Genomic DNA, 72,089 nt, shown 5'->3' with positions numbered 1-72,089 from the left:
CGACGCATCGCTCCAGTGCACCGAGGACAAGGCTGCTCCACCGACCATGCCGCCATAGGGACAAGCTATAGGGCTCGGACATGCCGCCTCTGCTCACAAAATGCCACATAGCAAATCCATGTACCGCCCCTATGCCTCCCTTTGACTATAAAAGGGAGTGACCGGGGCTGCTTCTAGGGGATCGGAGAGAGACAGACACCACGCATGCAAGCAACGCACAATGCTCTATAACACACACTCTTCCTCACTGCATGAGATCAACATCTCAAGCAACCCATGCCACTCTATGCAGAGACTTGGGACAAGCTCCCCCTCTCGCCTAGCTTGTAAACCCCTACTACAAGCACCTCGGTGCAAGGAATACAAGATCGCTCTCTCAGACTAGACGTAGGGCACCTATTGCCTAAACCAGTATAAACCTTATGTCTCTTTGCATCACCATCCGGGATTGAGGACACGTAATACACTTTCAATAGTCGGTTGAGGGCCTACCGGTCCAAAACACCGATAGTTGGCGTGCCAGGTAGGGGAACTACTATGTGTCAGCTTAGTCATCCCAACAAGTTCCGGATGGCATTGCGACCATTGCGTCTTGGCACAGTGATCTAGTTCGGGAGCCTAGAGTTCATGTCTTTAGGATGTGAGTACGATATGGTACTCCTCACACCCAGAGCCCCACCGATCGATGACGACATCACGCACTAGTAGCCCAAGTGCAGGCGGCGCCCGGGCCACCGCTCTCATCGCGCTCGCCAGGCATGACGTAGGCGGGAAAACCCCAACACCACGCGAGCTTAGGGCGACACACTACGCTCTGCTAGTATCCCACACCTGGCTATTGGTACAGAGTCCCTGGTTGGGGACCTGTTTAGCTTAACCCTAGGAAGGGGAAAGACGCTGGTGGCGCACGATGATGCCCCGTCATCAAGATCTGACCCGCCACCTCCTGAGGAGTCGACTCCGGTGGAGCGGAGCCCAGCAATGGCACCATCCTCGTACCCCTTTGGGTTGAGCAATGCCGCTGCCGCCTATGCTTCTGCCTATGCTTCTGCTCACGCGGAGCCCCCAGGACGCCACCAACATTTCGCCCTCGACCTCATCGCCACAACCTCGACCCACACCCACACTAACTCCTTAGAGGAGGATGAGGCGTGGGCTAGAGTGGACTTCTCTGGGCTTTGCGACCCTGAAGCTATGCGCCGCTTCATGGCCGTGAGCGACTACTGCTTCGGCTACTCCGACTCTGATGACGAAGACACTTACGATCCCACTCGTGAGTGCTTCAACGTCGAGCTCAGGATGCCAAGTGTGAGCGATGAGGATGAAGGGGTAGGCAGTCGGTTCCCACCCCGCAAGGGGGCAGGCAATGCCACACCTCTACACGTCGAGCCCCCGGCGGTGTGGAACGAGAACCCCGCCCCCGAGGAACTTCAGTGCCTAGACCTAGAGCAGCTCCATGAGCTTCAGGCCAAGGTCAAACAAGACCAACTTCATCTACAGCAGCTCCGAGACACTCTCGAGCAAGAGCAGCGGGGTCACGATGATGGCGGAGCAGCCCGGTGGAGGGCTCGCGATGTCAACCACCGCATCAATAACGACGAAGGGGCTGAGCAACCCCCTATCTTCAATCGTGCTAGCTAGAACATCATGGCAGCAGCGATGCTACTCCGAACAATGCCCGAGCCCTCTACCTCAGAGGGGCAATGGGCCCATGGCGAGCTCTAAGACCTCCTCGAGACCGCCGTGGTACAGCAGGCCAAAAGTTCCACCTCTCGTCGGCACAGGGGTGCCTTGGAACTACCCACGGCGCCGCCTTGGTAGGATAGAGAGGCCTCGGTTCATCCAGAGCCTAGTCGGGCACCAAAAGCCAACAAGGCCCCCTCGGTGCACGACCGCCTTGGCGACCAACATGAGGCACAAGGCGACCATGATGTGGTTAGTAGGCGGTGGCGCCACAATGACGATGGGCCCGCTCGAGGCTACCACCCACACTGGGGCGGTCGCTACGACAGTGGGGAGGACCACAGTCCTTTCCTAGGCCACATGGCCCTCGAGTCTTCAGCAAAGCCATCCGCGGCGCCCACTTCTCGGCCCAGTTTCAGTAACCGGCCAACCTCTAGAAGTACAGCGGCAAGACTAACCCCGAGCTATGGCTGGTCGATTACCGCCTAGCTTATCAGCTAGGTGGCGCGGATGATGACCTGCTCATCATCCACAACCTCCCCTTATTCCTGTCAGACTTGGCACGAGCCTAGCTCAAACACCTCCCTCCCTTGCAGATCCACAACTGGCGTGACTTGGTAAAGGTCTTCGTCGAGAATTTCTAGGGCACATACGTGCACCCCGGGAACTCCTGGGACCTCAAGAGTTGTCGCCAGATGCCAGATGAGTCTCTCCGAGACTTCATCTGACGCTTCTCCAAGCAATGCACTGAGTTGCCCCACGTTGGTGACTCAAAAATTGTCCAGGCAATCCTCTCCGGCACCTACTACCGAGACCTGGTCTGAGAGTTAGGCCAGAACGTACCGACCACGGCGGCCGCACTCCTCGACAATGCCACCAACTTTGCCTCGGGCGAAGAGGCTGTCGGGGCCATCTTCCCCGACAATGACGCCAAGGGGAAGCGGAGGGACGAGGCCCCCAGGGCCTCAGCCCCCCACCTCCCCAAGAAAAAGAAAAAGGGTCACTAGGAGAAGCAGGAGGTCCTTGAGGCTGGTCTAGTCGCAGCCGCATATTGCAAGAATCCCTAAGGCCCCGCAGAGGCCCTGGGCTCTTTGACGACATGCTTAAGAAGCCCTGCCCTTACCACTAGGGCCCGGTGAAGCACACCCTCAAAGAGTGCACCATGCTGTGGCATTACTACGCCAAGCTCGGGCTCCCCAACAACGAGGTCAAGAAGAGGGACACCGGCGATAGGGACAATGACAAGGATGATGGGTTCCCTAAGGTGTACAACGCCTTCATGATCTTTAGCGGGCCTTCAGCGTGCCTCATGGCGCGTCAGCGAAAGAAGGAGCACCGAGAGGTCTTCTTGGTTAAGGTGGCCACTCCCTGGTACCTCGACTGGTCTCGGGAGGCGATCACCTTTGATTGGGATGACCACCCCGATTACGTCCCAAACCCTAGGCAATACCCACTCATCGTCCACCCGATCATCGGCAACACCTGGCTCACCAAGGTGCTGATGGATGGAGGCAGCGGTCTCAACATCCTCTACACCAACACCCAAGAACTCCTAGGGCTCGACCAGTCACAGCTCCAAGGAGATGTCGCACCCTTCCACAGCATCATGCTGGGGAAACGCACGCGACCCCTTGGGCGCATCGACTTGCCCATCTGCTTTGGCACTCCCTCCAACTACCGCAAGGAGGTCCTCACCTTCGAGGTGGTTGGGTTCAAGGGGACCTATCACGCCATCCTAGGGCACCCGTGCTACACCAAGTTCATGGCAATCCCCAACTACACCTACCTCAAGCTCAAGATGCTGGGGCCCAACAGCATCATCACTATCGAGTCCATGTATGAGCATGCATATGACTGCGACGTCGAATGCATTGAGTATGCCGAGGCTCTCATAGAGGCCGAGACCCTCATCGTCAACCTCGACCAACTTGGTAGCGAGGCGCCCGACTCCAAGTGTCATACTAGAACTTTTGAGCCCGTAGAGGCCGTCAAGCTCATCCCGGTCGACCCCACCTGCTCCAACGACCGGGCGCTGAGGATCAGCGCCACCCTCGATAGCAAATAGGAAGTCATGCTCGTCGACTTTCTCCATGCAAATACCGATGTATTCGCGTGGGGTCCCTCGGACATGCCGGGCATACCGAGGGAGGTTGCCGAGCACACCTTGGACATCCTAGCCGGCTCTAGACCGGTGAAGCAGCGCCTACGCCGATTCGACAAGGAGGTGCAGAAGCTTTTGGCGGTCGGATTCATCAAGGAAGTGTCCCATCCAGAGTGGTTAGCTAATCCTGTATTAGTTAAGAAGAAAAATGGGAAGTGGAGGATGTGTGTAGACTACACCGGTTTGAATAAGGCATGTCCAAAAGTCCCATTCCCATTACCTCGAATTGACCAAATCATTGACTCCACTGTGGGATGTGAAACCCTGTCTTTCCTTGATGCGTATTCCGGTTACCATCAAATCAAGATGAAAGAATTCGACCAACTCACGACTTCTTTCATCACCCCGTTCAGCATGTACTATTATGTGACTATGCCATTCGGCCTCAGAAACGCAGGGGCCACATACCAGTGGTGCATGACCCAGGTCTTTGGCGAGCACATCGGGCGAACCATCGAGGCCTACGTGGATGACATCATGGTCAAGTCTAGAAAGGCCAGTGATCTTGTCGATGACTTGGAGATAGCCTTCAAATGCCTCAGAGAGAAGGGCATCAAGCTCAACCCCGAGAAGTGTGTCTTCGGGGTCCCCTGAGGCATGCTCTTGGGATTCATAGTCTTAGAGCGCAGCATCGAGGCCAACCCAGAGAAGGTCTTGGCCGTGACCAATATGGGACCAATCCGAGACCTCAAGGGAGTGCAGAGTGTTATGGGATGCCTCGTGGCCCTGAGCCACTTCATCGCGCGCCTTGGCGAAAAAGGCTTGCCTCTATACCACCTCTTGAGAAAATTCGAATGATTTTCCTGGACCCCTGAGGCCGAAGAAGCCCTCACCAAGCTCAAGGCACTACTCTCCAATCCTCCCGACCTGGTGCCACCGACCAAGGGCGAGGCCCTCTTGCTCTACGTTGCTGCAACGACTCAAGTGGTCAGCGCGGCCGTAGTGGTCGAGAGGTAGGAAGAGGGGCATGCTTTACCCATCCAACGACATGTTTACTTCATCAGCGAGGTGCTCTCCGAGACTAAGACACGCTACCCCCACATCCAGAAGCTGATCTACGCCATAGTCTTGGCTCGATGCAAGCTGCGTCACTACTTCGAGTCCCACCCGGTGACCGTGGTGTCGTCTTCCCTCTAGGAGAGATAATCCAGAACTAGGAGGCCTCGGGTAGAATAGCCAAGTGGGCTGTGGAACTCATGGGGGAAGCCCTGTCTTTTGTGCCTTGAAAAGCAATTAAATCCCAGGTCTTGGCCAAATTTGTGGCTGAGTGGACCGACACCCAACTGCCACCTGCTCAAATCTAGGCGGAATGCTGGACCATGTACTTTGACGGGTCCCTAATGAAGACCGGGGCAGGCGCGGGTCTGCTCTTCATCTCACCCCTCAGAGTGCAAATGCTCTACATGATCTGTCTCCACTTCGCCGCCTCCAACAACATAGCCGAGTATGAAGCCCTCGTCAACGGCTTGCAGATCGCCATCGAACTTGGAGTACGACGTCTCGACATACGGGGCGATTCGCAGCTCATCGTTGATCAAGTGATGAAGGAGTTGAACTGCCATGACCCCAAAATGGAGGCATACTATAAGTTGGTACATCACCTAGAAGACAAGTTCGATGGTCTCGAACTCAACCACATTGCGTGAAAATTCAACGAGGCCACAGATGAACTAGCAAAGATGGCATTGGCACGGGCCCCAGTCCCCCTGAACATCTTCGCCAGAGACCTCCACAAGCCTTCCATCGACTACGCCTCGGTGGTGGAAGAGGGCCCACCAGTCAACCCCACTGCAGGGCCTAAGGCCCCCTCTGTCACCAAGGCCCCCACGGCCGAGCTCGAGGCCATGGAAGTCAACGTGGAGCCTCTCGAGGCCAACCAGGGCATGGACTGGTGGGTCCCGTTCCTTGATTGCCTCGTTCGAGGAGAGCTTCCTGCAGATAGGACCAAAGCTTGATGGCTTGCATGATGAGCCAAAACTTATGTCCTCATCAACGGCGAGTTGTACAGGCGAAGCCTATCTGGCGTCCTCCAATGGTGCATCACCACCGAGGTAGGCCAAGCCCTACTTTGGGACTTGCACGTGGGGGCCTACGGGCACCATGCAGCACCTCGGACGCTAGTCAGAAATGCCTTCCACCAAGGGTTCTACTGGCCAATTGTGGTTGCTGACGCCACCAAGCTCGTACGCTCCTGCGAGAGATGCTAGTACTATGCGTGGCAGACGCACCTCCCGCCCAAGCCCTCTAGACCATCCCCATTACATGGCCATTCGCTGTGTGGGGGCTGGACATGGTTGGACCTCTGTAGAAGGCCCCCAGGGGCTATACCCATTTGCTAGTAGTGATCGACAAGTTCTCCAAGTGGATCGAGGCTCGTCCGATCACTCGAATCAAATCCGAGCAAGCGGTGCTGTTCTTCACTAATATCATCCACAGGTTTGGGGTTCTAAACACCATCATCACTAACAATGGGACATAATTCACCAGCCACAAGTTCCTAACATTCTATGATGACCACCACATCCATGTGGCCTGGTCAGCCATAGGACACCCTAGGACAAACGACCAAGTAGAACGTGCCAACGGCATGATCCTACAGGGCCTCAAGCCAAGAATATACAACCGGTTGAAGAAATTTGGCAAGAAATGGCATGTCGAACTCCCATCAGTCATCTGGAGCCTGAGGAACACTCTGAGCCAAGCCACAGGGTTCACACCATTCTTCCTGGTCTATGGAGCCGAGGCCATCCTCCCCACTGACTTGGAGTACGGTTCCCTGAGGCTACAGGCCAACAACGCGTAGAGCAACCACACTGCCCGCGAGGACGCCCTCGACCAACTGGAGGAAGCCTGAGACATTGCGCTGCTACACTCGGCCAACTACTAGCAAGCCCTATGACGCTATCAAGCCCGGCGCATTCAAGGCCGAGACCTAAAAGTGGGCGACCTAGTGCTAAGACTGAGGTAGAGTAATAAGGGCCGCCACAAGCTGACCCCACCATGGGAAGGGCCGTACATCATCGCCCAAGTGCTAAAGCCCGGGACCTACAAGCTAGCCAACGAGAAGGGCGAAATCCTCACCAAAGCTTGGAACATAGAACAGCTACGTCACTTCTACCCTTAAATTTCTAAGCATTGTACACATTGTTTCTTGAAATACATTAAAGAAGCGTTCTTTAGTTGTTCTAATTTTTCGAGAAACCCTACCCCCCCATCGGTGGGGGAGCGACGTTACGATAATGCTATAAGCAAGACCTAGCTCTGCCTCTGTAGAACCGAGCCTCCCTCAGGGGCTAGAAGGGGGGACCCCCCCTAAGTCCCAGACACCGTTTTTAGTCATTTTTTGAAATCATTTTTTGAAAAAAATTCTACACCAAACTCTCTCATGTGCTCTGACAAATCGATTGTAAAAAACCTAAGGACTGAAAGTCTGTCTCAGGGCCAAAAGGCTGGCCGAGTCACGAGACGGTCTATGCCTCTGGGCTACAGCAACTCCCTCACCACCTTTTGCCCGAAGGGCAGCTTAGGCTCCGAGGAAGTTTTTTGCAAGAGATATGTTCAAAGACGAGACAGAGGGCAGAGGCTCGGAAATGCAATAAAAAATGATTAAAATGCGTATACACATAAGTACTTTAAAAAGGCCTTGACGGCCACCAGCGTCATGATACAATGATGTAAAGTCCTAATCTATTTACATGGCCCCTTTGGCCCAGGTCAAAACATTGGGTCGCCAGCGTCGGAGGTCGGCGTAGGAGGAACCACCTCCTCTTCGAACAAACTGGCTAGTGCCATGCTAGGGGCCTCAGCCGCCTCCACCAGCTTCATGACCTCCTCTTTAGCCTTCTTATCATCCTTGGCCATGATGTAACCGTTGCTGACAGCCTTGAGGTTGATGCCAGCATAGTGCGAGGAGACGACAGCTAGGGCACGCTTGACACCCATGTGCAGCACCCCCCAGAGCTGCTCACGGACTCGGCCACTCACCGTGATCAAGCGGCTCCCAAGGGAGCTGCCCGACTCGACCCCCCCAACCTCCAGGGCCTCGCAGGTGGCACGGGCGGCGCTCTGCAATGCATCGTGCTCCTAGATCTTGGCCTTGAGCACCGCCTACACTGTGACGGAGGCCTTAGCTACCCGGGTGACCTCCTTCTCCAACCCTACGCCAAGACAGGCGGGATGGGGTTAGGCACGAAAGAAAAACTAGTCGAACAGGGGCGCAAGCCTATGAGACTCACCCTCGGCTTTCTCCTTCTAGTTTTGGACCTCAACTCGAGAGGCCTCGGCTGCCCTAGAAGCCTCTTTCTCCAGCTCTGCGTCGCATCGGGGAGTTAGGAGTCGAACGCAAGAAAAACAAATAAAGCAAGGGGCACGGCTCAACAGGACTCACCCTCAGCATTTTCCTTCCAGGCTAAGGCCTCGACCCAGGAGGCCTTGGCCACCTTGAGGGCCTTCGCCAAGGCACCTTTCATCAGTAGGTGCGTGCCCTGCTCTGCCCCTAGCTACCCAGCGATGGCCTTGGCAGAGACCTCCACTTATTCAGCCTGGGACCTAAAGGTGTCCTGCTCGCCGGCCACCTGGGTCAACTCCTCCTCTAGCTCCTTGATCTGCGCCGCCAAAGGGACTTCATATAAGCACAGCGAAGGCGGAGGTCCTCCACCTCCACGCTCCGCACCAATAGAAGCTCATTAGCATTGGTGAGTAGGTCCTTTTGCTGCCGAAGCTGGTCCTAGACATCCCTCTCCTACCGGAGGAACATCAACTTCCCAAGGGACCAGGCCTCGAGCTCTTGGATAGGCAGAACAGACGTCAAGCACTGCAAGAAAACTCAGGAAAAAGATGACACAGCACAAGGAAAGAAAGCACGCGCATGGGCAACGCTGGGCAGATCATCGGCCACGATGGACAGTGCTGTCCGTAGCGACCGCTCCACCAGATGGTGGTACTGCTCGAAAGAACCCCAGTGCCCCTCCCTTGGCTGCATCCTCAAGGGCGAACAGAGGCTCCCCCTTAGGGTCGTCATGGCTCCGCCACAAGACACGTGGGTGATCCCACCCGTGGGGCTTGGATTGTACCTGGACGAGGGCCGAGCTTCCCTCGCCAGAGGTCGGAGCTGGCTGCTCTATGGTGCTGGCCACCTCGGCCTCCGCCACCTCCTTCCCTTGAGAAGTATCGTCGGAGGAGATTGAATGAACCTCCACCTCTTGGGCGCTCTCCTATGACGGTGGTGGGTCTTGGACCGGGGGTGATACTAAAGCTTGCCTCACCTCCGTCTCCACATCCTAGGCTGCCGGCTCCACCGTGCCCAAGCCGGCCTCCGCCGCCTCGGCCTCAGTGGTCCCGGGGGATCCGGCCTCCACCACCTTGGCCTCGGTAGTCTGGGGAACCCTGGCGTCTGCCACCTCAGCTTTGCAAGCCCTAGAAACCCTGGCCTCTACCACCTTAGCCTCAGAGGTCCTTGGGGCCTCGGCCTCGCCCTCGGTGGCCTCAGCGATTGAAGGTGCCTTAGCTTCACTTAACTCGAGGACCTCGGCCTCATGGAGCATAGGCGCCTCCTCCCCCGCTTGCTTCATGGCCGCCTCGGTAGCCTCTTCTTAGGTGACCGGCTCCTTCGGGTCGGTCCTCACCGATGCCGCGCCACGCTGTATGGCGGCCTATGCCTCCACCACCCATTGAGCGGTGGAGCTGGTGCTCACCTTGAGCGCCTTACATGGTGCCAGGGCGGGCGTTTCTGCCTGACACTTCTGGTTGAAGGCAAAGCACTCACAAGGTCAGCATATGACCAAGGAATGAGTGGGAGGTGCTGCAAACTCCACAAACAAAACACTTACCTCGAACGGGGACATAATAGCTTCCGCACTGCGTCCCTTGTCCTCTGCAACGGTAGTGGTGGCGGTGGTGGCACGGCCCCCATGTCCGCCAGTACTGGCTAGCCCTCGCTGGGCTCCAACTCCCCCTCGACCCTCTATGGAGGCGGTTGCATCGCCCTGCCGTCGCCCGCTCCACCTTCGCAGTCGAGCCCATCGGGTTGACGGCGCGCTTCCCCAACACCTGAGTCTCGGGCGTGTCGGCCTTGGCCCTGGGGCGGGCGATCCCTAGCCCCAAGGCGTCCTCTCCTCCTCCTCTTGGAAACGCTAGGCCGCTCACCGATGCCCCAGGCACTGTCTCCCTGATATCAGGGAGATGGTCTAGGGGACCCCGCCCTGCCTCGCTCTCGTCGTCACCGCTCAAAGAACCCGTCGACGATGGTGATGGAGACAGCTCCTTTGGGAGACCGTCATGCCTCTGTTGCTGGTGATGTTTCTCCAGCTCTTCACGCTCGAGGCTCTTCCTCTTGCGCCTTGCCTCCTCGGTGTCCTTTCGCTCCTTGTATGCCTCGGCGTGCGCCCTATTCGCCGCTCGCTGCTCTATGTCCTCGAGAATAGGCAACGGGGAGGCTCGCACATCCCTCATCCCCTACAGGAATGGCAAACACAAATAAGGGAACAGATCGAAAATGCAAGGAGCAAGGAGGCCTCGGGGGCCGCAGTGGCGCATGACTCACTAGAGAGAGATACCCCCATGATGGGCGCATCAGGAACGGGGTCAGACCACTGCTCCTCAACCACCCCTCCACCGTCTCTCTCACCCGACGTAGAATCACCTTGTCAGAGAGGGCGACGGTGGACAACCGGACGCCATCGATCGGCTCATCCGGTGTCATCTCGAATAGGCGCTGCCACCGAGCCATCAGCGGTAGCACCTTCTAGTGGTGGAAGGCCGCCATGACCATAGTCGTCGTAAGGCCATGGCTGCACAGCCTCTTTAGGGCCCTTAGGAGCGGCTGCAGCTTGGGCTAATCAGCCAACAGGACGCCGTACCTCCACCTCTTTGGCTGGCTCTCCACGACCTACCCGGTATAGGGGGGAAGCCTGCCATCATCATTGTGGAGGTAGAACCAATTGTTGTACCAGCGACGGTTGGACGACGTGAGCTAGGCTGGAATGTAGAGGGGCTGCCGGTCTTGGCGCACCTAAAGAGTGCAGCCGCTGGCCCTCAACACCTTCTGCATGTCCATCGTGCCCGCCGGCTTGGTGGTGAGCCCCACCCAAAAGAGGTGGAGCGATAGCTCCTAGTGGGGGGCAATGGCCAGGTACCCCTCACAGACGGTGACAAAGATGGCCGCCTACGTGAGGGAGTTGGGGTTGAAGTTGTGGAGCTCCATGCCATAGTAATGCGGGAGCGCCTGCATGAACCGGTCCGCCGATAGGCCAAGACTACGCTCGTGGAAGACCATGAAGCTCACGATGTAGCCATCATGTGGCTTCGGCTCCGGCTCGCCCCCCGGAGCAATCCACTCTGGTCTGGTGGGGTTGGTAACCAGGCGGAGGAGACCATCGTCGATGAGCGACTACAGCGTCGCTGCAGACAGGTCGGACGGACCCCAAGGATCTGCCTGGATGACAACAGCGCCGCCGACCATGGGTGCGGTGGAGAATGCGGCTACGGCGGTAAGGCATGCTCTCGCTATCCCTCTCTCTCTCACCTTTTCTCCCCCTTCTCCCTTCTTCTCCCCGGCGCTCTATTCCTCTGTTCTTAGCAACCGCTCGAGGGCAAAAAGGGCAAACGTAGGCAGGCAAGGTAAGGAGGGGCGAGGCAAGGCTCATCACATATTTATGAGGGAGGGAAGGGGGCGAAACGGATGAGCGACGAAACTAAGGAAGTTTCCCTCGGATCTAGCGCAGTTAATCTAGATCCAACCAAACCACCCACACGTCCACCTTTTCCTTATTAATCGCATGCACACAGTAATGTCCCATCCACAGACGTCACGTCGCATCTGACCATAGCAATGGCAGGCACTGTTCCGTCTCCCTAAGGAACCACCTCAAAAGGCGCACCCATCGTTGTCAGCCGATGGGAGGGGAATATCCCTCACCCGATTCCTTTCGGACTAAGGGACTGGGCATCGAGCCTGTTACGGTCTAGGGGTACGAAGGCTAGGCCCCTGAGGGTCTTGATAGCCACCTCAGGACAAACAGAGTCAGGGATGACTATGGGTGAGCCTATACATGGCTAAGGCCCAAGCAAGCAATTGCTTGGGATGCCCTAAGTCGTGTCCGAGACCGGCAGGGAGGTCTCTGAATGGGATCCCACTGTAGGGAGGCACCGAGACCCTGAGGCCAATCGAACAGCCCTGGGACCTACTAGAGAAGCCCTCTAGTACTTTTGGAGTGTGTCTCTGGACCGCTAGCCGACCCCTATCGAATAGGGCACAGGCCTCCACTCGGACTTACCCGGTAAAAGCTCACCGGAGGTGTCACTGCTCATGCCCACCGAGGGTAGCCTAGCATACTCCACCCCTCCTTCCGAACGAAAAGGATGTGCGAGGGCCGCACAAAAAAGACAAGGAAACTCCTGATCGCCCTCTTGCTCTGAGTAGAGGCTCGGGGGCTCTTCCTACAACCAAGCCGAGACCCAGCGACCCGAACTCGCACTCAAGGGCTCAGCAAACGCGATAAACACCCCTCCTTCTGAATGAAAAGGATGCGCGAGGGCCATGCAAAAAAGATAGGGAAACTCCTGATCGCCCTCCTACACCAAGCAGAGGCTCAGGGGCTCTTTGTGCAACCAAGCCGAGGCCCAGCGACCTGAGCTCACACTCATGAGCTCGACAAACGCGATAAAACCCCTCACTCAACATGAAAAAGCCCCTAGAGGAATAAATCCACTTCTCTAGGGCCTTGGGGGCTACACCCAGTGGGTGTAGTCGCGTGCACCCACCAAGGCCTCGAGTACGAAATACCATCTCGCCAGGAGCTGCCACGAGCCAAGTCTCGTCAAAACCTTAGGAAGAGCGCTCACACTCTCCCCGAGGCTCGGGGGCTACTGTCGGGTACCATAAAAAGGGGTCCCCTAAGCAAGAGTTGAAAAGATCGCTTAGACCTTGCAAAAATCGAAACTAAGAAACAACCACCGGCAAACCCCCACCTTATCCGAGGCTCGGCTGGACCACCTGGCCCACCTTGATCAATATCCGGGCTCACCCGAAGCGGGCTCGGCCCAGAGCGAAACCATGAGACCTTGGATGAGGAACCGATTCTCCGCCTCACCCGAGGCCCCAAACCGCAAGGCCTTAGATGAGGTACCGATTCTCCACCTCGCCTGAGGCCCCTCCCGTTAGGCCTCGGACGAGGTACCGATTCTTCGACTCACCCGAGGCCCCGCTCGTAAGGCCTTGAACGAGGAACCGATTCTCTGCCTCGCTCGAGGCCCCGAACCGCAAGGCCTTGGATGAGGTACCGATTCTCCGACTCGCCCGAGGCCCCGCCCATCAGGCCTCGGATGAGATACCGATTCTCCACCTCACCTGAGGCCCCGCCCGTCAGGCCTCGAACAAGGTACCAATTCTTCGCCTCGCCCGAGGCCCCGCCCGTCAGGCCTCGGACGAGGTACCGATTCTCCGCCTCGCCCGAGGCCCCGCCCGTCAGGCCTCGGATGAGGTACCGATTCTTCGCCTCGCTCAAGGCCCCACCCATCAGGCCTCGAACGAGGTACCAATTCTCCGACTCACTCGAGGCTCCGCCCGTAAGGCCTTGGAGGAGGTACCGATTCTCCGACTCGCCCGAGGCCTCGCCCGTAAGACCTCGGATGAGGTACCGATTCTCTGCCTCACCTGAGGCCTCACGCCACGAGGCCTCGGACGAGGACATCACATCCAATCATCGTGTCCCACCACTCCCATGACGTCAGCTGAACGACGGCTCGATACAGCGGAGTGGCCGACAAGATGGGAGTCACATTGACGCCACACCGTCTAGGACAAGACGGGGCGGGGGTTACCGATTGCTGTGCTCGGTGCTGTGCCCACGACTGACACCCATGTTGCACTGTGCTACCTAACCCCACCTGCTCCAAGGATAGCACGGCATGGAGAGTCAAGTCCAGGTCTCTATAGCCTCGGAATCAGCATACAAGATCAACTGCTCCCTCCGAGCCTTGGCTATCCACTTCTAGGCCCCTGTAGCCTTGAGACTCACGCCCGCCGAGCCCCCCACAATGGTTCAACCTCTGCACCGACTGGGCCTCGGCTCCCCATGCTGGTCAAACATACAGCGACCAGCACGTCTCCAACAGAAGAAGGCACGCATGTCATCACAGGAGCTCCCACGTCGCACAGGATCAGGCGTGACCGACGCGTCGCTCCAGTGCACCAAGGACAAAGCCACTCCACCAACCATGCCACCACAAGGACAAGCTACAGGGCTTGGACATGCCACCTCTACTCACAAAATGCCACATAGCAAATCCATGTACCACCCCTGTGCCTCCCTTCAACTATAAAAGGGAGTGACCGGGGCCGCTTCTAAGGGATCAGAGAGAGATAGACACCATGCATGCAAGCAATGCACAACGCTCTATAACATACACTCTTCCTCACTGCACAAGATCAACATCTCAAGCAACCCACACCACTCTACACAGAGACTTGGGACAAGCTCCCCCTCTTGCCCAGCTTGTAAACCCCTACTACAAGCACCTCGGTGCAAGGAATACAAGATCGCTCTCTTAGACTGGACGTAGGGCACCTATTGCCTAAACCAGTATAAACCTTGTGTCTCTTTGCATCACCATCCGAGATTAGGGGCATGCAGTACACTTTCACTAGTCGGTTGAGGGCCTGCCGGTCCAAAACATTGACAAGCATGTTGACACGATGCAACGCAGCGTAGGCAACGGCATAGCGAAGCGGGCGGTAGCAGCATAGTGATGGGATGGTGGCACAGCGATGCAGGCGGTGAGACCACACACAGGTGACCCAGTGCTCGTGACCAAGACTGGCAGCCACACGAGGACACCATGGGCAGATAGCAGCGGACTGACCGACATAGGGCCCATGATTATAGTAGCGGTGGCAGAGCGGCTAGACCTGCCGGCGTGGTGTGCATGCATGCGCGAGCATAAGCATGGTCCAAGGCATGGCAACGGGTGACAGTGACCCGCAGCGCGGAGCCAGTGGCAGGCCCGGCCAGCATGGTGGCACGGCGTGCGTGCGCGTGCGCAGCGGATAAACTAGCGCAGCGCGCTGAGCTGAGGCAATGGTGACCGTGTCCAAACGCAGAAACTGTGTCATGCACGCTTTTTAAAGCGGTCCTAAAACCCAACTCGATGATCCAATTGCTAAACCAATTTTTCTACACTCAAGAGAGCATGTTAAACCGTGTCATGCATGCTTTTTCTACACTAAGTTTTTGGCTCGGATTCGCGTCAACTTCGATTTCCAAGCTACCAACTGTGCTAGCTAGGGATTTCATTTCTCGATCGCAAGTATTTCATCATCGCCTACGAAGTTAGTACTACCGACTTTATTAAAGTGCTGCATATGCGTTCTATAGCATTTTTGTTTAATAAAAATTCATTTAGAACCCTAAGTGATGTAACGCGACATGAAATATAACATTCGTTTTGTGTTTTCGATGAACGTTTTGAGTTACGTATATTGCTTTACACCCTATATTACACACATTTACACATAAGTATGATGCTCATGTAGTGTTTTAGCAAAAGACTGTATAGTGTAACACTGAGGGTGTTTCAAATCTACCCCCTAAAACAAAATCTCGACCCAAGATTTCATGTGTCTAGTGTGGGAAAGGAGATAGGAAATACATTTCAACGTAACAACTACTCATCAGAACCAGAGAGAAGGTGGGGGTAATGCTTCAATATATAGCTCTCTTGTTCCCACGTGGCCTCATCCTTAGAGTGGTTTTGCCACTACACCTTGTAGAACTTCACCACATTATTTCTGGTCACCCTTTCCTTCTCATCTAGGATTTTGATAGGGTGCTCAATATAAGTCAAATCAGGCTAGAGGGGAAGCCCTTCAATTTCCATAGCTTCATTAGGAACCCGCAAGCATTTCTTCAATTATGATACATGAAACACATTGTATATTGCAGACAAAATATCGGGAAGCTAGAGACGATAAGCAACTGGGCCACACTGGTCCAACACCTTGTAAGGACCCACATATCGAGGGGCTAGCTTGCTACGGACACCAAACCGATGCACCCCTCTCAAAGGAGATACTTTGAGATACACATAATCCCCATCTACAAACTGCAAGGGCCTTCTTTGCTTGTCTGTATAAGCTTTCTGCCAGCTCTGAGCTGCCTTCAAGTGACTCTAAATAATGCTTACTTGCTCTTGAGCCTCTTTGATGAAATCAGACCCAAAGTACCCACGGTCTCCCACTTCAACCCAGTTGAGTGGTGTCCTACATTTCTTTCCATATAGAGCTTCAAAGGGTGCCATACGAATGCTCTCCTGATAGCTGTTGTTGTAAGAAAACTCAGCGAACTTCAGGCATTCATCCCACTTTTTAGGGAAAGAAATGGCACAAGCTCTCAACATGTCCTCGAGCACCTGGTTCACCCTTTCTATTTGGCCATCAATTTATGGATGATATGCTGAGCTTCTGAGGAGATGAGTACCAAGACAAAAACTAACCCTCTATCAGAGCTGATAGTAAGGGGAACTCCATGCAGGGTTACAATCCAATCAAAATATATTTGAGCATACTTCATGGCTACATATCTGGTGTCCACCAGGATAAAATGAGCAGACTTAGTTCGACGGTCCACAATGACCCAAATAGAATCATAGCCCTTGGATGTGCGGGGCAAACCCACCACAAAGTCCATAGAGATATCTTCCCATTTCCAAATAGGAATGGGCAAGGGCTACAAATATCTTGGAGTACTCATATGATCTACTTTAACTCTCCCACAAGTGTCGCACTCCACGATACACTAGGTGATATCCTGCTTCATGTTGGACTACGAGTACAAGTTGTGCAAATCATAATACATCTTGTTGCTGCCAGGATGGATAGACAGCTTTGAATGGTGAGCTTCATTCAAAATCTTCCTTTTCAGCTCATCATTTGATGGAACCACCAATCTATCCTTGTACCTCACTACATCTTGCTCATCAATATTAAAGTGAGGGCCATGCCCTTCGGCAATCAATTTTCTGATGTGAGGAAATTCTTCAGTGTCTTGCCTTTGCTCTCGAATAATCTGCTCAAGTAATTCTTAGGTCAAGGCAATGTGAGCCAACACCTCTGCATCGTTGAGAGACAAAGGTGTTTCTTTAATCTGATGTGACTTTCGGCTCAAAGCATCAGCTATCACATTGGCCTTTCTAGGGTGATAATGTACTTCCAAGTTATAATCCTTGATCAATTCTAACCATCTCCTTTGCCTCATATTCAACTTAGACTGAGTGAAAATATATTTGAGGCTCTTATGATCTGTAAAGATGTGCACTTTATTGCCCAACAAGTAATGCCTCCAAATTTTTAGAGCATGGACCACAATAGCCAGCTCTAAATCATGAGTGGAGTAATTCACTTCATGTTTTTTCTGTTGGTGCGATGTATAAGCTATCACACGCCCATCTTGCATAAGCTCACATCCCAACCCCATCTTCAGGGCATCACAGTATACATCAAAAGGTCTGTCAATATCGGGTTGGGCCAACACAGGAGCAGTGGTCAGAAATGTCTTCAAAGTCTGAAAGGCTATTTAACAGGCTGGGCTCTAATCAAACATGGCTTCTTTTTGGAGTAGCTTGGTCATCGGTAGAGCTATCTTAGAGAAGTCTGGAATGAAACGCCGATAGTACCCAGCTAGACCAAGGAACTGACAGATTTGGTGCATAGACTTGGGAGACTTCCAATTCAGCACATCTTGCACCTTGCTGAGATCTACAGAAATGTCGTCAGGTGTCAACACATGCCCCAAAAACTACACTCAATCTAAACAAAACTCACATTTGCTGAATTTAGCATATAGCTTGTATTCCCTCAATCGAGCCAGTACTATTCGAAGGTGTTGGGCATGCTCTTCATTGTTCTTGGAATATATCAGGATATCATCAATGAATACCACCACAAACTTGTCTAACTCCGGCATGAAGACTGAGTTCATTAGGTACATGAAGAATGCAGGAGCGTTGGTGAGACCAATAGACATTACTAGGTACTCATACAGCCCATACCTAATAGAAAAAACTGTCTTTGGTATATCTTGTGGTCTATTCTTGATTTGATGATAGCCTAAACGAAGGTCAATCTTGGAGAACACCTTGGCACTAGCTAGCTGATCGAACAAAGTATCTATGTAGGGCAAGGGATACTTGTTCTTAATGGTTACTGTATTAAGAGGGCGATAATCCACACACATCCAAAGAGTGCTATCCTTCTTCTTCACAAAAATGGCTGGACAACCCTATGGTAAAGTGCTAGGATGGATGAAGCCTTTTTCCAACAACTCTTCTAGCTGCTTCTTCATTTCAGCCAATTCCTTTAGAGCCATGCGGTATGGGCTTCGGGAGATAGAAGTAGTACCAGGCTCTAGCTTAATGGAGAATTCCACCTCTCTCTGGTGGCAACCTAGGTAGATCTTTAGGAAAGATATCCAAGAACTCACATACTACCGGAATAGAGGCAAGATCAGAAGAGGCTTCAGCATGAGCAGCAACAGGTAAGACTGGATCTGAGGGTACAAGAAGAGACATGCTATCCTCAAAAGAAGGAAGCCATAACGTGACAATTCTTTGCTTCAAATCCAATACTACCCCATATACATATAACCAGTTCATTCCTAGAATTACATCAATGCCTTGCCTAAATAGCACCATGAACTGGAGACGGTAAGTGTGACTGGCTAATACCAAGCTAACTATGTTCGTTTGAGTATTGATACACATCTGCGCACTTGGGTACGGATTCTATAGGTATACGGTATAGCCATAAGAGGTATATTATGCCGATATACAAATCCAATGCTCATTAATGAATGTGATGCACCAGAATCAAACAACACATAAGCAGGATGGGAATCAATGGTAAACATACCAGCCATCACCGGTTCCTATTGCAATATCTACTCAGCATCCATGAAATTCACCTATCCAGATCGGCTGACTAACACTTTCTTCTTGATCACTATCCGCTTCACTAGCCTAGAGTTAGTCGATGGTTGAGTAGACTAGGCTAGCTGGTTTTGGGGCACTCTCGGGCATAGTGGTCATCCTTGCCACATTTGAAACAAGCACCTAGCTTGTTTCCCTATCCTAGATGAGGTGGGACCTACTATCCCTAAGGCTGCTGAGGTTGCACCTACTGAGTGGGTGCACGGTGCTATGTGGAAGAAACCTAGAAAGTTTGTTGGGGCTGTTGAAACGAATGCCCGCCTCATGATTGATAGGGCACCCATCGAACAACCTATACCTTCTGAGTATGGGGTGGCTAGAAGACCCCATAGCCACCCGCTTTTGCTTCCATTCTGCCTAGGAATTCTACTGCAAGCCCTCCATGGTGATGACAACATTCATCATTGCGCCAAAGGTCTAGTAATTCCTAGTATAAAGCTCCTTCTGTAAGGTGCAAGACAGGCCATGATAGAAGCGGTCCCTCTTCTTCTCATCTATGTCCACATGAGTTCCAACATACTAGGACAAGTGGTTGAACTTATTGACGTAGTCCATCACGGACATACCCCCTTGTCGCAGGTCTAGGAACTCAGTCAACTTCCTGTTGAGGACACCAGCAGGAATATAAAATTCTCTGAATGCTACAGTGAACTCTTGCCAGGTCACCCGGTGATCTAGCTACTGCATGGCATTGAAGGTATCCCACCATGCATAAGCGGACCCTAACAACTATTGCACTGCAAAGCGTATCTTCTGCTCATCAGTCATGGTGAGCAACAAAAACTTCTGCTCTAGAATGCGAAGCCAATGCTCCACATCTAGGGGCTCAACTGTCGATGTGAATGTGGGTGGGTGCGTCTTGAGGAAATTTTGGTAAGAGCAGGGTCCCTTAGGACAGCGGACGCCACCCCCGTTCCCACCATTTCCCCTGTGGCCTCCATGGGCGAAGCCACCGATAGCCTATGCCAGCAGCTCCATGGCATGGGCTGACTTGCGGTGAGTAGCCATCAGTTCTGCCATCATCTCCGCATGAGTCATCGGTGGTGGCGGTGGCGGAGGAGGAGCCAGATGTGGAGCCTCATGGCTCTCCCCGTTGCCATGCTCGTTGGCTCGGCTACTTCCACCTTGGCCTTCGCTAAGACCATGGCCTGCCCTAGCACTGGTGCTCCCATGTCTGGACCTTAGATTCATCTGTAAGAGATAGGAACCAACCACTTAGGACAACCTTCCAGATCAGAAGTAAGGGATTAGAGAAATAACAAGAAATTTATTAAAGCATTCTTTTTGTTATCCTATCAATTCACTAATCCAAATTATACGTGTAAGGGGACTTTAGTTTAAGAAAGATTCTACTATCATGATGCATGCATCGGCCTGCATGCTCACTCAAGCCAGAATATAGCGGCATTCTCAAAATTTTGGCACATCGCACACTCACTTTCCGTATGCTAAGCAATTTCTTACGCAACGTAAGTCAGTGTACCTACAGAGAACTGATTAGATAAAACCAGTGCCGCTATCCTAGATAGACCATATTGCTAGGGCTTATACTTATTTACATAACTTAAGCGCGTCCTATTTTTCACAAAACTTTTGTTGGTCAATTTTTTAAGTTTTGGAAAAGAGTGATGAACTCATAAACTCATTATTGGCTCTGGTACCAATTGTGATAGAACCGCCTAAAATAACACACTTACGGAGGCACTTGTCTTCCACCAGACACTAAGCACCCCGAAAGCAAGCTACAGCGGGCGGTATCCGTCGGGCACACCCCAAGGGAGAGCTCGAAAGATCCACATTTTTCCCAAGGATCCAATAATGAGAATGAGTTACAATACTTAATCCATTTCATACATCTAGAGTTCTTAAAAAATACATTATTACATTTCCAAAGTCAGAGTACGAAATATTAAACAGCGGAATAAAAAACATCTATCGATAAAGAATAAGGATCCGTCTGTGCCCACTAGAAGAATCCTTCACACAACGAGTGCTCCCCAAGTTAACCTACAACAGGGGTAAATGAACCTTGAGTACACAATGTACTTGCAAGACTTATTCAACTAGTGGGAATAATTTCCCGACTCCAAGGAATATGTAAAGCTTTATGGTTTGCTGGGTTTCCTTTTTGTAGAAAGCAATACTAATAGTGAGTCCTTATTTATGTTATTATTAGGAGCCATGATTAATTTATTATCTAGCCATTCTATGTAAGCACATATTCTACTTTCAAGCAAGAGTTGAGCAATCAGTTCCATTTCATCATCTTTCATCTTTCAGTTCTTACTACGGTGCTAGACCATAGACAAGCCGTACCAGAACGCTGGCGATTCATGAATCAATGCCCCAGCTAGGTATCCTAAAAACACACGCCCCGCTTATGCCCCAAGCACAAGCAGGACCAACCCATCACCCTCCTGTCATGAGGTCTAGGTCCCCGTCCAAACTTGGACTCTAAGCCCCCGCTCCTGAGTCTCGGACTCAGTGCGGTGCAAGGACCTTCACCATCCCTACCTCCAATCAGTTGATCCAGAAAGAGCCAGAACCTATGACAAGAGAGCAACAAGTCTTCTCTATGCTCATACCCAAGTATGTGCTCGAGATAATAAATTTATGACTTGCCTAGAGCCTAATGCAACGACCGGTCCTTAAGCGGCACAGATAGAGAAAAAGTGTAACCAAGCTTTGTCCTGTTGGCTGTAGGACACAACCTCTTACACCCACCAATACCCAAACCATATCCCTGCCCGATCACCATTTTCTGTTTCACCATTTTATCATGAATGATCATAATTATCACCTACTGCGAGTAACGGCAGGTTACTCACGCTACCAATACTCTAAGCATGGCAGCTACTCGACCTATACTAGTAGGACTCATAGGTAACTACATTTATGCATGTAGTTTCCATAAAATGCCCGTAACATAAATGCACATCATACATGTATTCAGTGATCATTAAAAATATGGATTATGCACCAGGGCTTGCCTTGGGCAGGCGGTGGGTCAACAAAGTCAGCACCAATAGGCTCCGCGGCTCCATCCTACATGAGGATCTCCTCCTTGTACTCCTCAATGACCTCCTCATAGTCCTGTTCATCTAGGCACGAACTCTACCAACTCATGATCTACATGCATGAAATGATAATGCAACACTTAATAATATGGAAACAACAACTCTTAAATACGAATACATTTGTCAAGCTACCAAACTAGCTCTACCGACTAAGGTACTAAGTTACCTACTGTTACCACTAACAAGTATGAAGCGTGACATATATTATCTTAACAACTAAAGGTATTCTTACTCTTAATATCGATTTACTCTACATACGATAAAACAAGGGGTGCTAGCTATCTTATTTATCAACCTACTCTAGGGCTACAAAAATTACAGCAAGCACTTAAAAATCTAATGAGCCTACTGTAAAAATTTCTAGGCTAAAGCTATCACTGATTTGCCACAAAAATTCCTACAACTATTGAGCTAAATAATACTAAGCTTTCTAATTTGAATTAATGCAGCTATCATTATCATAGATAACTATAAACTAACTATACTAGAGGATAGATAGCATTTTTATGAACCTAACAATTTTTATTTCACTATTTATGGACATCTATAGAATTTACTATTATTTTTCAAAGTTCAACTCAAAACTAAATTGAATAAGCATTTATCAATTCATTGGAAAATGGAAAACCAAATTCCACCGCGTGGCCCAGAGCGCGAACGCGCGCGCGCGCGATGCACCAGAGCGGCCCAACATGGGCGCGGCCCATCCGCGTGACGACGGGCCATGATGAGGAGGCCGCGCGCTTTGGCTATTTTGTGAAAACGGCCCTGACCAACCGACGAATCGCCCTGAGACCCATGGAACTATTCCTACAATAAGCTACTTCGTAGATAAGCCCTCGGAACAATCTGTCTTTGCAACGGTGACCCCCACGACACCCGCACGCGCGCACGGTCACCTGGTCGTATGAGTTGGCATGACTCAGGCGACCACAGCGCATTAACCTTCAAGCCGATGGCGACACGGCCATGTGCCGGCGTAGCAGCTTAGGCGAACGCGACACGAGCGGTGCAGCGCACGCGGTGACTCAGCACTCACGACCATGACTAGCAACAGGGCATTGACATGACGCAACGCAGCGTAGGCAATGGCACAGCGAAGCGAGCGGTAGCAGCACGGTGACGGGACGGCGACACAGCGATGCAGGCGGTGAGAGCGCACACAGGCGACCCAGTGCTCGTGACCGAGACTGGCAGCTGCGCAAGGACACTGTGGGGCAGACAGCAATGGACCAACCGGCATAGGGCCTATGACGACAGCGGTAGTGGCAGAGCGGCCAGACCTACCGGCGCGGCGTGCATGCATGTGTGACCATGAGCGCGAGCCAGGGCATGGCAACGGGTGACAGTGACCCACAGCGCAGAGCCAGCGGTAGACCCGTCCAGTGCAGTGGCGCATGTACAGCGTGCATGCGCATGCGTAGCAGACGAACCAGTGCAGCGCGCCGAGCTGAGGCAATGGTGACCGCGTCCAAACGTAGAAACCGTGTCGTGCATGATTTTTAAAGCGGTCCTAAAACCCAACTCGATGATCCAATTTCTAAACCAGTTTTTCTACACTCAAGAGGGTATGTTAAACTACTAAAACAAGCCCTAATACCCTACCATTGCTTAACCCAATTTCCTACAAAAATTGTTGAACTTAGCTTCATCGAACAATCTTCTGACTTAAGAAAATTGACCAAGTTATGGCTCGGATTCGCGTCAATTTCGATTTCCAAGCTACCAACCATGCTAGCTACGTAATTCATTTTTCGATCGTAAGTATTTCGTCGTCGCCTATGAAGTTAGTACTACTGACTTTATTAAAGTGCCGCATATGCATTCTATAGCATTTTCGTTCAATAAAAATTCATTTAGAACCCTAAGTGATATAACGCGACATGAAATATAACATTCGTTTCGTGTTTCTGATGAACGTTTCGAGTTACGTATATTGCTTTACACCCTATATTACACGCATTTACACATAAGTATGATGCTCATGCAGTGTTTTAGCAAAAGACTATATAGTGTAACACCAAGGGTGTTACAAGTACTACGGTCGACAAACCCCATATGGCCAAATTCCTGGACCTTTTGCAAGGTTCTTATAGGAAAATGGCATAGTAGCCCAATATTCTACACTGGACGAGCCTCAGTAGAATGGAGTAGCTGAAAGACACAACCGTACCTTAATGGATATGGTGAGAAGCATGATAAGTTACTCTTCTTTACCAATAAGTTTATGGATGGAGGCGTTGAAAACCACCATTCACATTCTTAATCGAGTGTCAAGCAAGTCGGTGCCCAAAACACCATATGAGTTATGGACAGAAAAGGAACCCTCACTTAACTATTTACGTGCGTGGGGTTGTCTAGCTGAGGCAAAAGTCTTTAACCCAAACATATGAAAGCTAGACTCTAAGACAGTCAGTTGCCATTTTATTGGCTATCCAGAAAAGTCAAAAGGTTACCACTTCTATTATCCTGACAGACATACGAAGTTTGTAGAAATAAGACATGATGTGTTCTTGGAGGATGATATGATCAGGGGAAGGATGGTAGCGCGGGAAATTAATTTTGAAGTGAAGCGGGTATATGCACCCACTACGATGGTTTAGGAACCATTCTTCACGCTACCTATTGTTGCTGTACCAATAGTGCAAAATACTGTAGCAACAGCACCTGTTGTTAGTTCTCCTGTGGCAACAATAAATGAACCTGAGGAACCTGTCGTTCAGGATCCCATAGAACCCGTTGTCACACATGAGGAAGAGCAACAACAGCCTCATATAGAACAAGCATTATCTAACGAGGCCCCTAGAAGGTCTCAAAGAGTTAAGAGATCAGCCATTTCTAAATATTACGAAGTTTATGAATGTGAGGAATTTCAAATAAAGGGTGATCCCACCTCATTTGAAGAAGCCATGAGAAGCGCTCACTCATCAAAGTGGCTTGAAGCCATGGAAGATGAAATGAAATCAATGAAACCCCACGGTGTTTGGGACTTAGAAATAATTCCTAAATAAGCCAAGACAGTAGGCTATAAATGGGTCTACAAAGCCAAACATGATTCCAAAAAGAATATAGAAAGATTCAAAGCATGACTTATGGCAAAAGGCTCCATGCAAAGAGAAGGTATAGATTATAATGAGATATTCTATCCAATCTCATGTAAGGATTCTTTTAGAATCATAATGACGCTTGTAGCACATTACGATTTAGAATTACATCAGATGGATGTAAAGACGACGTTCCTAAACAGGGATCTAGAGCAAAATGTTTACATGGCACAACCGAAAGGTTTTGTTGTGGAAGGAAAAGAACGTATGGGATGCCGCCTAAAGAAATCCATTTACAGATTAAAACAAACTTCAAGATAGTGGTATTTGAAGTTTGATAGTACAGTGAGAAAGTTTGGGTTTTAAGAAAATATAAAGGACAATTGCGTTTATACAAAGTTCAAAAATAAGAAATACATTTTCCTAGTCTTGTATGTGGATGACATCTTGCTCGCTAGCAGTGATGTTAATCTACTACTAGAAACAAAGAAGTTCTTATCCTCGAAGTTTGATATGAAGGATCTCGGTGAAGCTTCGTTCGTCCTAGGAATAGAAATTCACCGAGATAGAGAAAAAGGGGGTTTTAGTATTATCACAAAAGGCATACTTAGAAAAGGTTTTAAAGAAATACAGTATGCAAAATTATAAGTCTTTACCTGCTCCCATAGTCAAGGGCGATAGATATGGAGAATTTCAATGTCTTAGGAACCAATATGAGATCGATCAAATGAAAGTGGTTTCATATAGTTCAGCTGTCGGAAGTTTACAGTATGCTCAAGTGTGTACTCGTCCTGACTTAGCATTTGTTACCGAATTACTTGGCAAATATCAAAGTAATCCAGGAATAGAACACTAAAAATTAGTAAAGAAAGTTTTGCGTTACCTGCAAGGTATGAAGGGTCTTATGCTAATGTATAGAAGATCTGACTCCCTACACATAGAGGGGTATACAGATTCTAATTATGTGGGAGATGACAGAAAGTCCACGTCATGATACATATTCACTCTCGCAGGAGGAGCTATATCGTGGAAAAGCTCAAAGCAAACTGTCACTATATCGTCCACAATGTATGCCGAGTTTGTAGCATGTTATGAGGCCACAGGGCAGGTGAATTAGCTGAAGAAATTCATGTCCAGGTTGAAAGTGGTAGACGACATACATAAACCACTCAAGTTATAATGCGATAATAATCCAACAGTATGTTATGCTCACAACAATAAGTCAAGCGATGCTGCCAAACACATTGAGATAAAGTATTATGTTGTGAAAGATAAAGTCTGAGATCATATAATTAGTCTTGAGCATATAAGAACAGAAAAGATTCTCGTAGATCCGCTTACAAAAGGCTTACCATACAGCGTGTTCAGATAACACTTAGTTGACATGGATTTAAGGAAAAGCCTATGATTCCTGGACAATGAGGGCCTAGTTGAGAATCTGTTTCAAAACAGAGATGTGCATTGTAGTTGTTTAATCTAATGGCAACAACCATGACGATGAGGCACGCTCTATGCTCTGATCTATGATGGAATAGGAACAAGATAAAGTAAGTTTAAGTCATAAGGTGAGATCAAGGGGGAGAATGTTAGATTGATCCCACCACTTTGGCCCAATGGCCAATTAGGCCTTGATCCGCGCCCTGATTGGGGGCGCTCAACCCTAACTATGGTTGGTGGGCCCCCGTCGTACAACGCCATAAAAATGGAGGTGGGGGCCGGGGCATAAGGCACGAGATTCACCTGAGCCGCCAGACACCCCACCTACATCACAAACCCTAACCGATCTAGAGAGGGGACGCTGCCAGTGACAGGAAGCACCGCCACCGGCTTCACCTCGCCTTTGCATTGCCGCCCTGCGACTGCACCTCCACCACGTCACCGTCGCGCCTTCACCGAGTCACCACCGCACCTCCACCGTGCACCAGCGATGGCCAGCTCGTCTTTGTCGAAGGCGGGCGATGGTTTGCCACCCCGCATCCCTCTCTCTCTCGGTTTTCCTAGTACTAGTTTGTGTTCTAGGATTTACCATGTTCTAAATTCAAGTATACACCAGCTAGATCTGCAACTAGGTGATCCTAATAAACCTATCAGCTGGAAACAAAAGCTGGCTAGAATCAATTCTTTAGCTGTATCGAGCATGTTGCCATGTTCACTTGGCTGATAAGCCATGACTGAAAGTAACGTTGACTGATTTGTTGTGAGAGAGAAATATTATTTGTTGGCTAAAAACATATGGTTTATAAGCCAAACGAATAGGGTGATGATCAAGCCACACGAAAGTTATGCTTCCATTAAAGCTGAAGCATATACGGGATGGGGCTACCATTTGTCTATAGCTTTCCATCACCTTACTTAGTTTTTGGATTCAAGTTTGCTAAGCCATAGTGTGGAGTGGAGACATTTGCTTTGGAATTAATTAAAGGTGGGCTACCATTTGTCTATAGCTTTCTATAGCCTTTCTTAAGGCCCGTTTAGTTTCCCTGCAAAACGTCAAATTTTTTAAGATTCTTCGTCACATCAAATCTTTGACGCATGCATGAAGCATTAAATATAAATAAAAAATAAAACTAATTACACAGTTTAGACGAAATTCACGAGACGAATCTTTTAAGCCTAATTAGACTATGATTGGACACTAATTATCAAATAACAACAAAACGCTACAGTAACGTTTTGCCAAAAAATTTGACATCCAAACTGGCCCTTAGTTTTTGGATTCAAGTTTGCTAAGCCATAGCGTGGAGTGGAGACATTTGCTTTGGAATTAATGGAAGGTGTATACTAAGATGGCCGACGAAAGTGCACCTGTTTATCTTTTTTGTCAGTTGTGAACTTGCAGCTCAGTCTTAATGACGCACAACGTGTTAGTAAGGCAAGTACTGTAAGGCTGTGTTTAGTGGTAGGAATTTGGATTTTGAGGCTACTATAGCATGTTTGTTTTTATTTGGTAAATAATGTTTAAACATGGACTAATTAGGCTCAAAACGTTCGTCTCGCAATTTCCCATCAAACTGTGTAATTAGTTTTTCTTTTCGTCTACATTTATGTTCCATACACAGACCGTAAACATTCGATGTGACAAGTACTGTAGCAACTTTTTAGAAATTAAGGTGGAACTAAACCAGGGCTAAAATGCCGAGTTCTGAACAATCAGGCTAACTGCCATGGTCGAAAGCATCGTTCGGATGTCCCAGATAAGACAGCAAAACACCAACAATGGATGCTGTAAGCTGTAACTATGTTGGGTTCAAGGCAGTAGATGTCAGATTCTCACGGCGTTTCTTTGGCTGTGTTTAGTTCGCGAAATTTGAGAATTTGATTACTGTAGTACTTTTGTTTTTATTTGATAATTAATATTTAATCATAGACTAATTAGGCTCAAAATATTCGTCTCGCGATTTTCAACTAAACTGTGCAATTAGTTTTTTTTGTCTATATTTAATGCTCCATACACGTATCGCAAGATTCGATGTGATAGCTACTGTAACACTGTTTGGGAAACTTTTTAGGGCCTTTATCAATTTGGGACGCTCGCGAGTAACTGAACGATGCGGCACAGGCACACAATTTGTAAAGCCACTACACGTTCAGCTTACGCCCACGAATGCATCACCGTAAAATCAAAATACACGCTGAATTATCTAGGTCTTGTTTAGATCCCATCAAAGTTTCAAATTTTTTCACTCTCTTTTCATCACATCAATTTTTGGATATATGTATGGAGTATTAAATGTAGGTAAAAAAATAACTAATTGCACAGTTTGGTTGTAAATCACGAGACGAATCTTTTGAGCCTAGTTAGTTCATGATCGGACAAAGTTTGTCAAATACAAACGAAACATGCTACAATGTCCAGATTACAAAAATTTGCAATCTAAACAAGGCTCTAGACGGGATAGGGTTTGGTCTCTGACCTCGATCGGCGCTTGATGACATGACGCGGTGTCCGGCTAGAGGCGATGGAATTGAGAGCGGGTTTCCCGGTGCCGTTAATCCTCGCCTGCGCGCCTGTCCTCCTACTCGCAGCGATTTTTGTCGGGTTGAACTCAAGTGTGACTGTGACAGGAGTAGGGGTGAAAATGGTACGGATATTTTTCGACCGTATTCGAGACCGAATCTGTTTAGAGGGGTTCAGATCTGTCCATATCCGAGTCCGGGTATTCAACATCCGACACCGTATCCATATCCGAATACTCAAATCGCATATTTATGATGTCGATATTAAATCATATCATATCCGACATGGTTGACACTATCCGTATTCGAATCCGAATCCGGACAGAAATATAAAAACAAATGTAATATTAGTGATATCCGTCCGTATCCGATCCGTTTTCATCCGTAGACAGGAGGCAAAGGGAAATCGCGAGGGAGCTGCCGCCGCGAGCGACGATGTTTGAAACCGCCGCACCGTGACGGCTGAGCTCGCAGTATACAGGCTCTCTAAACAATACGCGTTGGGCCAGAGATCTTTTTCTTTTGCTTGACAAAGCAACCCAACTGTGTTCAGGCCCAATGTGCGTGATGCACGCATGGGCCGGACCGTCACGGATAAGTCACTGAAATCAATCCACACTCCGTGATCTTCAGCATATAAAGATTACCATAAGAACAAATCCAACATCCAGATTTTTCAGCATTTGGGACAGATGTGATGCAGCAGCGCCCTGCATTGAATGTCAGTTTTTTTTGCTGGAACAACACACGACAGGTTGTTATAATCCTCACCTTAGATGGACGCACCATGATGCGGTACTGCTATACTAAGCATCTCTGTGTTCCGAAGCTAAATGTACAAATTCTAAGGGCAGTCCCGATACCTATTAATTTCTATAGGCGTATAGAAACCATGTTCCAATGGATAGTTTTTACAGAATATTTTTTTATCAAATCACATGCATTCTCTCTCCATTCTCTACCAATCACATCCCTTCATGTCTTGGTTTTCGTATAGACATGGTTTCTAACTTACACCTGGTTTCTATGATTTTTTTGTTCTCTCTTCAATAACTACCTTGCCACATGAGCAAAACGCTCAGGTGGCAGTACAATTAATGTCCATAAAGGAGTGCCCTTATAGATCTCATGGAATTCATTATTACTGTTTTCTAACGGGCTTTGATATTTGAACCCTCCAATAAAGGTGAAAGTTGATGTGGAATACATGGTTCTTCTCCCTACATACACGTATCAACTCCTCTTGTAAAATGGGCACTATAATACCTAGCTTTGGGAATTTTTAAGGCAGTTAATTAGATTTTTCTCTCTTTTCTCTATTGTGTCGCCATCGTAGTCTAATCCTGATCGTCGGCGTGCACCGCTCTCTAGAACCTCTAGAACCTATCACACCGGGCGTGCACTGATCTCTAGAACCTCTCGCTCTTATGATCACGCACAGGAAGAGAAGGCAAACAAGGTTTTAGGAATTGCTTCGTGTGACTGCTCACATTCTTCATCACAGACCTTCAGGCGATATTGCGATACTGCTTTGATAGATCGTCATCAACATCTCACCTCCACCAGCCATGACGATGTCATTCACAATCCCTATCAACGTCGTCGTCAACAACATCACTCCTCCACCAGCCAGGACAGCCATTTGCTCATTTATAGACAACTAGTAGAGATATGATGCACGTGCGGCATGCACGTGTGTATAAAAATTCTTTCATAAGAAAAATAACAATTAAGTTTCTAAAACCAATTATTTTAACTACAAAATCATATTTTCATACGAATTTATTTTGAAATGCATAGACCTTAACCATAAAATCTGATTTTTCTAATGCATATAAGCAGCCTCAAACTCATGGACCTTAACATAAAGCCTGATTTTTTTTTTTTTTTGGTAATGCATAGAAGCAGTCTCAAACTCATATCACCATTGGCCTAGACACAAACTCATAAAAATTTACACAATTACTTGTAATGTCATATGGAAGAATATTATTTCTAATGCATATAAGCATAACGAATTGTTTTTTCTGATGTGTAGAAGCCGTCACAAACTCAAATCAATATTGTTCTAGACCCAAAGTAATAAACAATTACCATCACCTCTATGCTAACTAAAAATCAAGAATATTGATCTAGGCATACATATATATTCAGGTGATTTTACTAACTGGCATCCATGGCGATCTCAGTTGACGCGTCGTTTATCCAGTGCCATAGCCAGGATTTGTAGCTATAGTGGTCCATTGTCTAAATTTGTTTTAACCACTATAAATTTAACATGTCGGTACACAAGTATATAAATTATAAAATGCAATTAAGAAAAAAAAAAGACATACGGAGTTCATAAAATAGACGAACAGTAGTACATACACATAATAGTTGAAGTACAATATGTCCCTACTTCTTATTAGGCCTGCGCCTTCTAATAGCCATGAAAGTCTTGATGATCTCTTCTTCACTCAATTGTAAGAAGATATCCCGCTTAATAAAAGTCATTAGACAATCATCCTCTTAATGAAAAATGTGCTATGACACGGTCGCGAAAAATGTTAGATTTAGGGCTTAATAAATATATATACTCATAAAAATTACCAAGCCATAAATTTATATATTAACATTATAATCTATCAAATCATGGTATGATAAACGGTCAAAGTTCACATTTTCTCCCAATTAAATTTAACGATCTTATTCCGGTAGCCTAATAAATTGTATGTCTCTCCTCACATTCAACACGGTCTAAATTATGATTACTTTCGCCGTGTCTTGCATAAAATAAAATCCTAAAAAATAATATATAAACCACGTCAGAAACATATAGACTCGTACGTCTCAGTGGTACACGGCTGTGGTGACGTTGATCGGCGCTAGCTGTGGCGACCGACTGGCCGTGCATGTGCATGCATGATGCATGTGATCTGTAACAAATCAAGAAACAAAACACAGATGCATCTACGTTGTGCAACGTTGATGAGTAGAGACAGGGTTAGAGCCGCGCTTGCTTGGCATCCAAGGCTTCACGTGGAATCCTATAGTGCCCCGGCGCTTACTGCATTTGCCTTGACGTCTCCTTCCGTGCTTCACGAAGGTGCCTGCTCCAGTCTCTCCCATTGGCTGGCGAGAGCATCGTGTGCGTAAGACACATGCGGCACTCCAGGGTCGTCGGTGGCGTCGATCTACGTCGCCGATGGGACTTTCTGGCGTTGAAGGATGAAGAAGTACTCCTTGATGACGAACGTGTCCGTGCGGCCCGACACGTACGTACGTGTCACGATCGGCGACATCTCCTTCCATGTTGGTGCCGATGGACGTGGCAGCGTGGCGCATCCGGTGTCTCCTCGACATGGTAGGGCGTCCCATGGACGGGTCTCCGATCCTTCTCGCTGCTGTTGCAGCCACATCGCCGTAGCTACCGCCTGGAGTCGTCTCCCGCACTACCCAGACCAATTTTCTCCCTATGGGCTTGAGTACTCCCGTCGGTCCCGCCCTCCCGTCACGGGCGCTGCGTGTTCCCTGATGTGTACGCGAGACCCGAAGCGAAAAGTATGTTCACCGTCAGGAATGCTGTAGGCGCACCCGAAAAACAAAGAGACTTTTCTGTGTGTCATTATAAAAGATCGTAATTCCTTGTGTGTTTTGAAAAACTTCAGCGGTCTTCAGCGTCACTACTCTAACTTTTTCGTGTCCTCTATGCCACTTTCATCAGTTTGGGCTCTAACGCCGTCAAACTGCAGGTGTGAAAAGACGAAAATGCCTTTAAATTCAAATATGTTATTAATTTTTTTTTGAGCATCTTAACGACTTCAAATGAAAAAACTTAAAACTAGAAAGTTGTAGATCTCGTCGAGATCTATAATTTTCATATAAAAATTATTTTCATTTAATTCCACAAAAAAATTATTTTCATTTAATTCCACAAAAAATATGATTTGAGTATTTTTATATGAAAATTATAGATCTCGACGAGATCTACAACTTTTTAGTTTTGAGTTTTTTCATTTGAAGTCGTTAAGATACTCAAAAAAATTAATAACATATTTGAACTTAAGGGCATTTTTGTCTTTTCACTCCTGTAGTTTGACGGCGTTAGAGTCCAAACTAACGGAAGTGGCATGAGGACATGAAAAAATTGGAGTAGTGACGCTGAAGACCGCTGAATTTTTTTAGAGACACACGGAATTACGATATTTTATAATGGCACGCATGAAAAGTTTCGAAAACAAAACCGCGCGCTCTCAGCCTGTGGCATGGAACCCACGTGTTAGAGATAGGGGGCGAGAAGAATGACGCTGATGGAGGCGCACCGCCACGCGAAAATTTCCGCATCCTTATCCTTTCACTGGACGGACTCTCCCCATCTCCCCAGTCTATTCCCCTCTCTCTAATCTCTCTCTCTCTCGGCAGAAGGCAATGGAGCACGGTGCAGCACAGGCGAGGACGCCACTGCTGCGCGTCCTTGGGATCCGGTGAGGCAAGCCCCCTTGTTCTCCCTCTCTCTATCCCCTCTCACGGCTTCTCCCTCTGCTTCCCACACAGTGCCGGTCATGGGCGAGGATTCCGGACGTGGCAGATCCAGCAGCCATGAGCCGGCGAGATTCCAAGGAAGGGTGGCCCAACGCAGGCACGGTCGACACCGCCTTCGCTTCCTCAAGATCCAGCGAGTTGCTTCGCTTCCCTGAGATCCAGCGAGGCGAGCCCCTGCTCCTCCCCCATGTAGGTCCATGCGGCCACCCCAAAGGTACTTGACGCCCATGGAGGAAGAAGCCAGGATCCGGCAGATGAAAGGTCCTAATGGCTAGAGAAGGGGGTGAATAGCCTAATAAAAATTTCTACAACAACACTTAACCAAATGGTTAGACAATTATGAGGCGAAGCGAGTGTTGCACTAGCCTACTTAAAATGCATGCCACCTACCACAATTCTAGTTTAGATAGTGTCTATTCACACAATAGCAAAGACACTATCCTATGTTAGTGTGCTCTCAAAGACTAACTAAAGAGCCACACCAACCAAGCAAGCAAGCTCTCACAACTAGCTACACTAAAGAGCTTGTCAACTAGTTTGCGGTAAAGTAAAGAGAGTGGTTAGGATAGTTATACCGCCGTGTAGATGAAGAACCAATCAATCACAAAGATGAATAACAATGAAGACCAATCACCTCGGAATCAATGATGAAGACAATGATTTTTACCGAGGTTCACTTGCTTGCCGGCAAGCTAGTCCTCGTTGTGGCGATTCACTCACTTGGAGGTTCACGCGCTAATTGGCTTCACACGCCGAACCCTCAATAGGGTGCCGCACAACCAACACAAGATGAGGATCACACAAGCCACGAGCAATCCACTAGAGTACCTTTTGGCGCTCCGCCGGGGAAAGGTCAAGAACCCCTCACAATCACCACGATCGGAGCCGGAGACAATCACCACCTCCGCTCGACGATCCTCGCTGCTCCAAGCCGTCTAGGTGGCGGCAACCACCAAGAGTAACAAGCGAAATCCGCAGCGAAACACGATCACTAAGTGCCTCTAGATGCAATCACTCAAGCAATGCACTTGGATCACTCCCAATCTCACTATGATGATGAATCAATGATGTAGATGAGTGGGAGGGCTTTGGCTAGGCTCACAAGGTTGCTATGTCAATGAAAATATGCAAGAGACTTCCCTTGAGCCGGCCATGGGGCTATAAATAGAGCCCCCATCAAATAGAGTCGTTATACCCCTTCACTGGGCAAAACGCGCTCTGACCGGACGCTCCGGTCAAACTGACCGGACGCTGGCCCTCAGCGTCCGATCGCCCGATGGACGCCACGTGTCATCTCCTTCAAACACTGTTCGTCAGATCCCAACGGTTATGACGCTGACCGGACGCTGAAGCCCCAGCGTCCGATCGTTTCCAGTAAGCTCCCCGAGGCATGTTTTTCCGACCGGACGCCTTGACCGGATGCAGACCAGCGTCCGGTGCTCAACCCTACCTACTGTGCCGTCTGACAGCTCGACCGGACGCAGCCTTTCAGCGTTCGGTCGCTGAGTGACCCAGCGTCCGGTCAGTAGACCGACGCCAGCAACATTTCGACCAACTCCATTTCAACTCTAACTTCTTCACCCTTGCTCAAATGTGTCAATCACCAAGAATTTTGCATCCGGCGCAAATGTGTTAGCATATTTTCACAAATATTATCAAGGGTGTTAGCACTCCACTAGATCATAAATGCATATACAATAAGTTAGAGCATCTAGTGGCACTTTGATAACTGCATTCCGATACGAGTTTCACCCCTCTTAATAGTACGGCTATCAAACCTAAATGTGATCACACTCTCTAAGTGTCTTGATCACCAAAACAAAATAGCTCCTATGGTTTATACCTTTGCCTTGAGCTTTTTGTTTTTCTCTTTCTTCATTTCAAGTTTAAGCCCTTGATCATCGCCATGCCATCACCATTGTCATGCTATGATCTTCATTAGCTTCTCTACTTGAAGTGTGCTACCTATGTCATGATCACTTGATAAACTAGGTTAGCACTTAGGGTTTCATCAATTCACCAAAACCAAACTAGAGCTTTCAGCAGATCCATGACCTGGAGGCACCACGCTTCCACGACCCTGTCGAGATCCATCTTCAATGTTCCCCATTCAACAGTTAAGTATATGGCCATATACCTGAGTGAAAAGAGTTCTGTTTAATGATGTCGTAGGCTAGATCGAATTGATTTAGGTTAATACCTTTCTATAGAATGCTAGGTACACTGAATTTGGTTTGAATAATCTTGCCTGTAACTAGCTTTGTTGCTGTAACATTATCACAGAAAAAGGATGCTGATTATTTTTGTCTAACATAGAAGAGCATGTTTCTTATTCTGAAAAAGGAGCATATCCATAAGTGTTTTAGATTGTCCAAACTATTGCAGATGTTTCTTTCTTGGTTTTGTTTAGCTATGATACAGTAGAGAGAAAAGCAGAAGCAGGAGCAGATACAGTAGAACTTTTTCTGAAAAATTGACCCGGCAGCAAGGAAACAATTCAGTGTTGTTTGAAAATCTATCCTGTGAATATTACATAGCAATGCAGCCATTTATATTGGTTTAACATACGAGCAGTTTTGTTTTCTACAGGCTAAACACTAAGGACATTTGAAAAACAGAATCTGGGTTCTGCAAACCTGGAAGATGCAAAAATAAATAGTTTCAGAGGTATATCTCATATATCTTGCTTGAAAGTTGGATACCAATATTTTTTACCATGTGCTACAGACATTTTTGCCTGAGGTAAGTCGTGTGGACCAGTTGTAGAGGGGAAATCATGGTCTGATGTTTGATTGAACTTGCTTCGTCAACTTAACTCTGTTCCAGTGCTAAACCGCTTTCTGTGTTGAGAAATAACTTGAGTGCCTATACTAAAGTTGGTGCCATTTATAGTGTTTGCACAAGTATCAGATTGTCTATACTAAGATTGGTGCCACAATAAATACTGAACTTTTTTGGAATAGTTTTGTTTCAGTGAATAGAATTGGGACGCGAATACTGAAACACATCTAACGTTTCTGATGTTCTCATGGGGATTAAATCTGAACATATATCTTGGGATTCTTTTACTCATGTTCTGTGGTGGCTGAGGTCTGCAATTTGTATTTGCCTTCTGGTTATATTTGCCTTCCGGTTATATTTGCCTTCACCATATATAGATATAAGGGAATCCTTTGTTGCAGGTGAAAAGGATCAAACTGCTTCTGCAGGACAAGACACTTTCAGCTAGATTAGGTAATATTCATCAATCTCAGATTTGTACTGTCAACCTCAGATTTGGAGATTATTGTAGTGTTCATTTATTCTGTACAGCATAAATGAACCCCAATATAGTATCAGGTTGCTTTTCTTTGACTGATGGTTTATTCGTGAATGGAAGTAAATAATCAGATTTGCTTTAGTTACTATATTCCTGGTTTTATAGATATAGCAGGTTAGCTCTTGCTTTCTCAGCTTTATTGTCATCCTGTGTGGTTATCCCTGCTTGTAGTGCTCTCTATGGTCAGTATTTTAATTTGATTATTTAGCTGCATGCTGTTGGTCCTTCCTGTCAATAGGTTCTGCATGCTTCATGCCTTAAATAAATCTCTGATAACTGTGAAGATGTTATTTCCCTAGAAAATGACTTTGCTATCAATTTTTTTTGGGTACTAGAAGACTAAATTTGAACAATAAATGCTGAACTTTTTTTTAATCGTTTTGTTGGTGAATGCCTGATGAGGTGTGAATACTGAAACTAGTATCTAATCTTTAGTTTACTCTTGAACAGAAGTAAATAATCAGATCTGCTTTGGTTAGCTCATCTATGATACAATGTCAATCAGTTTTCCTTAAAGTCCCATGACATATGATGATCTCATGAATGGTTCCATTTATCTTGTTTTGAATGTAGAGAGGGACCAGAGATGTGCAGTAGCTGCTGCATTGCCATCACAGGGCCTGTTAGGTAGTAGTAGTTACTTCTATTTCTTACATTTGTAGCACTGCAGCTTCGCTCTTTGTTCTGACTTTGTTTTGCAAGGCAACTAGAATGTAGAACATTGTACTATATTATGTATGTACAATTTTAAGATATATATGATTATATGTACCAAGACTACTAAGTGTAACATTTACCACTTGTGTGGATGCATGATTAAATGATGATTATTAAAATATGTGTAATAAGACTACCGAGTGTGACATGTAGGATGCATGATTAAATGATCCGTAGATCACTTATTTGAATGGTTAAATGGTGGCTCTTGGATATGCAGACTTGGCTTTCCCTGACGGTGTGTAATCGATGGGAAAGTTTCAGATTTCTCTTGACGGTTTGTAACCGATGAGAAAGATTTAGATTTTTCCTGACGGTAGGTAACCGATGGGGAAGGTTTCCGTGACGGAAATGAAAAAACCGACGCTGAATCCCTTCCCTGACGGTTTGAAACCATCAGGAACCAATCGCTGACGGTTTTCCGAATCGCTGACGGTTTTCCGCTAGGGAAGATGGACTTTTCCTGTCGGTTGTTTCGTGACGGCTTATCCTTGACGGTTACCATCACGGATGACTTTCCCTGACAGTATCAGGCTATTTCCCTGACGTTATCGGCTGTCAGGAAAAAAGTTGGCTGGGGTAGTGCCGATCCATCTGCGTGGCCATCCACCGTGTAGTAGCCGACTTGCACGCATCTGTGGCGATCGGTGCTACCGCCGGCGGCGTGGCTCTTAACGACGGTGTATTATCCCTGCACATGCAAAGAAGGGAAACCGCGCGTCCTTGGCCACGTCCGACCCAAGACGGAGATAGATGCATGGTGCCTGATGTTGTACATGTACGTCCTCCCGTCAGACACCGTCAATAACCTGTTGCTAGCGTCGCGAGGTCTACGGGAGGGATTGAAGGCAGCACTTTCCTAGCAGGACTCTCATCCTCGTGGGACGTTGCTTAGGCGTCCGTGAGGACGTAACCGAGAGGGAGTTGAGAGGTTGAGGGGCCGTGGGGTAATGTAAGATCTTGGACGATAGAAGGCTCATATAACACGGCGTCTAGATCGAACGGTTATCAATAAGGGAGAAGTCCTGTTTGGTTCAGCTTATGGGAGTCTCGCTTATAAGTTGAGCAGAATTATATAATAAGCCATGATGTAGAAAATCTGCTGTTTAAATAAGCGGGGCGTTTGGCGGACCTGATTATTTCGGGTATGACATTTTGCACTGGGAACCCTGAACTTTTCTCAAACTGTGTAGCACTATTTACTACTATTTCTGTGAGTCTATAGCCTTTCAACTGGACCCAAATAAGAGTTTATATTTGCATCCTGGTCCTTCAATCGACGCATGAGCTCGGAGGGAGCCGGCCAATCGCCGACGGCTCGCGCGGAGGGGAGGGGCGGCGCTCGAGCGGCTCGCGCGGAGGAGAGGGGCGCCGCCGCCGGTGGCTCGGGCGGAGGGGAGGGGCGGCGCGCCAGGCGACTTGCACGGAGGGGAGGCGCGGCGGCGGCGGCGGTGGCTCGCGCAGAGGGGAGGGGCGGCGTGTCGGGCATCTCGCGCGGAGGCGAGGTGCGGTTCACGCGGATGCGAGAGCATAGGAGAAGGGAGGGGTGCGGTAGGAAACGCGAGGGTGTTTTCCAAATCGCGGCCTTAGGCTCGCGATTCGGCCAACACAGCGGGCGACCGTCCAACGCAGACGCGTGTTCGCGTTGAGCCCTCTGACGCGAACCATTTGGTGCGATTATTGGCTTGTGCGGGTCGCCAACGTGCTTATACGCGGAACCAAACAGGGCCAGAGTAAGATCTCGGACGATGAAAGACTCATATGAAACAGTGTCAAGATCAAACGGTCATGAAAGATAGATAGCCTCCCCCCTCCAAACAAATTATTCACTCTTTTATAGTGTGATGTTCAGCTCAATCATTGTTGTATGGATTGTCTATGCACCACATCAAGTTACTCCACCGTACCTGAGTTTGTCAACAGGCTCTGATAGACCTGAGTAATGGCGCAGCTATTGCTTACGGCACCTGTCCAACTCAAGGGCACAGTAACGCGCAGGTATCGCTTAGGGCACCGGTCCAACTCAAGGGTACAATTTTTCTAACCATTCTGTTATGCTTCATTCTCTTGGTTCCAATACCACCTTTTTTTATGTTCCTCTAATGATTATAGCTTAATTTATTTAATTAGTATTGGAATCGTGACTAGGCTACGTCTGTCATGATTTATAATTAGAGGATTAGGCTGTGTTTAGTTCGCGAAATGAAAATTTTTGGATGTCACATCATTTGTTTCGAGGATGTCGGAAGGAGTTTTCGGATACTAATAAAAAAAACTAATTACATAGCTCGCCTGGAAACTGCGAGACGAATTTATTAAGCCTAATTAATCTATCATTAGCGCATGTTAGTTACTGTAGCACGTATGGCTAATCATGGACTAATTAGTCTTAAAACATTCGTCTCGCGATTTCCAACCAAACTGTGCAATTAGTTTTTTTCTGTCTATATTTAATACTTCATGCATGTGCCGCAAGATTCGATGTGATAGTTTGGGGTGAAAATTTTTTGGAACTAAACCAGGCCTTATTGTCTTGTAAATGGCTAATGTTCCAACACACGGCATGACAGTGTGCAAAGTTAGTAGGTGCAGAACTTCCCAGTCTCTCTCTTCTCCGGTTTCCCGCCTAATCCTGTGGACACTGCCTTAGCATTGTGAACATTTGCAGGGTTGCATCGTGGGATCTAAGTTTTTTTTTTTTTTTTTTTTTTTTGCCTCTCCTCTGGGTACAGCTGTAGCATCTGTTCGTATCGTGGGATCTAAGTTGGGCCTCCTGTATCGTGGCCTACTGATTTCCTCTTCCATCATAGGCCAAACAGGAGGAAACACCTCTCTCTTCACAGTTGCGATCGAGCACGCTTAGTGGCAGTTTTCGCAATGTTCCATGCTAGACAACAAAACAGGTCGGTCGTTTTCTTCCGCTATTCTTCCCTCGTGGAAGCGCTCGATGGTCCTGAAGAAAACTCCGTCCGAATTTGTTGCGAAGGATCAATTTCGTGTATACCCCATAATTTTGTACAGAGACCTATACCCCGCGATTCAAGTATGCAATCGTCGTTTTCAAATGTACGTACCTGCTGATCAAGCAAGCAACTTACGTACCCCACAAGACATTAGACAACGACGTGGAGTATGTGTATTGGCCGGCTCATATTATTTTGTCTATCCACATGACGTAGTATACTGCAGCCATGATCTCAGGCTCTCAGCAGTTCGAATCAGGCCATGTTTAGTTCCAAAAATTTTGGTTTTTGTCCATCACATCGAATCTTTAGACGCATGCATGAAGCATTAAATATAGACGAAAAAAAACTAATTGCATAGTTGGACGAGAAATCACGAGACGAAACTTTCGAACCTAATTAGTCCATGATTAGACACTAATTATAAAATACAAACGAAAGTGCTACAGTTACAAAAACCCAAAAAAAATTCGCGAACTAAACGTGGCCTCGGTGATCCTCAGCATAAAGACAGGGCCAATTCCATTTCCCAACAACGACTCGCATCACATGACGATGCCTACGATGAACCCCTCCTCCCATTGTCTCGCGACGGGGTGCGCAAGTACACTGAACCCGGGTCGCTTTCGTTATCCACAGCAAGCGGGGCCGTCCACGCCGGCGATCGATCCAAATCAAGCATGGGCAGCGAATGGCCGACGCGTCCAATGCAATGCATAGTCACAGCACACTCGCGCTCTCGAAACGAAGAACCTAACCTCCAACGGTGGATCGGAAAAGGTGTCCAATCGAGAAACCCGGCCGTCGTCCGATGTGAATCGAGCAGCAACCGACCCACCCCGCGTGCACGACGAGTCCCGACTGACTCCCGAGTGGTCCTGGCCCACACGAGGTGGGAGTGGGACACGGGCACACGGGACGGCGAGAGGTCGGTCTACGTCACGGCGGCGACCGATCGGCCAAAGCTCGCGCGGGCCCGGGAAAGGGACATCCAAGGAATTCGGGGGCGTGGGATGGTGGACGGCAGCGTAGAGCATAGCATGGTGGAGGCGGTTCCCGCCGGCCTTCAGCTAATCAGCTGGTCCCGGGTTCACGTTGACGAATAATGGTGCCGGCGTGCGCACGAAATTCTGTCGTCCATGCCTCCATGGAGGCGGGCAGGCACTGCGCGTGCACGTTGACGAACGGGCATTGAAGACTGAAGTCGACTCGATCCGTGCAAGCTGCAAAGCGCTGTGCCTGAACAGCAGTAGCACGGGGCGCACTGGTGGTGGTGGTGGAGACGCCGGACGGGACGGAGCATCTTCCAAGCCGGGGCAGAGCGCTGTCGAAGCAGCAGCAGAAGCTTTCACCGGAGCCGCTGGTGGAGAGCAGAGCCGTGGGAACTCGGTTTGCCGCTGCGCCGATAAATGCGCGACGTCGATCGCGGGCACGGCTGCTTCTGGACGGACGTGAACGGGTTCGCGGTACAAAAAGAAAAGGATATTTAAGGTGGTGGACGACGCCGGGCAGGCGGCGGCGTCCACGTCGGGCCCGCCGCTTTCGGGGACAAACAAATGGCGGGTCAAGCAAGTTAGGCGGCATCGCACGGCACGGCACGGCTCGGGCCGGCGCCCAGTCCACGCCGGGTGGACGGAACCGGGCCGCCCAGCGCCGCGTGACTCATGGCAGCGTCCAGAATACACCGACCGCGCGCGGGGCGTCCACACCGCCGATCCCGATTCCCATCCTCTGGCGCGCGGCCGCACGGCAGGGCGGGGCGAGAGCTCCGGACGCGCCGGCATGTCGCGACCCCAACGCATGTGCGCGCGCTCTCGCGGAACCGCCTTGGACGTGCGGCTGGAGGAGTGTCCATGGGCTCTCCGTACGAGCGGACACGCAGGGGCAATGCCGCGGCCCCATCCGGATTGTGGGGGGTTCACCACAGGATGTCAGGTGGACACCGGACACGGACACTGCACTGAATGATGTGCCACTCTATCAAACCAATCTTATCCTGCAATAGCAGCAGTCCAGCAGCAGCCAATGTTGGGGGCAGCAACCAACAGTGCCATTCCGGCATGATTTGGAGCAGCATTTCTTATTTTTATTACACAGCTAATGATGCACATACGAACACCTCGCTGCCCACATTCTATATATATATACACACACACACACACACACATCTAGCATCGGAGAGTACTGCTATATCGTATATTACAATGTACAAGGCTGCAAAACTTAGTCGCGGTTACGAAGGCTGTAAGTAGCAGCTATCTATCTTACTGGTACCACTGCTAGCAACTAGCAACTGTAACTGCAAGCTAACAAAACCTGAAAAGAAGCAAACTATAGCAGCACCACTAGGTGTGTTCTTCTTACTGCTCCCGCCCTTCGCTGGCATTTGCGCCGCCGGCTGTTATTCCCTTCTCTTCTGGGCTATGTCATGTAGCAGTGCTATACAGTACAGAGTTGCATTGCCTAGGCGCTGACAGAGAGTCCTAGTGCTCGACGATGAGGCTGCCGAAGGGCGACCGGTGCGGCACGCCCTTCCGGCGCTTGTTCCCTGGGCGGCGGTGGCTGGCAGAGGTCGGCGGCGGGGTCGACGGCGAGAAGCTCTGCACGACGCTGCTCTTGTCGCTGCTGGCGCCGCTGGTGCTGGTGCACGAATCCTCCGAGTCAGAGCGCACGTCCTTGACCTTAAGCGCCGCCCTCTTCTTCTTGTTGCCGCCGCCGCCGCCGCCACCGCCACCGTGCTTCTTCTTGGGACGGTAGCCACGGGCCGTGCCCACTATCTGCGAGGTACAAAGAAAAAGCGACGACGACAACGACGCGTTAGGTGGCGTCAAGAAACACGCAATGCTACAGAGTTTGTGCACACGCAGCTCGATCGTAGTACCTTGCACCCGAGGGAGCAGAAGCGGAAGCAGTCGAGGAGGCTGCGCTCGCAGACCTCGCAGGTGTTGGTGACGCCCTTGGCCGGGCGGGGCTGCGGCCGCTCGTTGAGGAACACCACGCGCGCGCTGTTGATGATGTACGTCTGCACGCCGGCGATGTCCAGCACCTTCTGTATCTCCGACACCCGGATCACGTCGTGGTACGACGACCTCCGTATCTGAATGATACAAACCAACCCACCCGTGACGGGGAGCGCGTGCCCGTGAGTCAGTCAGTTCACTCGGTTGCCAAGAAAAGAACAAAACACGAACACCCAAAGAGATCGATGGAACAGGGAAGGCAGGGGAATGTGCAGCAGGAGGCATTGGGGGAGGGGAACGCAGCCGCCTGCACTGCATCCGTGCAGTGGTAGCTCTACTGACCTGGATGGAGTTGTGGTCGCGGTGGTGCGCGAGGCAGAGGGAGCAGAGCGCGCCGTTCATGCAGTCGAGGCAGTACATGTTGCACTCGCTCTTGTGCGCGTCCGCGTGGATCCTGCATTGGACGAAGAAGCTCGTGGACAGCAGCGGCTTCAGCCACGGCGGCCACCGCTGGTTCTCGGCGGCGGCGTCGCACTCACCGCCTCCGCCTCCCTGCAACCGCAGACCGTGCACACACATTCAGTCCAAAAACATCGCCACCCAAATCAATCAAGAACCAAGAAACAGAGCGACACAAGAACAAGAGGAATCAATCAATTACCATGGCGCCTCTGCTGTTGAGTCCGAGAAGCGTCGCGTGATCTATTGCCATCTCGTCGCCGCGGAACCGATGAGAATGCGTGCGAGTGGAAGGGAGAGGGGAGAGGAGAAGCCTTCGCGGGGAAAGGAGTCTGCCGGGGCTGCGGGCGGCTGCGAGTGTCGAGTCTTAGTAGACGGGAAAGGTTTTGGAACACAGGCAGCGAGTGAACTACTCCTAAAATACTAGAGGAGGTGCTTGATGCTGGCGCTTGATAGAGAGCTCTGGTTCGTTCTTATCGCCTCGGTGCGTCGCTGAAGGCCTGAGAACCCGATAAGCGTGCTACAGTACATGTGTACCATGTGAATAATTGAATAGGAGTATGATGGGACTTAGGCCCTATTTAGATTCTAAAAATTTTCAAACCAAAGTGTCACATTGAATTTTACGGCACATGCATGGAGTACTAAATGTAGACGAAAAACAAAACTAATTATATAGTTAGGTGAGAAATCACGAGACAAAACTTTCAAACCTATTTAGTCCATAATTAGATACTAATTATCAAATACAAACGAAAGTGCTACAATAACCCAACAGTAACCAAATCCAAAAAATTTTGGGAACTAAACGCACCCTTAGAAAACCTGCTCCAGCACAGTTCATATTGTCTCGTACTGCCTTGGTCTTTGTCATGTAGTAAGCCTTCTACACGTCATCAGTTGATTTTTTGAATTTCAACTGGGATGTATCATGTGATCATCATCGGCAGCAGTTTCATTTCTTATATCAGATCGTACAGTAATCCGGGTTAGTGATCCAAATCCAATATAGCCACCAAAGAAATATCCTCCTTTTCTAGTCTAGAGAAAATATCCTACCTTTCTTATACTCTCCACTTTGTTGTTTATTCGCCTCACAATCTGTTTAGTTTAGTTTATTCGTAGTGGTCTGTGTTGAATAGTAAGGTACGTGAACTCTCCATCACACGCCGCACCAATTCTCGTCTAGGAGATTCCACGCATATGTTTTGGCTCCCCGCAAAAACAGCGAGACACACAGTAACCCCCCACGTTTTCTTCTCAGGAAAAAGTGGGAAAAAAAAAGGCAACAGAAAAGTTGAGAAAAGGTGCCACTAACACGGCATTACCGCGGTAATGTGTGTCACCTTTGGCACCCATTAGCATTAGCCTCCCCCGGTGGATCAAAAATGGGATCAGATGCGTCCTTAGCCGTGCATCCACACACACTACCATAAACCTCCGCGCCTTTTGGACGAGAAGATGCCACACGTTCTGCAGGCAGCAGGCCAGGGCCCCTTTTCGGTAGTGGCCGAGCTCGTTTTTCGGCCTTTGTCCCGACGACCTTTGTCCTGCCGTCCTGTGAATGCGAGTGTGACGAGCCTTCACTTCATCGGTCGGCCTCGGCGATTCCGTTTTCCCGCTGTTCTGCAGCTGCGCCTAACCTGATCCGATCCGCTGGTACCTGAACTGGTGGCGGCTGACGAATCAATGTAAGACAACTGGACATGAAAAGTCATCAGAGTGCCGTATAGGTTTTTTAGTCCTGCAGCGGTTATACGTCGCATCGTCGCCGTGGATGTATGTAACCAGCCGTAAGTCGCTTCTTGGTCCTGGGCAATAGCGACCACAGTTTTACACTTACTGCATTCACTGGCCCGTGAGCGGACGGGATTAGTAGAACACAGAGCATGCTGGTACAACTAGCGGGTCCCGCCGGTTGCTGAAGCGAGCAAAGCAAACGTTGACATGAAGCTGCTGGCGTCGCTCGCCCTGTACAGTGGTGCAACTGAGTGTGACGCGTTGTAAATGTATGTTTGAGAAGATGGCCGCCGGCGTCGTTGCTTGGAGAATCACGGCACATGCGGGCGGCGACGTGCCTTAACATCGAATCAAGAAATCGCGCCGAGTCAGGCCCGAGGTTCCGATGATCTGGGTCCAGGTTTTGACAAAAACGGTGCACACGAACTGTTGGCGATCTAATCTCTGGTTGTTGAATATGCGATCCAATTTTCTGAAACTCTGCATGTCGTGTAGCTAGTGGGCAGAATAGTGCAGTGAGGCAAGTGGGGTGCCGCATTGGCATCTCCGCTTCTAGGGGCACCTCAAAAGAAAAAGAAAAAAAAGCGTAGGTAGCTGCGTGCTGCGCTCGCATCGCCTTGCCGTGCCGCGCGTCTGCTAGCCGAGGACACCTGTGGTTGCACTCGCAGTCGCAGTTCCTTGTTCCTCCGGCGCTAAGTCATTCCGCAATCATAGAGACGAGAATCTCATCTACGTACTAATGTACTATGCTGCATCTACTCACCCTTTCTCACCCCGTGGGCTTTCAGGGCTCTTCTGAGTTTCAGAAACATGATGATGACGCCCCAGTTTACGTTATCATGTTGGGACAACGCCATTGAGAGGCCGTTGAGATGGATGCAACATTTCCGATTCTGGGCAGAGTCACCTGAATCTCTATCAAACATTAAAAATTCAGAAACATTTCATCCTGAATCATCTAGAAACATTTTTTCTTCCTTTTAATAACACTAGGAAGAAGAATCATTTAAAAACGGTGATTCACACTGATTCTATTTCGTTTCACAAACAAATAATGTAGCCAAACGAATTGATCATGTGGTTTTGTTTCAACATAAAAACGGTTTTAAGAGGAACCTAGACACGAAACATGCATTTTTCGTGAGAATCTTGATCTCTATTAAACGGCCTACATACGTCTCCTTGGCTATTTGGTTCACGAAATCAGAATGCTGCCCCTAGATCATCTCTAAAAATATACTCTACAGCAACAGCCGTAGATTTCTGTAGGCGTTGCGTGCGGCTGCTTTCCGTGGCGGCTGCCGCGCAACGCGGAACCGGTCGCGCGCGGGCGACAAAAGATCGCGGAGTTGTTTAAGCAGCTCAGACTGTTGGAGTACTAGCTATTTAACTAGCGCTATGCGAATGCGAATTCAATCCTAGTGCCGGTCACATTGCGCGGAACGTGATTGCGATAGCATAGCCTTCCCAAAGAATTCAGAGATCGAGCCTGAAGCAATTCTTTACTGCCGCTGGCGGGTGGCGGCTGTGGATGGCTGAGACTGACGCGAAGATAAGCAAGCAGAGAGCAGCCAAGGTGACGCCACGCATGAGAGCATGATTGATCGGGAAGGAAATGTCTATTCTGATCATGGGTTCGGTCGTAGCCTGACACGTTTTTTTTTACAACAACAATTTTTAATATATAACGTTAAGGCTCATTACACAAGTGGAAAAAGAATTCCCAGATCAGAACACGTAGAAGAGAAATCTAGTGTTGAACTGTTTCTAAAGGCATGGGTGATGCTTCCGTCGGGGGCGCGGGGCCCGTCGGGACCCTAGGGCCCACGAGAAGTGGCCATGATAGAAGCATCGAGGGTCCTCGTTCTCGCACTTCGATAGCACAATCAACACTTCCCTCGACTGTCTGATCGGCCTGTGTCCTCGAGGATAATTAGTCTTGAGCCATAGATAGAATGGAGGACCCACCGGGCTCAATAGAATGGGTCCACAGCCATTAGTATCAAATCTGAGGACCAGCATCAACTGTCGTTGGCGATCAACCCGAACACTGATTGCTGCTTTACCACTTCCATATTTGCAAAAAAATAGGAAAGCAGGTTGACAGAAATGAAAGACTTGTCGTGCCTGTTGAACACACCCGGCGTCAGAACCATGACCGTGCTCTGCATACTTGACACGGCATTCAAATTGGAACATGGCACATGTCACCGTGGGAGGTCGGAGGAGTACAACACTCGCTCCTGTATGTGGAACACGTTGCCTTGGCAGGCCCCAAAGCACAAGTCGTGGGCCCGTGCATGATGCACAGGTTCGCGCGGCAGCATCTCGTGGACCACTCGAAGGAAGAGGCTCAGGATATGCCATGTAGACAGGCTGCACACCACATCCGAAGTGCAACCATCCTCTTTCATCCGCATCTAAGCCCAGCCACCTCCAGGAGCGCCTCGCATGGCGGCAACGGGGCTGCCACCGAGCATGTCGTCGTCGCTGGGGAAGAGGGCCAAGGAACCGACACCCTGTTGCACCCGCACTGGTGCCCACACTGGCCCAACCGCGTAGGAGGAAGAAAGCCCGGTGGCTTCCCTTTGGTCCGCCCCAGTTGGGCGCTCGGATGGCGGCAAGCAGCGCATTGACGACTTCACAGGGGAGGAGCGTTGCCCTGGCGCCGTAGTCGTCATGGTGGTCTGCAAGGCCACCTGGTTTGGCCTGGGTCCGGTGGAGGCCCTGCTGGCCTCCATTGAGGCGCCATCTTCGGTTGGCGAGGCGGAGGATTCCTGTGTACGCCTCCGTCATGACGAGCAGCATCGCCCACTCGGGTGGCGCGCCGTCGGCAAGGTCGTGTTTGTCCTCCTCGCCCTTTCTTGGTGCCGCCCTGACCTCCCTGCCGTCATTGCCCCCAGCCGCTAGCACAGCCTGGACGCCGTAGATCTGGATGGAAATCTAGCAGTCCAGGTTGCGCAGCAGGCTCGGACGCGGGGACGACGAGGACGGCTGCTTCGCCATGTCTGCGCGTGGTGGGTCGAGGTCGCCGGTGTTGCTGAAGTTGTCGCTGTCCACGCCTCCACCTTGACTCGATCTGGATGAGAGCAACGCCATGCCGCCCAGACTGTCAGGGAGCGAGGAAGGACGAAGCATGGGAGAGTAGTAGGGCTTTATTGAAGTACTCACCGCGTCGATTTGGAGGAGACCCTCGCCGGCCACCATGGCTGCGAGTAGTCCGCCCACCTCCAACGCGGCGGAGATGAGGAGGATAGATGTCCTCGAAACTCCCATGAAGGGGCTTATTCTACTATGGAGTATTACAAGGAGATGTGGTGGGGAAGGAGAGGAGGAAGGAGAACCGACCCTCCTGCCCTGTCGCCAGCGAGCTAAGGCAGGGGGTCGCGCGGCGGGTCTCTCACTAAGAGGCTGTCTCAGTTAGGAGCTCGGGTGCGTGCAGCAAGACAAGCCTTAGCCTGACACGTTTCCGACTCGGTTTGGTGGTGAGTACCGTACCTCGCGATCCCTTTCTAGCTCGCTCCTTTTGGGTTTCTTAAAGTAGGGTGTGGTGTGGAAGAGGAACGTGTTCGTGGCGGACTCTAGAGGATGACACGGACGGCAGCGCTAAAGACACAGCTTTGTTACTCTTGGTGCCTAGTGGCGGTTCTGGACCGGAAATCATCCGGTCCGAACGGCCAGACCGGAGCCTCGCGCCAAACAGTACCACGTGCGCGAAAGTGGACGGGAGGCCACATGCGGGAGCAGGTATGTTTCCTTTCCTTTTTCTTTTTATTGTTTTATTTCTTTGCTTCTATTTATTTTTCCTTTTTTTATTTTTTATTTTTCTATTTTTCATTCTTATTTTATTTCCTTTCCTTTCCTTATTTTATTTTATTTTATTTTATTTGTTTCTTTTCTAATTATGTTTTCTATGATTCATATTTTTTATTTTTATCTTTCTTTATTTTATTTTCTCTTTTGCTTTTTCTTTTTCTTTTTTTCTTTTCGTGCATCATTCATTTTTTTATATTTTTTCCTGTTTTATGTGTTTAACATTATTTTATTTTTATTTTTTTCTTTTCTTTTTTTTCTTTTTTTTTCTTTTTCCTTATTATTTTTATTATGATCTATGTTCTTTTTTGTGATGTTCATTCTTTTATGTTTTTTTTATGTTCACGTATTATACATGTGATGTTTTTTATGTTCACGTGGTATACATGTAATGTTCTATGATGTTTTTGCGATATTCACATAATATACATGTGATTTTATTTTTTGTGATGTCCACGCAGTATACATGTGATGTTCTATGATGTATTTAATGGTGTTCACGTGATATACATGTGATATTCTATAATGTATTTAGTGATGTTTTATGGTGTATTTAGTGATGTTCGCTCATTATACAGGTGATGTTCACCTAATATATATGCGATGTTCTATAATATATTTAGTGATGTTCTATAATGTTTTTGTATGTTCACTCAGCACACATGTGATGTTCTATGATATATTTAGTGATGTTCAAGTAATATATATTCGATGTTCTATGATGTATTTAGTGATGTTTTATGATATATTGATTGATGCTGATATAGTATACATGCGTTATTCTATAGTGTTTTTAGGATGTTTGAAAAGTATCCTGTGATGTTCTTCGAATTTTTTCTCTATTACGTGTTTTTATTTTTTTTCTTATGCTTTGCTCTAGATTTTATTAGTCTTTAATACGTTATGTATTTAATTATTTATTTATTTTTATGTGTATTATAATTCTAATTTTGTGAACCTAAAACTAGAATACTCTTATACTAAATTGAGAATATTTTTCTCTGAACCCAGAACATCGTCTGTGCTGAATAAAAGAAAAAAAATATTTTATCTTTATAAGATAAATGTTTGGTAATAAAATTTTATCTAAATATATTTACGTGGGATCTTGTTTTAAAGGATTTCTTGCAAGAAACTTAAAAGTGTAATTGGAATTTAATTTGGATGTTTGGTTTAGGAGTTATTATTATTATTATTTTTTTTTTTGAAAGTCACCGCGTGCGAGGTGGGTGAGGTGGTCCCTACGCGATCGCCAACCTGCGCACGCTACCCGTGCCTTCGCGCGTGCTCCTTGGGCGGGAACTATTTAGGCGGGAACCCACGGATGGAGGTTACCGTCCGCCCATCGGATGCTAGCAGCCCCCGTGCTGGACTGTATACCAAGAAAAACATGCGCTACTTCCTTGGGCCATTTCATTTGCCGTTCTGCTGTCGTTTTGATGGTTGCCACTCTGAGGATACCGATAACAGTACTGCCTAGCACTAGCGGTAGCACGGCATCTCAACGTTGTGATTTGGGATGCTCCCGCGGCTTAAGATAAACTTCGTTTATCGCGCGTCCTTGCCATACCAGGGGGTGTTTGACTTTAGTCGCTGTCCCATCAGATATTTAAACACGTGCATGAAGTATTAAATATAGACTAATTACGAAACTAATTATAAAGTTTAAGACTAATTTGCGAGACGAATCTTGTAAGCCTAACTAGTCCATGATTTGACAATGCGGTGCTACAATAACATGTACTGATGACGGATTAATTATGCTTAATAGATTCATCTCGTGTAGTATCGACATATTCTATAATTTATTTTTTTATTAATATCCGAACCCTCCGTACGATAGCGTAACACGACACTTTCTAAATTTTACTCGAAATACACCGGTACTACTTTGCAACTGCAACTCTGCGAGTCTGCGACTGCGAGGGTTTTCCAGGGCAAGGGCACCTTCGGCGATCCGAATACACATGCGGCCTCGGGAGTCGAGAGTCGCCTATCCCTCCGGCCTCCGATCCCAATGCGGCAATGCCACCTGCCGCGCTTGTTTTTACGGCCTTGTTTAGGCCGCGTTTAGTTGGCCTGAATCAGCGCCGCCCGATTCATTGTTGGGTACTGTAGCGGACTGTAGCGTTTTGTTTTTATTTGGTAATAATTGTTCAATCGTTGACTAATTAGGCTCAAAACGTTCATCTCGCAAAGTACAACCAAACTGTGCAATTATTTTTTGATTTCGTCAACATTTAGTACTCCATGCATATACCGCAAGTTTGATGTGACGGAGAATCTTCTTTTTGCATAGTGCCAAAGTTTGGATTTGGTGGGAACTAAACATGGCCTTAGTTCTAAATTTTTTTTTAAAAAGTGCTACAGTAATTATCACGTCGAATCTTATAATATGTATATGGAGCATTAAATGTAGACGAAAAAAAAACTAATTGCACAGTTTGGTTGGAAATCGCGAAACGAACATTTTGAGCCTAATTAATCCATGATTGAATACTAATTATCAAATAAAAACGAAAATATTACGATAATCAAATTTTCAAATTTCGTCCATCTAAACCAGGCCTACGTTCGGCGGTGGTTTGGAGATAAAAAAAAAGATATGTCATGTCAAGTGAACCAATCGAGTTCGGCGGTGGTGCGGAGGTTGATTGCGACGAGATCACGATGGGACAGCGCGAGCGTGGATCAGGCACGCCCATGCTTCGACGTAAGGAGACGTGTCAGCTTGCTGTGCTCCATGACATTCACTGTACTCTGGTCATTACAGTGAGGGGGTGTTTCGTTCCATAGACTAAATTTTAGTTCATGTCACATCGGACGTTCGGATGCTATTTAGGAGAACTAAATATGAGTTAATTATAAAACTAATTACATAGATGGAGACTAATTTACGAGACGAATTTATTAAGCCTAATTAATTCCCCATTAGCACATATTTACTGTAGCACCACATTGTCAAATCATGGACTAATTAGGCTTAAAAAATTTGTCTCGTAAATTAGCCACAATCTGTGCAATTAATTATTTTTTTCGTCTATATTTAATACTTCATGCATGTGTCCAAACATCCGATGGGACAGGGACTAAAATTTTCCTCTAGAAACCAAACACTCCCTGAAAAAGAAAATCGTGTACTAGTAGAAGTCCCTTCGACAGAACTTTCACCACTAAATACTTTTTTTTTTCTTTCAGGTTTGTTACTTTACCTGTCCGTATCCTGTGTCGTACTCCTACATACTACTAATACGGTTTGGAATCAGCTTCGATAACGTGATGACAAGACGTTGGCTCTTCATAACTCGCATAAGCATGTGTCATGAATTTCGATCACGAACAGCACAATAAACCATTAAAGACTCTAATCTCTTATTTATCACGGTCGTACATTCGGGTCACAGAACACTAAATCAAATAGGACTCTATCGTATCTCTAATTCATCACGTACTATTATTTTTAATAAAATTGGCTATAATCTTATCTTCGGGATAGTGGAGGGACATACGGGGTAGTGAAGAGAAATTTTCAAAACACATGCAGGGCGAGGAATCTTGTTTTTCATATCTTCTTCGTTTAAATTTGTATCTTGTTTATTCTTCGTTAAAATTGTATCTATGTTGTATAGGTGGAGCTATTGTAGAACTCTAGATGATCTCTTCTCTTCCTTTGCATGGGCGCCGCCGGATCAACTGCCCGACTGCCGGCGACGCGTGGAGCCACGTTTACGAGCGGTGTCCTCGAGCTCCCAAACGAGGGGCAAGTTTGCTAGCCTGGCTAAAGATGTCTTCCCTGAACGACGAGGCCTCCCGTTGTTAGAGTCATCTTGGGTCCGACGAGCTTTTCTCGATGTTCAGCAGGGCTCTCGAGTTCATTCGCTGGGTGTAGCCTAGACGCCCTTGAACGATTAGAAGAGTCGGTTAGAGGGTTAATCACGCTCTAACGCTCTTACGACGTTATCCCAGGGTTTAGGTAACCACAGTATTAGCTATTCGTCAGTCGCATTTTTAGGGTATTCAGAGGCCGTCCAGCAAGTTACGTATTCGTCATGTCTCTTAAAGCATATTCCAAGTACATGCAGGGACGTTTTGGTCATGGACGCTCCCGAAGCCAACTGCTCCCGGCCACTTCAAGGCACCTGGCCAGGTGCGGCCAAACTTCGGACGGTCCCGACTCTTCCTTTTGAATACACGATTTTTTTTTTCTGTTTCTTGCATTTGTACTCTGAAAAAATGAACTAAAATTCCAACACGAGTCATGTATTTCCTATCTTCCAAAGGCCCTAAACTTTCAGATTCAACCGGAAAATGCTGTTCATCTTGTATCATCCAACATTTTTTACTTTAAATAACCATTTCTCCATCTTGTACGTATATTTCACTGGTATACTTTAGCTCAATTTGCCACGCAAAATGCCCTAGATGAGATGTGCCAGCTAAGAACAAATCGAGAGAGTCGCCAAAGGGTTGTTAATCCAGTTACTAGCAAGCATGATCGCACATCACTTCTACCCATTACGCCTGAGCGACCATCTCCACCATCTAAATAGTTCACCTACGTGATATAGCCATTTCCTCTTGTTTTCCACCGAGACAATGTAAGCAACTTTCCGACTCTAGCCATTTCCTCTTGTTTTCCATCTAATCACTCCTTTGCTACTGCTGGGTGAAGAAGAAGAGCTATGTAAGGCGGATGACAAAAATGATGAAATTTTTGGTAGCTGTGTATATTGACAATATGCATTACTCTATGGATCACATACCATATATCTCCTTTGCTTAGTATTCATATATGTGGCACGGCAATGGAACCTAAATGCATCATACAAAGTAACGTAAATTGTGATAAATCAGAACACACATAGTTTAATTACTGATAACACTTTGTTTTGTAACACATATTAATAACTGCACAAAAGAATCATGACAGTTCATAGATAACTTACGACCTGAACACTGAATTCTGATTTTCCCCAGTGGTATGCCATTAGCATTCAAGACATTCAAAACTTTGAGTACTATCCCATCAACATCTTTGCATATGATTTCAACAATCTGAAGATGGCTAGGTGCAATCGATTTTTCCAATGGATTGTAACTTCCCTCTGTTTTCATTAAAGGCTTGCGTGCCTGAAGCAAATGAATAATTTACTCAATTAATAAACAAAAGCAAAATAACGGATATATATGTGGTACAGAGTAACAAGTTAATGACAGCACCTTTGAAATTTTAAGTATGAATAATTTACTCAATTAATAAACAAAAGCAAAATAAAGGATAGATACATGGTACAGAGTAACAAGTTAATGACAGCACCTTTGAAATTTTAAGTGTAAGCTTCTCCAGAAGAGGGGTGTGGTGGAGGAACCAAATCAGTGCGCACTGAGCTCAGTAGACAGAAACCATTTGCTAAGCACCAAAGTCTTTAACTTGTTAAATGCAGGCCACCATTCCAAATCCCTGTTGAAAACATACTAGGAAAAGTACAAGGATGTAAAGTCAAATAATGAATAGCAAGAAAAAAATTTCAAGCTTCAATCATATCTTGGTTAGTAAGGCAAGCAAAAAAAAAAAAAAGGTTTAGACTGGCATCTTTTGTAGAGGTGCACTAAACTAATATATACAAAAACATTCCGCTGTTTTCTAATCTGAGCAACGCATTCTGAATCTAAGACCACAAATCAATAACTAGGTCTCTCATTTTTAGTTCAACAATATCAGTAACTGCAGAAGAACACAATTTTCAGTAATGACCAAATGATATAGGCATCTAGCAAGGCACTCGTCAACGAACCACATGTGATGTTTGATTGAAATCAGAGCATTTGAAAGGAACAAGTGAAACACAGCTATGTATGTCAACACAATTGCAAAACCAAAAGCAGGGGACGCAGATGCAAGCATACCATATCAGGATAAGCTGACAAATTCAAGTATGTAGCTTCAGCCAAGCCTTCAAGAAACACGCTGCCGGAATCATCAGGACCATAGTAATTAAAACAACCCCTACAGGCAGCACTTCCACAATCATCCAAGTGACCATTTTTACATCGACCAACGTAATGATGATCAAATCGAACTTTTGCAGCTTCCAAGTATGGCATTCTTTCAAGCATTGGAGGCCTTCCGAAATTAGTAATGAACTCGAACGAGCGGAGGTTGGGGAACCACATCCTAGTGCGGTAGTTGGAATAAAAGAAGCAGTATTTGATTCTCAGATGCTTCAGGGAGGGGGAGTGCATTTCCGTCGAAGAAACGAGGCACTCCTCCATCCAGAGACTCTCCAGTGCCGAGCATCCAGAGAAATCAAGAACGACATCATTGCCCTGAACACCCATGAGCACCAAGCTCGTTAGGTGCTGGGAGGAGAGGGGCCTGCACTCCAACGTGAGGGGAACCCGAGGGTCGGCGGAGACTTGGAACCGGAGCTCCCGGACCTTGAGCTGCAGCACGCGCCGGATCCAGCAGTTGCCGTGCAGCTCCAATCTGGGGACGTCGGACCCGTCAAGATCCAGATCGAAGTCGCAGGAGTCCAGGGGCGAGCCCCTGCGGCGGCCGCGCAGCAGGCCGTCGACAAAGGGGCCGAAGGTGTCGACGCCGCCGGCCAAGCCGGTGGAGCAGGCGAAGCGGACGGCGGGCGCGGACCGCCAGTGGTTGCGCCAGCTCTGGGCGAGAACGCACGTGCGCACCGCGTCCTGCGCCGGCAGCAGCGAGTGGATGTGGTGGAGGACCCCCTCCGGGAGGTCACTGATTCGATCAGCCCCTCTCGCCATGGGAGGCGCTCTGGTCTCGGCCATGCGCTCCGTCGAACAGGTGGCGTGCGCCGCTGAAAACTAGACGAAGAAGACGGAGGTACTGTGGCCGGGCCCAGCACGTCCTTGATGTCCGCCAGAGATCCGGAGTTTGGACTTTGGAGTGACTGGATCTCAGTGGTGGTGATTGGTGAATGGGGGAGGGGTGGGGGAGATGCGAGGCAGCGAGAGTGAAAAGCGAGTTGATTCTCGATGGTCGAATTTGATTCGACGATCGATCGAAGCTGAGTTGGACTGCTGGAGATGAGGTTACTACTTACTAGGCCTTGGGCTGGGCCTTTGGGCTGAGGTTGTTCACCCTTTTACTGTTTTTTTTTTATTTTCGACTAATTTAGGCTTACTCCGTACTTGTGAAGTAATATTGTAAGATTATTTCATGTACCTAAACATTTTTACATGAATCTTACTATATATATGTTGTTGCATAGAAGCTTTAAAAAAATTTGGAACTAATTTACTATTTTCTATAGTTTAAATAAATGTCAACGTGTTTATTGAAAGTAGTTCCAAATAGAACTATGTGTGCCTCTAACAAGATTTGAAAACTTTACATTAAAACTATATTTAGGCTCGTACAATTCACTATAGCTCATGTCCCAGAGATAGATGAAGCATTCAATTGTTTACAAGAGATAATTCAATCTTCTATGTCAAAATCACAAAAAAAATATTGTAATAATATCTAAATTTGGTCAGGAAATTATGCAATTTGACATGGTAACATATCTTGGGCCCATATGTTTTCCATAAAAAAATCAGTCGATTTTAATAAAGTGGAACAATGTATTGTTCAAAATAATATATCTCTCACATTTTTACATATAACTATTTAAGAAATATATCTATAATGAACGATGTATAATACAACTTTATTAAAATTATTTGTAATTTTATGGAATAATTATAAACAAAAAAAACTGTTGTGATGCATTTTTATAGAATTTTCTAACTAAAATGTGATGTTATTACAATTATTCTATGGTCATTTGGAGGTAAGGATAAATTGTCCCTACCAAACAAATGACTTTTGTTCCTACCTTCAGGTGTTGGGATACAAACCATCCTCGGAACCTTCGGCCATAGAGTTGAAAGATCTCCGAGGATGGTCCCAAACTGTGAGAGAAACGCAAAGACTAAACCACAATAAATGAGCTAGTGAAATGGTGACCACAAGTATGCCTTGCTCACAAACTCTCCCCTTCACCAGCCTACAAGAGCTGCTATGCTTGATTATCTGAGTTAGCATCGTGATGTGTGGCACGTGATCTTCCCTTTCTATATTATTACAAAAGCAAGATAATTTTCCCAAATATAGTATGAAAGCATGTAGCAGAAAACCTTCTGAACTCATTCTCTGTTCCTTAATCTTTTTGGTACTTGAAATCTTCAATGACTGAATGCTACCTTCTGAACCATTCTCTGTTCCCAAATTTGATTTAATATGTGATTATGTAGGACGAGCAAGGTCTACAGTCATTATGCTACCTTGTCGTGCTAGCAAAACCTGGCGTATTAAGAAGAGCAGTCTATGGTTGTCACTTGGCCACAGATGTTGTCTTCATAGATAAATGGTCATTTCAGTTCAAGCTTTGGTCAACCATAAAAGATGAGAACATTAGTCATTTTACATCTGATACCAAGGAGAAAATTTAGAAGGATGGCCGATGTGGTCGAGTACATATATAACATGGTTGCATTTGGTGGCAAAAAGTCTCAGAGAAAATCATTAAAGAATACGAAATAGAGTGGCGCTTGTTTCTAATGGATGAGGTGGATTAATCTATCATCCGAGCATTGAGGTTTTTATGCTTCCATGTCTTAATAAAGTGCCCGGTGCACACTCACTGTGGTCTTATTTTCTTTGTGTATGTGTTTTCAGGATTTTAGGTTCATGTTGCCCATGTACATATGTTGAGCTAAGTCATCATCAACAATTCAACATTACTAAATCTCAAGTAAATTCAACAACCCTAAATCTCACTGCAAGATTAGTCTTACCGGTATATTTGTATCTTATGAAACATATGAAATGAAGAAAAATAAAAAATGAAATAAACATTAAAAATAGGTAAATTAAAAAGAAACAAAAGCAAGATGAAAGTGCATTTGCCCCCGTTGTGGGTTTTGGTGTATTGATGACATATAAATTAGGGACTATGAGCATCTATGAGATATATTGCAGCTTTAAGTCCCATGAAAGAATTAAGTTGATGTTTTGGATGAAATAAATTCCCTCAATTCTTGAAGTTTAAAAGGCGGACGAACTCAAATGATCTTCTCGTACTTATTTTATGCTTTTGAATTTAGGTTTGTCGTACTAAAAAGAGGGATGCAAGTTTAGGTGGCCTAAGAAAGATAGAGTGCTCAAGCGTAAAACTAAAATCAAAAGAGAGACACTTTAGCACTTCACGAACACATAGAATCAATTTTCTGAGACTGAGGTCGTCGGAACTTCCGACACGTCCCTGGAGTTCCGGGAGTCAGAAGTCCCGGCAAGGGCCGGAAGTCCTGGCGCTTGTAGACTTAGCCGCCAGGTTGCTTGTCGACTAGCAGCGCGTTGGAATTCCCGACGTTCGTCGGAAGTCCCGGCAACCGTTAGGAGTTCCAGCATTCGCCGTGTTCGCCCATTTTCTCCTGACGTTGCTATTGACCGTATGTAAATATAGGTGCCGGAAGTTCCGACCATCAGAACTTCCGATGCAGATCTAAACGGTTAGAATTTGCCTAGAAGTATAAATACCTCTCTCCTCTCTTCTAACCGTTACTCATTACTCATGACCTAACTTTGGCCAAAATAGCTCACAAGCATTCAAGGCTCCCCTCTCCTCTCCCATTTGCTCCAAAACTTTGATTCCTTCAAGGATTTGAGTGAAGTGATAGTGGATTGAGTGAGAAAATTGTCTAAGCAAGCTTGAGCACTTGATTTTTTCGTCAAGCCGGTTAGATTTGCATTTGGTACTCTTGGGGCTTTGCCCCTAGCCGGTTAGGTGTCACCCAAGAGCTTCCATCTTGTGCAAGAGACTTGGGAAGTTTGTATTACCCTTGATTTCTAGTGAAGAACTCAAGTGATCTTTCTGGTTTTCTTGAGATAGGCAAGGAGGTGGAAGAGATTCCGACCTTAGTGGTCACTTGAACAACAAGGATGTAGGAGCTCCTTTGTGGGGTTGCCGAACCTCGGGATAAATTGTTGTATCACGCGTGCTTGTTGTTGTTGTGAATTGTTTGAAATCACTTGTTATTGGTTGTCTCTTTCCCTCTCTAGCTATTTCTTAGGGTTTGGACTCGATCTACGGAGTGAAGGCATTTCGACGCTAAGGGAGTGACCCTACATCTTTACCTAACCACTAGAAAGTGGGGTTGTGAGCTATTTCATTCTCAAAATTCATTTTGTCACTAATTTCGTAGTTCACGTAGGAGTCGGAACTCCCGGCCAGTTAATTCGGAACTTTCGGCCGTTGGAAGTTCTAGCCTAAACGGTTGGGACTTTCGATAGATGCTGACATTGAACTTTAGTTTGTGTTGTAAAATTTTTTCGATACGCCTGTTCACCTCTCCCCCCGCCCTCTAGGCATTGTAAGATCCAAGAAAATAGAGAATTAAAGAAAATAATTAATTACAGTAAAGTAAAAAGGAAATTAATGAGAGATAAAAAAATATAAATAAAATAAAGAGAAGAAAAAATACCACAGAAAAAATAAAAAAAAGAAACGAAACAAGAAAAAAAATTGGACCACACTAGTAGTAGGAGAGCTATTTCGTGAGCTACAGGACGGGAGTTCAACTTCTTATTATAAAAAAAGAAATACCACTCGTTTTGATATTTAGTGGTTAGGAGATTTCCTTTTAAGCTTCTTTAATGAAATATCTCGGTGAGGTTGCGCCTAAGAGTCAAGTTTTTATAACAGTTCGCATCGTCCGCGCCTTCTATCCTGTTATAGTTCCATCGTCCAAACCTTCTACCAGGGGGGCAACCAACACCTCCCCCCCCCCCCCCCCCCCCCCCCCCCCCCCCCCTCTCCCCGTGCGCGTCGAACAATGAAATGTTTTTAATACTCATATAAATATTACAGTCCAAAACATATTTTGCTCATTTGCTTATGTTTTATTGTAACATTGTGATTTGAACGTTATAAACACTTACTACATATGTAAAAGTATAAAAAAAAATTATTGAGATACATACTTATATGTATACTTATCACACTTATAACTTATTATTCTGTTTGTCCGGCTCGCTTAATCCAAGTCGCTGGTTCCGCTACTTGTTGGTAGGGAATAAATGCACAGTGCAGCTGTTAGACGTCCAATTCCGGGTGCAGTACGAAATGGTTTCCACTTTCCAACAGCACGTTTCTTGTTTGCATATGTTTGCCTCTCAGCGGCAGATGGAATGGAATGTCCCGAGCTGGCGTTCCACCCGCCTTTGCACAGTCCATCTCTTCTCTGAAGTCAGTTTACGCTCCAGTTGCGGTTTTGTTGCTTGCAGGTTCAGTTTGTCACCGGTCTCTGCTCAGAGCTCCCGGTCATTTAACTTTTCTTCCCTGATGGTGACAGCAGAGGCAAGGAGTAGTATTAGTTCTTCTCTCCGGTGTTTTTTTGCCTGTGACCGGTAACTAAGCATCCATGATCGTTTCTCCCATCGGAGCAACGTTACTGCCTGCCTCAGATGCGCAGAAGCTGTGCCGTCCAGTCCAGTGTCCACCAGACCACCACGTTCATGTTCCACACTGTAGACGGGAGCTAAGAGCCTACAGGATCTACCAACCTCTAAAATTTCGTACGTATATCAAAAGCGATTATATAGTGCTTGGAAGCGACTGCTCTCTCCAGTTCTCCACCTAATCATCAAGTGCCGTGCAGTGCAGTTAGTTCGTCAAGTAGCTCACCTACCTAGTTCTTCCACGAGAGCTTAATAATTAACGCGGAGCAACAACGTGACAGCGAGACTAAGACCACTAAAGTACTGGCCGTCGAGGGGAGCCGGGATTAGATTAGACTAAGGGTCCATTCGTTTGCAGTTATTCCTGTCCGGAATGATTCTCGGTGAAGTCCGGTGTATACAAATAAAATAAGCGATCCTAACCCCAGAATGGTTTTCCGACGTGAATCCCCGGAAACCGAACAGGCCCTAAGACTAATTGATCGCCGTCGCCGTCGGCGGGATACTGCTTGACGCCGACCGCCAGCTCCTGCGCGTTGCAGTTGCGCCGTCTCGCGATTGAATACTGGGGCCGAGTGGCCGGTCCGGCCGTCGCCCATGTGCCGCGCGGCACCTACCGGGGGACGTAGTCGTACGTGGCCCGGTGCCCGTGTGCCGCCGCCCGCCGCGCACCAGCTACTAGACCCACCATGCGTCTCGCCTGCGCCGCCGCCGCCGCCGCCACCGTGTCCGCGTTGTGTGATTTTGTTTGGGCTTGGTGGTTGCATGCGCTGGCGTGTGATACTGTGCTGATGTGCCTGTCGTTTCGTGCCTTCTACTTTTTGAGCTGCGCACTGCGAGTAGTTCGGAATGAACGAAACAGAACCTTGTTGGTAGTACGTATATTGTTTAGCAATGCATTTTGAAGAAGACACAGCAGGAACGTTGCTGTTTTTTTTTACCTTCTCTTTTTTTTTTTTGAACAAGTTCAGTAGGTAGTGACCGAACTTTCAACATCCCCAAAGACGGGGGCATCTTAAGACTATTTGGTGGACTCATACGTGGAGGGAGGCTTTGCATTGGTCTCTTTGAAGAACAAATTGGATAATTTCGTTGGAGGCAGGATCCAATCATGACGAGCACGCTGATAGCCCATTCGACAATGGGATTTCCTCCAAGGCCCCCTAGACCCCAAAAAGATTTTGCGTGACTCGAAAGGCATGTCTGCACGTGGATTTGCTTGGCTGGACACTGGAGTAGAGTGGCCCTGAAATCTTGATGAATTTGCTAATTGTTCCGCACTGCGCACCACGGAATCCGTTATAGGCTATATAACTTGGCATTAGCAAGTGTCATTTAGAGAACTCTAAAAGGCTCCCTATGTACTACCTAATCTATAGTAATAGATAAAGATTTTGGCAGAAAAAACCTCAAACAATCTTTTTAACTAGATTGTCAAGTGTAGACATCATCTATTCCGGTTTTCTTGTTAGTCAAATATTGAAAGCGAAGATAACTCTCTGGAATACACACAAGATATACAAAAACCATTTGAGAGTACAAAGATATAAAATAATTTTTATTTAAACAACTCTCTAAATAAATAATTTATTTATTAAAGAGTAAATTTTAGAACAAAAACTTTTGAAGATGCTATTATATTCCCTCGTATAATCGATTATGGTGGCGTTTGTCCGGACACCGGGCAAAGAATCTCTTTCCCAAAATGATGAAGTTAGGCCCAAAAAGTAGTATTTCGTTTGTATTTGGTAATTAGTGTCTAATTATGGACTAATTAGGTTCAAAAGTTTCGTCTCGCGATTTCTCGACCAACTGTGTAATTAATTTTTTTTTCGTCTATATTTAGTACTCCATGCATATGCCGCAAGATTCGATGTGACATGTACTATGCAAAATTTTTTTTGGCAACTGAACGGGGCCTTATTACTTGTACTCCACCCTACGGACGTGCACGGATTTTTGCACGGACGTGCGTGCACGCATGCCGCGCGCGGCCGCCGAAAGAAGCACTGGTGTTGTCATAGCTTGACGCCATCGAACAGGCAGAACTGCATTTAATTGGCAACTTATGTTACGGCCCTTGGGGGAGTCACAATGGGAATTTCATTTCACCGTTTCTAAAGCTGACACATCAGCTTTGCAGATTTAGATGAACAAATGAAACTGACTTCTCAGTGGGAAGTTTCATTGCACGATTTCATAGACAAGCTCTAGCAATTAATGTATACATGGTGTTGTGATCAACTGTACCATATGTTTTATGTAGCCACTTGCGATTCAATTGTTTTCTACAGTGCAGGATGTATTCTCGTTCAAATGACAATGAACGAAATCCTACCACAGTCAGAATTCTACCACAATTACTTGACAAACTAATTTTAACAGAGACAAAATAAAAAAAATAGTAGGCTATATGTAGAAAAAAAAACAGATGAAAAAACATAGATCAGTCCATGCGTTTTTCAGTCGTTGGAAACAATCAGACTGACAGATATTGTGCTGCAAACAAAAAGTCCTAGGCAAAACAACGAACAGTTGGTGGACATGGGCAAACTGCTGCAGCAAACAAGCTGAAGTGACGAATTCAGTTCATGGCAAAGAAGAGGGTACGGCAACCAAAAATCAAATGAACGAGGATGGTGGTGGCAGCGCATTTGGCTGTGGATCTGGCAGTGCTGGCGAGGATGGTGAAGCCGATGGCTGTTGTTGGAGGTGTTGCCGCGTAGGTCCTCTCCCGGCGAGGCACCACGAACTCATTCGGCGCTGGGATACCGGTGAGGAAGCTGGAGGCGGCAACGGCGCAGGCGAGGACGCCGTCTTGAGTCTCAGCCGGCTGCCCTGCGCCCTTTCCCTCCCTTGCCGGATGCGCGCCGCACGGAGCTTCCAACCGGCACCAGATCCATCGGTGGCGCTGCTCGGCTATGCTGCAAGACGGACGACGCAAGGGGCAAGACCGCAGGATGCTCGACTCTCTGCCGCACGGGGCCGGAAGGATTGGGGGTTGGGGCAGCACCTGGAGCACGGGGTCGGTAGGGATGAAACTCTCTCTCTCAACGCTAGTTTCGTCCGCTTTCCAAGGAGTAGGAAACCGTGCACAGTCGTGATGTGGGGATGAAACGTTTCTCCTGTCTCCCCTCCTCAAATCCTACAAAGATTCCATTTTTGCTGAGCATCTCATTTAATATGCGTAAAACTCCTATAAAATAGCTAATGAGACCGGCCTAATGAACTAATCCCAGTTCCCCAATAAATTCGAGTTTGAATTTTGACTCGCCGAGACGCCGAGCCACACAGAGAACGGCTCGCTCGTCCGAGAATTGTCAAGCGCACGTGCGGTACATTCGTTGACATCGCGGCCGCACCGCGCTCGCGTGCGTGTGGCAGTAGACACGGCACGACACCAACGAGGAAACCAGCAAGCGGGCAGCGCCGCTGTAGTCTGTACGCCTGCAGCTCGCAGTCCTCACGGGGACGGGGCAGCAAAGCATAAAAGAATGAAAAAAAAAAAGTCTCTCATACAATACATATAGCCTATTACTTATAGAAAAGATCCATTTTAAATGTCAGGAGAGACATAACTCAAATCTGAGTATCTTCTTTCCTATAGACTTATTTATAAAAATAGTTATTTTTAGATTTTATTATTGGAGAAGAAAAAAAAAATATGTATAGAATTTTTACCTGTAGCACTGTCCAAACGACTGTATTTTGGGTTGTGCTCGCTGGAGACAAGTACGAAGGGAACGAAAAAAGGTCCAGGCCACATGCCAGCCGTCTCGGTGACGACGTCAAGACCGACATGCGGTCCCCTCGTTGCTGTCCCCCACACGGCTCATTCCCGCCCTGCACGTGCGGCGGCAGCCTTATCTGTCGACCCCGACCCGGGATCCTCTGTGCTGTGACCCTAGCGACGTGGTGACCCTATTCCCAGCTGTGATTCTGTGAAGAAACATTGAGCACGGCTTGCTTGCTGTCTCCTGTGCCCCGTGCGTGGATCTCAGGCTCAATTTGTTGCACGCACGCCCGTTTCGGTTCGTTCGCCGGCGGCTTCTCCCTTGTTACAAACTTACACGTAGTAGAAATAAAGGAAAGGAGGAAAAAGAGTCAACGGGACGCAACCAAAGTTAAACAATTGTACGAGGACGGTTTGTGGAGTTGCTCTTCAACCACTGAAGATCACCGCGCAACTGCTCGCCAGCTTTGGCAATGGCACTCCCGTAGATAACCCGTAAGTTGACGCCCACTTTCCCCGCTCCGAAACAACACGCCGTTGCCCCCACTCTTTTTCAACAGCGACGCTGGTAACGCCCGTCCCCTCACACCCGCGCAGAGAGAGCAAGCGAGAAGCAGCCTGAGCCTACCAAGGAAAGAAAAGCAAAGCAGCAGCCGCCGCATCGATGAAGGCGGAGAAGGCAGCGGTGGCCCCGGCCGGCGCAGGCGCAGGCGGAGGCGGCGACGAATGGAGGTGCCGGAAGCACCCTGCCGCGAGATCCGGCGGCGGGGTGTGCCCGTACTGCCTCCGGGACCGCCTCCTCCGGCTCTGCCCCAACTGCGCGCACGTGCGGCCGTGCGCCTGCGCCGCGTCCCCGTCGTCCTCCTCCTCGGCCTCCGGCGACGCGGTCGGCCGCGTCCACAGCCTCATCGAGCGGGAGCACCGGATCGCGCGCTCCAGGTCCGTGGCCACGGGCTCCTCCGCCGCGTTCGCCGCCCGCTCCGTGGCGCCCGCCGCCTCCGGGGCCGGCGGGAGGCGGAAGGCGCGGGTCTGGGGGTGGCCGCCGTTCTGGAAGGCCGCGGCGCGGGAGGGGGGCGCGGAGCTGGAGCTGGAGGAGGAGGAGGAGGACGAGGACGAGGGGCTGGGGCTGCCGCGCTCCAGCTCCGTGTCCGCCACGGCGGTGGAGGCGAAGACCGCAGCCGCGGCAGCGCGGGCGCGGGCGCGGTGGGGGTGGCACTTCCCGAGCCCACTCAAGGCGTTCCGGCACCGCAGGTCGTCGGCGAGCGTGGCGGGGCGGACGTGAGCGAGGTACCTTACCTCCATATGGCCGGAAAGTGATTAGTGGGGCTCATGTGGCCGGGATCATTTTACTTATTATTAATTATTAGTTAATTAATAACTATATAAGGCGGTGGATTAGAGGAGGAGCGTGAGCGTTCGTTCTCCTTTTTCACCTTTTGTGGTCGCGTCGCGTGCCGATAATTCCATGATTAAGTTAGACGGAAACCTGAAAGCCTGTGATCTGGGCGTAATGTGTGCATACTATATGCTAGTGGGTGATCTCCTCATGGGTTCTTCGCTTTTGCAGCGTGCTTGTACTCCACTTTGTAACACCAAATTGGATATTTTAAGCTCTCCAATTTGATCCATCTTCTGTTGTGCTGTTGTACTTACGACTACTACCACTGTACCACGTACATTCATCCAATGTTCTGTCAGCCACAGAGCCTCATTGTCGCAATGCAGTAGTTTGTTGATGCTAAGCCCACGCTCGGATGACAAATCGACCGTGCGTGCCTTGTCAGTTTAACAGCAATTAGCTTAAAAAAGGGGGAAAGCATCGTTAGGCCCAGTTCACCTCGCCGAAAAAACAAATTGAAATACTGTTTCAACTAATTTGTCGTGAAAAAAAATACGGTTGCAACAAACAAGCTGAAAAAGACATATTACAAGATAATCCAACAGAGCCATTAGCGCTCGAAAAAGGAAACGTAGGATCAATTCAGTGCAGTCACTCAATCACAGTACAGGACGTGCTCGTCCTGCTCTGGACGGAGCCGGGTAGGATTGTAGGAGTAACGCCATCCATTGGCCACCGACAAGGTGGGTCCACATTGCGATTGCAGTGTACAGTACTCTCGAGCCCGGGAGCCCTGGAGCCCTCGAGGCCACGACGCGGCTACGCCTGCCTGCTCTGTAGGAGTAGGCTGTGGCGCGCCGCGCTGCCTGCCCTGTTTCCCGCCGCTCCGTCTGCCTCCACAGCAGGCGCAGGTCACGCAGCGATGAGCAGAGCAGCAATGGAGTCGCCGCAGCTTCATTGCTTGACGCTCCGGTGAAGTGGAGTGCTACTCCGTACTCCTACTACTTCCTTTCAAGATCGCGGTCACTGTTCGCGCTGGCGTTGGCATTCGTTCAATCCACCACTGCCCAGGCTTTCGTTTTGTCGAAGCCTTGGCGAGACGCGGAGCAGGAGCTCACTCCGCAAGGATCTCAGCCTGTCCATCAATGATCAACCGGTAACTTGTGATACAAGCATGTCCCGGCACAGATCCGCTGGGAAACTTGCGGTGTGTTCAGCTGCGCTTAATTGGCTAACTAGGCCGGTTTTGACTGGGCTGAACAGCCCAGCTGTTCGGTGGTCCAGCACTAGCCGAACGGCCGATCTACAAGCCGATCCTCGGCTCCGCTTTGCACTCCCTCCCGTCGTCACGTTCCCCCGATAGCCACTAGGGTTCCGCTCGCGCGCCACTCAGCCTCGCACCTCCACGCCAGCCGCGGCGGCCGTGACCTCCGCTTCGCCGTGCCTGCCCCGGCTGCCATAAGCGGATTCGTCCCTGCCCGCCTCGCAACACCGTCGCCGTCGATAGCGCCGACCGTCTACTCCGCATCCCTCCCCAAACCCGCTGCCATCGACGCCCGTCCGCCGGCGACAGGTAAACCCGGTTACACGTCCGGCGTCGTCGCTCCCCCTCCGGATCTAACCCCCACGTTCTCATTTTGCAGGTGAGTCCAGACCGCCACCCACGGATGTCCATCTCCGCAGCCCGAAATCGCCTTTCGCCCGCAAGTGCTGCATCTCAGCTCGTCAGAATCGCCTGCCGCCTCGCCGGATCCAGTGACCCTAGGTTCGTTCTCGTTAACCTACGTCCCAACTCTCCCTACTCATTACCTCCGTACCGCGCCCCGCCGCCACTTTCCCAACGCCCCTTCAGTCCTTCCCCTCCTCCTTCGCCTCCCAGGATTTGAACCCCTAGCCGTCCATCGGTTCATAGGTTTTGTCGACCTATGTTCTCTCGCGCCCCTTTTGTTCTTATTCATTGTTTGTTTTGTGTGGTGGTCTACTTTTGGTTTGATCTGAATGTGATTTTGCCATCTCAAATTTGTAACTCATGTTCAGGTTGTAGGTTCAATTGTAGTTTGGTTTCATTTTGTTTTCTAGGGTTTGTCTGTGGGGGGAGGGTACGCGGGGGATTCGAGCTCCCATGTTCGTCTCACCTCCCTCGAGCGACATGCATAGACTCATGGTGGACCCTTTTCTTGAAGTGTACCATTTCTCAATTTGGTTGTGGTAGTGTGGCAGAACCGCCTAATCCAATGCATCCCAGGAGTACTTGTCTTCCATTAGACATTAAGTACTCAGGAGAGGACACTAAAGTACGTAGTTCTTTCAAGCACACCCTAAGGAAAAACTCAAAAATCCATATTTTTCCATCAGGATCATAAATGAGAGAATAAAGCTTATAACATTCTTAAGTCATTTCTTACATCACTTTATTACAGTAACAGAATATTATCTCAATTGCTCATAACAGCAGAATATAACAATGTTATCAGAGTTACAGAGGAAGCAAGATTAATTTAATGACATGGTGGAGCATTAACATAGTGGACATTTTTATATAAGAGATGCTATCAGATTTTATATCTTTTCTTATAAAAACCTTTAGTAAAGGTTATAAATAAACACTACGGTCGTAGCGAAAAAGAAATCCTCTCTGAGCCCACCAGAAGGTTTCCACACACAAGAGTCAGCTCTAAGTATCCTCCGATCACCTGCAACAGGGGAATAAAACCTTGAGTACTCGATTGTACTCAACAAGACTTACCTGATAGGAGAAAAAATAAAAGACTCCAAGAATATGCAAGCCTCATTTGGCTTGTGGGTTATTGCTTCTACGGAAGCATCACTAAACGCGTGTCCTTATATTCAATTTTATTAGCAGTCGTTATTAGTTCATTAACTAATCATTCTATGTAAGCACCTATGCTACTTTCAAGCAGATGGTAAGCAATCAGAATAATTTTATCATTTTTCATATTCCAGTTCTTACTACGGTGCTAGACCATAGCCAAGTTGGTACCGACTCGCAGAAACGGTGATTCACAAACCAATGTGTCGGTGTTTTCGGACCACCGATGAGTAAATTTCTATTTGCGCGTCTGGCTCGGATGGTGTGCTCGGAGGACACAGGGGTTTATACTGATTCGGGCAGAACGTCCCTATGTCTGGTTCGCTGCTGCTCGTGTTATCGACACTTGATTTACAGTAGGGGTTATAAACAGGCGAGAGAGGGAGAGGATCCCAAGTCTCTAGTGGAAGGAGTGAATGGGTGCTGAGAGCTCGCTTGCTGCTCAACTGTGTGCTCATGTCGTGCTTTTTTGTGTTCCGATTTCCCCAAGTAGGGGCGCCATGCTTCCCCTTTTATTGGTGAAGGGAAAGCGTGGGTTACAAAGGAAGAAAAGTAGAAAATCGAGAGAGAGAAGAAGGCTTCCAGGGTTGCTTGGTCCTCCTCCTTCATGCGGGTCCCGTTGATCCTGTTGATGTCAACAGGGACGACTCCATGTCATGGCCCTGTTCGTTATTGGCGCCATGCCCAGGCGTCATCTGCCGGTCATGGTGTTCCACTGTCCCGGCGGACGTCGTGGTGAACTGATGCGCCTGTCAGCGTCCGTACGAGGATTAGGCAGAATAGCACCGACACGTCCAACATTGTTCTTGATGTGAATCGCTAGGTATGGCCCATCATGGTCACAGTCACATCGAGGCGTGCCAGCCTCTTCTCTAGCGTCAGAGTTTTGACTCAGGCCCATACGCTTGGACCTAGAGTGGTTGGTGGTGGTATGGGTCCCCGTCGAATAAGACGAAGCACATGGCCTTGAGGTCAGGTGAGACAGAGCCCGCATCCAAGGGGTCGGGTGAGTCTGAGCTCGTGGCCTTGAGGTCAAGCGAGACGGAGCCTGTGGCCTTAAGGTCGAGCGAGACAAAGCCTGCACCCAATGGGTTGGGCGAGTTGGAGCCCACGACCTTGAGGTTGGGCGAGATGGAGCCCTAGGTCGGGCAAGACATAAACCACATCCTTGGGGTCGGGTGAGACGGAGCCCGCACCCAAGGGGTCGGGCGAGACGAAGCCCGCACCCAAGGGGTCGGGCGAGACGGAGCCAACAACCTTGGGGTTGGACAAGACCTTTTAATACATCTCGAGCCATCTGGGGAAGTCAGCGTTGGTGCTATCTTCCTTGCTTTTGGGTATCCCTAATATCGATACCCGACAGTAGCCCCCGAGCCTACGGAGGAGTAGAATACTCGTTTGGAGGCTTTTCCAGACGGGAGGACTCTGAGGGACTCGGCCTTCTTTTTATAGCCCACGACGTGCCCTGGTAGGACGACAATTCTTTTTTGTCTCGATCGGTCTTCTAGGGGGCCTGTAACCGTAGGATTCGGGAGGTTAGAAAGATTGTTCTTGATTTTGGTCCCCTAGGATCCGATCGGTCTCCTTATGAGTCCGACTTCCCTTGAGCCCCGCGCGTAGCAGGGGTCTGGTCGAGGGTCGGCTCGTCTTTGTGATCGTCATCCCTTAAGCGTTTTTTCGATAAAACGGACGGGCTGAGCCATGGCACGTTTTTCCCTGATGGACAAAACATGGTGATTGGTGAGCTGTTAACGGGCTAGTCTAAGTGGGGCCCTGGCTTCCCGTTCATGGGGGTCTGGCATGGGTCAACCGGTGACCAACTTCAGATTCTCAGTGGCCAATCCATATAGTTCTCGAGTCTGTTCGACTAGTCCCAAGGGCTCGTTGCCTTTCTTCGAGAAAAAAATCATGGAGTGGGAACCGACCAAGACTCGAACATGGGCTGAAATGCCCACAACGCTTGTGCGCTCAGGTACTGGCCGCTAGTGGGCCCATCCCTTTCCACTCCTCACTCTAAGGGTGCCCCAGAGTGGCTGTGAACCCGTCGGTGGGCCAACCTTTGAACTCCTGGTCCTGAATGGGCCGTAGGAGCGTTTTTCAGCTCTATATCCCTCTTTATCTGTGACGGTTATTGGCCCATCGACTGGGTGAACTATAACACCTCTGGTGTTATGAGCTTGCTTAGCACCGAGATTTAGATCTAAGAGGAATCAACCAATAAATTTTTAGGTTTATGAAACATGCATGGAATGACGAGCGGGTCTTATGTGGTTCACTTTGATGGATTAAACTAAATATCTGAGTTAATTCACTTAGTGCGTAAAAGTATTTAAAAATGTCCGATAACGATTCTAGCAAGTAAATGGCGAATGGCTTGTTCTGTTGGATTGAGCATGAAAACAATTGTTATAAACAAAGTAAAATATAACTTGTAATTAGAACTTAAATAAAATTCAGAACATGATTTTTGGTGCATTTAAAATGTCGAGTAACCAACTTTAGTGCTTTAGCCATGTTTGAAAATATATATAGTTGGCTTGGAAAAAAATGAATATTTGAGAGCTAAAATGATATATAATGTGGGCAAAAAAATTATGCCATCGATAAGGTAAGAACGTCGTGAGTGTGTAGTATGTTGTTTTGAGTATTGCTGTGATTGTGTGTTAGTTTTAAAATTAGTTTGAAAAGGAACGAAAATCAAAAACCCGCTCGCAGCTTGTGTCGATAAACAATAGTCAATTTGAAAAGTGTTTTTTTATAAAGCAACAATAATATAGAATGTGTGTTTGAGGTTTTAATAAAAATTGAAGTACAAGTCGAGTAGATGAAAGTGCAACTTGGGTTTTGGAAAACAAATGATGTTGCGCGTTCGTAGCCGCTCGTTTTACCTACCCTGCCGCAGCCAGCAGAGCCACGCGACGCCCATGTGTTTAGTTGTCTATCGCGGTTTATTTATTGACTAGCGAGCGAACTGATCCACAGCGAGGACGGAACGTCTCCCTGCCCTGCTCTGTCGCTAGCCAACGTAGCTCGGACCCAACTGCTCCTCTTCCCTGTGCGTAGCAGAACCCCATGGTGCCTTGTCCTTCTATCGCGTCGTGCACGACATGGACCCCAACTCCCACTCCTTCCCTTCTTCACCCCGCTGGAGCAGCTCAGAGCCCCTTACCACCAGAGCAAGCACGATGCCGAGCTACTCCACTTTCCTCCCTGCTCCTCTACCGCTACGCAGCCGCCCGAGCTGCTATCGACGTCGCTGAGCCACTGCTTGCTCATTTCCCCTCCCTCTGCTTACCTCTGCCGAGGCAGCGCACTCGA

General features: G+C 48.1%; 2 protein-coding genes and 1 pseudogene across 2 annotated transcripts; 1 reads left to right on the top strand and 2 right to left on the bottom strand.

The window, feature by feature from the left end:
• Positions 1 to 42,500: 42,500 nt before the first annotated feature.
• LOC136473704 (protein RGF1 INDUCIBLE TRANSCRIPTION FACTOR 1-like) lies at positions 42,501 to 44,242 on the bottom strand. The gene is made up of 4 exons (XM_066471350.1): positions 44,046 to 44,242; positions 43,727 to 43,936; positions 43,306 to 43,521; positions 42,501 to 43,201 (listed from the first exon to the last, which is right to left on the bottom strand). Exons 1-4 carry the CDS (start codon positions 44,094 to 44,096, stop codon positions 42,908 to 42,910), a joined length of 771 nt encoding a protein of 256 aa, XP_066327447.1. The 5' UTR covers positions 44,097 to 44,242; the 3' UTR covers positions 42,501 to 42,907.
• A 9,421-nt stretch (positions 44,243 to 53,663) lies between these two features.
• LOC136473703 (MEIOTIC F-BOX protein MOF-like) lies at positions 53,664 to 56,362 on the bottom strand (annotated as a pseudogene).
• An 8,674-nt stretch (positions 56,363 to 65,036) lies between these two features.
• On the top strand, positions 65,037 to 66,257 carry LOC136473702 (uncharacterized). The gene has a single exon (XM_066471349.1). It carries the CDS (start codon positions 65,267 to 65,269, stop codon positions 65,882 to 65,884), a length of 618 nt encoding a protein of 205 aa, XP_066327446.1. The 5' UTR covers positions 65,037 to 65,266; the 3' UTR covers positions 65,885 to 66,257.
• The last annotated feature ends 5,832 nt before the right edge of the window (positions 66,258 to 72,089 follow it).

This window comes from Miscanthus floridulus, chromosome 8, assembly GCF_019320115.1.
Source record: "Miscanthus floridulus cultivar M001 chromosome 8, ASM1932011v1, whole genome shotgun sequence".
Taxonomy (NCBI): domain Eukaryota; kingdom Viridiplantae; phylum Streptophyta; class Magnoliopsida; order Poales; family Poaceae; genus Miscanthus; species Miscanthus floridulus.
The sequence above is the reverse complement of the archived record's forward strand: the minus strand, read 5'-3'. Positions and strand labels throughout refer to the sequence as shown.

What these genes read in the sequence shown, in the direction of transcription:
- LOC136473704 (XM_066471350.1), bottom strand. Translation starts at nt 44,096, where the DNA reads ATGGCAATAGATCACGCGACGCTTCTCGGACTCAACAGCAGAGGCGCC. An exon ending in GCGACCACAACTCCATCCAG is followed by an intron (nt 43,522 to 43,726) that starts GTCAGTAGAGCT and finishes TGTATCATTCAG; the next exon opens with ATACGGAGGTCGTCGTACCA. An exon ending in TCTGCTCCCTCGGGTGCAAG is followed by an intron (nt 43,202 to 43,305) that starts GTACTACGATCG and finishes TGTACCTCGCAG; the next exon opens with ATAGTGGGCACGGCCCGTGG.
- LOC136473702 (XM_066471349.1), top strand. Translation starts at nt 65,267, where the DNA reads ATGAAGGCGGAGAAGGCAGCGGTGGCCCCGGCCGGCGCAGGCGCAGGC.